The sequence below is a fragment of the Vidua chalybeata genome, chromosome 1, assembly GCF_026979565.1.
Source record: "Vidua chalybeata isolate OUT-0048 chromosome 1, bVidCha1 merged haplotype, whole genome shotgun sequence".
NCBI classification, from domain to species: Eukaryota; Metazoa; Chordata; class Aves; order Passeriformes; family Viduidae; genus Vidua; species Vidua chalybeata.
This window is the reverse complement of record NC_071530.1, coordinates 71,792,731-71,864,819: the sequence shown is the minus strand read 5'-3', so window position 1 is coordinate 71,864,819 and position 72,089 is coordinate 71,792,731. Positions and strand designations below refer to the sequence as shown.

The 72,089-nt window shown below is 38.2% G+C and overlaps 1 long non-coding RNA gene across 1 annotated transcript; it reads left to right on the top strand.

Annotated features, from left to right (window-relative positions):
• The first annotated feature begins 37,408 nt into the window (after positions 1–37,408).
• On the top strand, positions 37,409–62,140 carry LOC128790996 (uncharacterized). Its single transcript, XR_008431925.1, has 5 exons — positions 37,409–37,497; positions 57,562–57,610; positions 57,795–57,937; positions 61,349–61,419; positions 61,741–62,140. It is a non-coding gene; the product is annotated as an uncharacterized LOC128790996 (long non-coding RNA).
• The last annotated feature ends 9,949 nt before the right edge of the window (positions 62,141–72,089 follow it).

Genomic DNA, 72,089 nt, shown 5'->3' with positions numbered 1-72,089 from the left:
AGACTTTGGATAACTATTCCATGGCACTTTAAATTTCAGACCAGTTTCTGCCTCCAAGGCTGTTTGCTGCCTGCCTGGCTTTCCTGTTTTGTTATTAGGGGCTTTTTGAGATTTTAATCTTAGAGCAGAAAATGTGGAGAATTGTTTGCTAGTACTGATCTACAAGGAAAGGGGTCAACTCTTTGCTAACTTCTGAAGTGGTATATAAGAAAAATTAAATCAGATGGTGCTTGAGATACACCCAGAAAACTGCATTTTCTCCTTTCTAGTAATGCGTCCAAAAACAAACTTAGTAATTGCTTATAAGTGATATTTTGAAGAAAACAAACCTTGTATTGAATAACTGCATAGTAAAAAGCCACAAACGAGCCTTGCACATTTTCATGGCTCTAGGGCTGAATTTTTACAAGGGAATTTGGAAGCTTTGACTACTTGGGTCACAGAGGAAACAAGACCTAAAGATTTAGTTCTCTGCAACACATTCGTATTTTGAGAAATCTTTCCCTTCTCTTTTTCCTTAGTTAACTTTTTACAGTTTAATTCCATGGATATCTTTCCAGTTAATTTCAGTCCACCTTAGACATTTTTATAATTTCCTCACCACTGCCTCTGTGACCTCTAGCTCATGTGATTTGCAGTGTGTTGATATCTTCTTCAAAAGAAGGTAATTTTACTGTTAAGAATCAAGTAGTCTTCTTGCTCAGTATAAAAGGGAAGAGGCCATACAAGCTTTCATATGCATATGACATTAAAATATATTTATAATGATTTATAGTTATTACTGAATTAATATAAATATAGTTATTTTGCATCTTATGTCATATATTGCACTTCCATTTTATGAGGCTATCGTTAAAGTAGCTGAAAAACAGGATAGTGAATATTAAAACTCCTCATAAAAGGAAGCAGTTTCTAAATGTTCAAATAAGAGGAAGCAGACAAAGGTGTTTAGTGTCCTGTGTTTACTACAGCAGTAGTGGCTGAAAATATGTCCTTTCAGCCTTGAGATGTTGTGTGGCACACTCCTGGAGAGATGCAAACAGAACTTGTGCTTGAGAGTTCTGCTTTCCAACACAATAAACAAACCAGTTTGGTTTAAATTACATCTTCTTTTGAAACATCTGTGCACAAAAGTTTTTGGTGTCCTGACCCAGGTATGCAGAACTTTGTATTTGGTCTTGTTAAACCTCATGAGATTCCCATGGGCCCACTAGTGAAGCTTGTCCAGCTCCCTCTGGATGGCATCCTGTCCCTTAGGTGTGTCAACAGCACCACTTAGCTTGGTGTCACCTGCAACTTGCTGAAGGTGCACTTGATCCTTTTGTCTGTGTGGTTGAGGAGGATATTAAACTGTACTGGTCCCAGTATGGACCCCTGAGGGATACCACTTGTCACTGATGTCCACCAGAACTCTGAGCCATTGACCACATCCCTCCTACCAATTTCTTATTCATCTAGCAGCCCACTCATCAAATCCATGTCTTTCCAATTTAGAGAGATGGCTGTTGTGAGAGACTGTGCCAAAGGCTATACAAAATCCACAAAACTTACTTTTGGAGCCTTTCCCTTGTCAACTGATGTGATCACTCCATTACAGAAGGCCATAGAAATGTGCCTGCAGATCATTTATGTTTCTAACTGGTTCCGCAATGTGGTTGTACTTACCTTGACCTATGGCTCTTGTGCTGCTGTCTCTTATCATGAAGACAATGCTAGCATAGTCTGGGAAATCTTCCCAGCAATCTTTAGTTCCAAGCACTCTTTTTCTGAGAATTGGCATCCTCCAAAAATGGAGGCAGAAAAAAGCCTTTAGGGTCTCAAAGATTTTTTAATTATTATTCCTATAATGATTTTAAATGCATCTCAAAGACTTTGATGGCAATTAAGGAGGAGTTACAAATTAGCAAGTCATTAGGGCATTGATTTCAGCTTTCTTTTTCCACTATCTTTTATTTTTTCACCTTGTAAATTATTTCTTGATAAGGCTTTTCTGAGCAAGGCATTTGTTCCCTCAGTCTATCCCAGAGATAGAGCTCAGCAAGGAAAACAAGGAGGGGAATAAAGCAGAGGCAAGACCATGGTAAATCAGCTTGCAGTCTCTTCTGGAGGCAGTGCAGTTCTGTGCCAATCCCTATTTGAACCAGTACTCAAATACTTCACATTGTTTTGAATTAGAGAAAAGAAGTCATCTTTGCTTTGGCCTACAGAAATAATTGTTAATCTAATTTTGTTGCTAAACAAAAATAAAAGACCCAAAGGAATCTTTTGAGCTCAGTAAAAGTTCAGAAGAAAGATGCTTTTTAAAATGAATATTCTCTGAGCAAACTACAAGTTATACTTACAAAATGAAATCTGGAGTGTTTTTTTGGAGTGAATATTATGTAGAGGAGTAGTGACAGCCTAAAACATTATATAAACCACTTTTGAAGCAACAAACATGTCATAATGTCGACTAAGAAAGTTTTCTTTAAACAACCTTGCAAAGGTATTTTGCGCACATTTTGGTAAAAAGAATCAAAATTAAGACACAAGAGAAATTGGTACAGTCTTTTTTTTTTTTTTAATGTGAGGGAACAAAAATTAACTGAAGTTTTTAGAAATGCTAAAAGATAAATTTCTTTTAAAGTTACTTTGTCTTTAGAAATTGAACATGACTGTGAGAAAATGTATTTCAACCATGACATGACTGAAATTGGTTAAAAGATGAAAATAACTTCAGTTAATTGTTCTAAAAAGGGATTAATGAAAAAAAAAATCTTATCACATTTTCATTCTGATTTCTGGTATAGTTTTTCTGTTATATTTGTCCTATAATTCCCAGAATAGGAAAAAATGCTTACACTCAAAGTGCAATCTTCTGAATTTCATGCACAGTCTTTTAGATAAGAAATTGTTTCAGCTAAAAAAAAAAAAAAAAAAGAAAACAAAAAAAAAAGCTGAAGGAAATTAATTTGTTTCCAGCTTTTATATGAAGAATTAAATTCCAATAAAACAATAAAAAGCCAGCTTAAATACTTTTAATTTTAGAATTTAGTAAAAATATTTATCTAAATATCAGCATAGTTTTTATTTTACAACCTCATCTCTTCATTATTCAAAGTAATTGCCACCTTGCACAACTTAAGAAACTCATTATTCTGTGATGAGTGTTAGCTGCCTGATTCTATTTTAGTTTTAAGTCTATTTCAAAGCATATTTTACTCAAAAGCCTTATGGCTACTGCTGTATTATGGAAAGTGGCTTAACCACATGTCATAGTGGGATTTAGTAGGGAATATTTCTGGGTGCAACACACATTTGTTGCATTTTTGCTAGAAGCATGAATAATCCTTCCCAATGTCACTTGGGGTTTACTTTTTGAAAAAAACTGCATTTGAAAGTGTAGCTATGTAATCCCAATGATTAGAATAAAAAGTGTTAAATTATTGTAGTTATTAGAACTTGTGGGCATAAATGACTGTTTTAAAATGTATAAATTTTCCTAAATGAATACTATGAGCACCACAGCAAAATGTTCAGTTTTTCCATTGCAGAAACACTTTATTTAGTACTTGTTTCATATTCGTGGTATTACTGTTAAATCTGTATCATTCCAAAGCACATTTTTAAATTTAGCTTCTGTTAGTGTTCTATTAGAAGCTTTGATTTGTTGTTTTCAGCTGCTGGTAGGTGTATGTTCTGATTGGAGTGGCTTCATTCATACACCAAGGAGAAAAATGCTGTATACTGATGTCTGATGTGCAGACCATTTGTAAGCAGTACCAGTTTTTTACATTGCTGCATGTCTTGGTCTCTCCGTCACAGCTAGCTCAATTACAGGCAGATTACTGATTTACATAATTTAAAACTCCAGAAATGTGTGAATGAGTAGTTTAATGCATTAATGAGAGAGCAGCCTTGCAGTGTTTTCACTTCTCTGCATGATCCATAGCACCAGCTAGGAAGCTGAATCAAGGGGAGTCAGGCTGTGCCCAGGAACTCCCTGGGGACTGAGAAGATGTAACCCAGGGAAGAAGTGTCCCCAGAACCCGTTCTCTGATTCCAGCAGCAGGGAGTCAGGACATCTGCCTTCCCTTTGGAGAAGTGCACACAGAATTAATAGCAGGCAGGAAAGTCCCTGGGGTGTAAGACTTGTCTGTAGAAGTCAGGACAGCTTTTGGTTCCTAGTCTTCAAGCCATAATTATTTGACTTAATAACTCTTTTGTAGTCAAGTCTTGTTATTAATAATCCACTCATGCTTTGAAATGTCTAACATTCCTTTAACCCTAGACCTCCTGTATTTATAAAAATTGGGTTTTCTTTATTACTTCTGTACACATTGCTCTTCTGCTGTTCAAATCTGGACACTGCTTTGTGTCTTGCCTTTTGTTGTTCACTTATCTAACAAAATTTCTACTTTACTCTTTGGTTATTTGGGTGTAGAACTTAGTCCCTTCCACTCTTTTCCTCCCTTCCACCTCCCCTCCTCTTACATCTCATTTGAAAAAAAATTATTCTGTTTCTGTGGCATTTCTCAGTGCTTATAACAAAAACTATTTAATGTGTGAGGCAAGTAGTTATTAGCACTTATCTATCACACAAATGGGACAAATGTTTAACATCAGTGAATGATATCAAGAAGAGTTCAGCACTCTCTGAAGGCTTATTTTGGATGGCTTGGGGCATTGACTCAGAGTTGTGTGCTGAGGGCATCAGTAGTTCTAGCTTCCTTTCTTTTGTTTTCGGTACTTCAGCCTTTCAGTTGATGCTTGTTGTTTGCTTTGGTTTGGTTTTTTAGCTTGTAATGCACAAAAAAAAGGGCAGCTTCCCTTTGGTGACTTATTGAAATAGCAATTCCAGTATCACTTCAAAAATTGCCTCACTTGTGTTTTCGTCACAGATATAATTGTATGAAGAGGTTAGATTATCTCATCAAAGGTAGAGGGTCATACTTAGTAATCAAAAGAGTCTTTTATAGCCTCTTTTTGCAATCTACTATTAATGTCACGATTTTCTGCATACTTTCATAAAAGGCTTTTATACTTTCATTGAGATATCTTGTATATGCTTGATCCAAAGATGTGAATTGCAACTGAACCTGTCACTCAGATGACTTGCTAAACATTTTAACTTTTTCTGCATTGTAAATTGCAAATTTAAAGTCAGAGACTCCTTTTCTTTTCTTCTGGAAGTAGGTGTCGGATATTGAATTATTTTTCTCTGGATGCCCTAGCCCCAGATTAGATACAAATAACAGTAAGGTTTCTAAGGGACTATCAGTTAAGACAAAGAATGTAGTACAGTGTATTATGTTTGACTGCTGGTATTTATTTATGTGGGCATTGTTTACACAAATGGCAAATGCAATAAGTGATGCTTTTTCAAGTGTCATGACACCTTCTGAATGTGATAGTTTAAAAGAGGAAAGCAGACAAGCATCTGGAAAAGGGAGCCCTATCCTACAGCTAATCTCAGGTTTGAGGATGCAGATGAATGTGGATGCTGACATGAAGAGAAAGTGGAAGAGTTTTCCAAGGCTGGCTGTTAAACTTGCTCTGTGGTGCCTTGGTGCTGAGGAAGATATAGGTATGTGGACCTCCATCCACACTGAATGCTCTTTAGTGGGTTTTTAGGCCTTTATTTTGAGCAGGGTTGCATTTCCCATTGTCCCAAATAATCTGTGCACTAGGCTGTCCTAATTTGTGGTGCCATCACCACACAGGCAAACCACACAGCTGTGAAACATGTCACTTCAACCATAAACTCACTTGGTATTGTTGTGCATGTATGGCACATTCATCTTATACACAAATCTTAAAAAATCTCAGGCCATGGTTGCATGATCACTTTAAAGTAACACAAATTGCAGCTAGAACTGAGGAAGCAGCCTTGCTCATATTACATCTCCCTCCAAACCTGCTCATGATGTTGTAATGTCCCTGTCAGCAATAGGAACAGAGGGAGAAGGGGCAGGATTTGGGCAGTAACCCTAGATCAAGCACCTGACATGTCCTTCCGCAAAGAGTGCTGTGGCAGTGGTGTAATGAGAGAAGCAAATGGATGCAGGGCAGGTGAGACTGCACTCTCCAGCTGAAGAACAGTGTGGATGGGCATTGAGTTAGGAGGCAAAGCAGCCAATTTACACTATGGGTACAGTTTGACCTTGTCCAAGGGAGAATTGAAGATCTGTAGGGCAAAAGGCTCTCAACCACTGCAGGCATGAAGGAGTGCCTAGTAAAAAAGCAATGTAGATGTAAGTACAATAAGGAGATACCTAAGCAAGAATGACCCTCCTGTGGTTAAGTAGGTCAATACCAGGTCCTTATAGGACATTGCAGGTAGTTAATCTAAAAAGGAAGCTCAAGAGAAAAAATTAACTTCTGTAAAATAACAGTTTGGCAAAAGAGAAGAGCCAATGTCTTCAAAAGCCCTCTTTAGTCCATTTGTTTTATCAAATTAAGGGCTAAGAACATAAAAATGACATATCTACTGATTTTCAAGCTTTTGGTGGCTGTGCATTGCAAGTGAGTCAGTAATTACCCTCTTACTGTCCTTGATCTATGTGAAGAGGGAAGAGGGACAAGCATTTCAGAAGCTGTAAAAGCTTTGTCGTTCAATTACCGTTGTTGAGAACATGGAGTGCTCAAAGGAGTTATTTGAAAGGAAAACGTAGCTTTTACATCTTCCAAAATTGTTGTGACAGGCTTTATTGTGGTCCTTGTCTTATCTTTTTCTGAGGAAATTGAAAGTGAGCAGCCACTTTAAAAGCTTCTTTTCTGTCCTTCTCCCAGCCTCCTTCCAACATGTTAAATGGGATGTAAGTTTGCGCCTCAAGAGTGATATGTAATCTGATGAATTTTTTGAGCTAAGTGCTTTCCTCTTAACTTTCCCAGCTCCCTCTGTACAAATGAATTCAGAGAGCAGAGAGCTTCTTGATGTTATTTTGCATTTATCTTTCACACATGCAGGTAAGCTAGTGGTGCATTATTCCAGTTTTAAGGAGGGCAAGGTCTCCTCAGCCATGAAAAAAAGGCTTTATGCTGGACGTGAATGAAAGAGGCTTCATACGACCTTAAGATGGTGCCCTGAGAACAAGAATATGTTTCATTTCATGTCTGTTTTTCTTGTTCTTTATCTGTGTTAGAGAGACCAGCCATGCTAATTTTGAAGTATTCTTGTGCTCAGGAGAATTCAAGACATCTGTTTGCTCGATGTTTTTCTTGGAAGTGTAAGGAAAGGGCTGTGTAGCACCCAATACAGCAGTGTATGACCAGGTGGCTTACTGACTGTGCTGTCACATCTCCAGGCTGCTAAAGATACTGGCTGAGAGAAGTGATGCAAATATAGAGTAAATTAATTTTACAAAAGAAAATGAAGTAAATCATTTGGGAGGTTCTGGTCTGGTCTCTTGAAGTTTTGTCAAATTCCAAAAACAATAATAATATCCAAAATTATATAACATGCTCAGAAAGAATTAATTGCATTCCTAATGATATATCATGTAATTTCAACTGCTGGTGATCTATTAAAGTATAAATATATAATTTTTAAACTTGAAGTCAAACATTTTATAACCCAGGCATCAAAAATCTTGATATTTAATATTTTAAGGACTATTTCCACCATTGCTTGAAGTTCATATTAACCATGTTTAAAGTTTAAAAATTTAATGCAATATTGCTTGATGAAGAGTAGTTGGCTTCTCACATACCTTTTCCAAGGCAAGAATAATAAAGATAAGTGTGAAGTTCAGAAAGAATTTGTTTATTATAATACACATTTTATAATAGAAAGAATATCTGAAAGCAAAGTTAATGAAAGCAAAGGCCAATAGTAAAAGTTTAGTAAATTGCAATGGTTTTCATGTTAAACAGTCACTGAAGGCAAACATTTCATCTGTAGATGTGTATATGCATTTTCTGCTAAAAGTAATGGAAATTAGGTAGAGCTAACTGAGAGATGAAATTTTAAAAATAAAACTCTGAAACCTGCATGTGTTTGAAAATGCATGTTGGCTTGAAAATACATGGGCAAGTTCTGCCAGACATCGTAGTTTTTGACTTCACGTGCAACATGAAGATGTTCACCTAATTTCTTTGTGTATAGCAATGGAAGACTTCTTTCTTACTGCAGTAGAATTCTGACAAAAACACAGTACCATCTTGCCATTAGCTGATGAAAAATGTAATGTTTCAGTTCCATTTTACCAACTTATTTTTGGAAAATAAGCCCAAATCTAGAAAGGACCATATCAGCAAGACCTACCCCAGCAAATATTTTAAAGCAGATTGTACTAGTGCTCCTGTCACTCAAGCTGGATCCCAACACTTGCTTTTTCAACCCAGGGTTTGGTAAAACAAGGGAAAATTGACTTGAAAGGTTTCTTCTAAAAATCCAGATCTCCTACATTCAGACCATTGTGCCTCCCTGAAACTGTACTTCATTCACCACCCTTGTTTCCCTGAATGCCTCTGTAGGACAGGCACTGCTCATACAGTTCTTCTGCTGCAGACAAAGAAAGATGACTCAGAAGTAATATCTTCCAAGAGCTGGAGTTTAGACAGGCAGCCTACTCAAGGAGGCAAGGGACAGCTTAAGCAAACTATAAGATACTTCAGAAAAAGATATTGTTTGGGGTTCTGGCAAAAATTTTGACTTTAAGTGACATGTTCTTTCTCTGAAACTTTTGGTAGAAAATCTACAGTATTCTAATAATCTGTATTCCTCAATTACAAAGTAAAAGAGAGCAAGAAAGACAAAACTGCATGTGAGAGTCAGTTCATTAGTATCTTCTATTCAAAACCGCAAACATATCTAATGAGCACTATGGTACTAGCATAAAAATATCTCTACAAGATAGAAAATGTTTACAGAAGGGTCTAAAAGCTGCTATTTCTGTGAACATATTACTTTCAGGTGGAAGTCACAAAGTTTCCTCTCTGCAGTGAGTTTAAAAAACCAAAAACTTAAGTGAATGACATTTCATAAATCAATGGGAAAGTAAATAAACATCTATAAAAATATAGAAACCAGTGAAATGTAATATTTTCCATTTTTCACTATAATTATGGCTCATTGAGAGAGGCAGAGGTGAAAGGAAGGAAAGCAAAACCTTTCAAGTTTCCTCTATTCTGCTTTTCATGCATAAGGACTAAAAAAGTGCAAAGTGAATCAATGTAACCCTTATTTTGAATTGTGGAGTGCTAATCATACTCCTCAAGAGAAAGTGGCATATGTTTCTTTTGATAGCATGTTATTGATTCCTTGCCTCATTAAAGTCTAAAATGCAGGTGAGTTCTTTCTTCAAAAAATAAAAAATAGTACTTGCTGCAAAAGGTGCTTTTAATAATTTCATTGCTAGTAACTGACATCCTCTTTCTATGGTTTAGTGATAAACACACTTCAATTAATACCTACTTGATAATGGATCTACTGATGTTGTGGATATGTTAAAATTTAGCACGTTCAAGAAGTATTTCTCATTATGAAACATAAACTTTAAGAGGTTTAGAGATTTTAGAGGAGCCAAGATTTTAGTTAGAGATAAGCCTTACTAGAGTTAATTAAAATAAAAGGACTCTGTATGTAGACCTTGATGAAGTTAAGAGTTAGTAGTTAACTAATAATTGATTGCTTGTCAACACAATGTTTAGTTAGCTCGGTTTATAATGAAGAATATAGAAACTGACAAATAGCTTTTAGGAACATAAGACAATTGTGGGCCTCCTCTGTTCTGAAACCAATTGAAGACAAGGAATGGGAGTTCTACCAAGGTTCATTTGTCCTATTTGCATTGAAAAGGTAGAAAGGTCAGAATGAGGAAGACTTCATTTACTTCCTCATTTTGGGACCCCTCCCATGAAAGGGACCACCAACCCATTTCAAGGAACAAACTACGCATGCTTAATAGCTTTTGAAATGATTAGCATACAAAACAAGGAATGGGATGTACCAAAATGATGAATATGTATTTGTATTTTGGGTATTCAATTCTTGTGTGGATAAAAGGACTCTGTAATCATTTGAAAGGTGCGGTGTGTATTTGGGAGCTATCCCGCACGCTGTCCGGCGTCGCAATAAACATACACTTTCTAACTTTAAACTGTTAGAGAGTTTTTGTCCGTCACAGTTGGATATCGGTGCTAGATCAATATCCATATTTCTTTAATAAATCAATTATATATAAAACTAGCTAATAGGAACTTTAGAAAAGTTGTAGGATTCATTTGATACATAAAGACTGAAAGAATTTTAAGGGTTTCAGGTTTCATCTTTGGTGCTTATGGAATTGCGTCATTTTGGTGTTTTTGTAATTATACAATCACGAAAGGCTGGTCTCTTGTCTACATAGAGCTGTACATGGAGGGAGCTATTTCAAATGCCTCACTCTGTTTTCAGCTTCTCTAATCTGTTTTTTCAGCATCGGTCCTATGTGAGGCCAAAAGGTTTCATAGCCATGTTCCAGATCCTATCTTCAGCTAAATTGGGTAGAGACCCCCTCTAATAGGTATGGATGTTTTTAAGCTCCTAATAATGTTTTTTCTTATTCTTCTCCCTCTTCCTTCATCCTTATACTGATGTTATTTCTGCAGATGAAGACATTAATTTTAAGTCTAGAGAAGCAAGTAAAACACACGTCTGCAGTCTCAAGCAAGAGGGTGAGGAGAGAGAGATTTGCACCAAGAGCTTGAAATTATTTTTCAAATACCTATGCATTAGGTAAGCCTAAATTAAACAAACAAAAACCTAGTGATTACTATATTTTAAATGTTACTTAGAACACATCCTTTTCCCCTGCTCTCTTAGGAAAATCTCACAGGGCCTCAGTAGGTTGCTGTGGAGCTAATATAGAAGGTAGTATAGCAGGGTCCTTAGGGGTCACCACCACAAAGAGAGGAGAAAATGAAGAGTTGAAGGACACTGAGTGTGAAGATCCTCTTTCTCCAAATTTTGTTTCTGTGGATTATCCTTCTTTGCAGTATTCTCAGTCTCCTTTCATAATTTTTACATCTTCTTCCTCTTCAAAACTTACCTAGAAATAAAATTTTCTTTATTCTCATCAGGGCAAGCCTGAGTGAAGAGTATTTGTTGAGGTTGTTGCCTCAGTCAGAGAAGTTGAAATTTGCTGATGATGTGGATTCCCAAAATGGTTGTGCAGAGCATTAAGGGAGACTAGCCAGGTCATGGAAGTCTTTTCCCATCCTCCACCTATGCCTGTCTCTCCCTCTGTAAATATGAAGAAATATGTTTTCAGGACCTCCTTGAGGAAAGAGAAATATTCACCTTCTGTGCTCTCCACTTTTTTCTGTGAAAGTACAGTGGTCATTCTGGCAGACATCTCTGGAGCAATGGGAAAATTTATGGATAAAATCTCCCTTTCTTGCTGAGAGGCATGCTTTGTCATTGCTGCTGGAAGGTGGAAATAAAGAGCAGTAAACCACTGTGTCCTGGGAATGACTGCAAAGCATGCTATTGCTTTATTTCTCACCCTTCTTCAACTTCCCTGTGGGCAGACGGTCACTAAGCAAAAGACAAGCCTCCCTCAAGTCAGGAGTGTACTCTGCGGCACTTCAGCTGCCAAAATAAGTACAGCATAACTAAAAATGTTGCAAATGCATCCATGGCCCTATGTTCCTAACTATGTTTTTGCCTTTCTTCATTGTTTTGTTACATCCCCATTGCTGTTTGATAGCCTGTGAAATGGATATATGGGGAGAAACTTAACAGGATATTCATAGCCACCAAAACAGTCTCTGACTAGCCTGGCTGAGCTATTAAAGCTTAACACTGATTTGCATGCTCTTATTTTTGCACAGGATTTTTACCTACTAAAAGTGCTTAAGGTTTCCCAAAACAGATTTTCTTGAGGTGGCAAGATTCTCTCGCATTACATTACGAGGATTTCTAATGGAGAAAATAAAGTCTTGGAGTTTCACCACCCTCAAAAGGTTATGGAAAGCTTAAAAAGGCTCAGCCTGGAGCTGTCTGATCAGCCACAGCCCCTGGGACAACTACTTGCTGAATATAGGGATGCCTTAAAATATGGAGTTAAAACAGGTAAAGCAGCAAAACCATACATGCCTCATTTGTCACATTGTTTTGTGGATGCTTGAAATATTGATTCACAGGTTGGGCTAGATTTGTATGAAAAGCTGAAGTTTATCAAATGTGTAGCATACATTTTGTAGTAAATTTCCATTTCCAGTGATTTTCATGATGCTGTGAAAAGGTTTTGCTATTACAGAAGACTTTTGAAAAGAGATGTATTACTCTGAGATCAGTTAACAGATCAGAAGAGTAATTTGTTCTGTCTCATTTAGACATCTCTGCATGGTCAGTGAAAAAAAAAAAGTATGCTCCCAGATTTGATACAAGAAGTATTACTTCCTTACTTTGATATTGAAGTTTGGTATGTACCTATAAATGCAGGAGGAAAATGCCACCTTTACTCCATGTCATTAATATTAACGTTACCTGAAACAGTAATGCTTTTGCAGGTCTGGCTTGGGTTTTGCATTTTTCCATTTTCACCCTCTTTTAATTATGGCATTGCTTATTACATGCTTGACTGAGTTCCCCTGTCCTTGCCCCCCATCTATTTTCAGGTAACTCCTTTCCTGTATTTTGGAATTAAGCAGAACACAGTCCTTTACTCAGCACAGTCCAGGAAGCAACAGAATGAAGTAAAACTGAAGGTCTAGCCCTAAAAAATAAAGATGCTTCTGAACACCTGCCAAAATAAATAACTTCAGCAAACATGTATATGTCATCCTAATGTAAATATTAAATTTAGTTGATTATCTTTTTTAGTAGTGCCTAATGCTTTACAGCTTGATATGATAATATCTTTTGCTGAGGAATGTCTCTTTTCCAACATTAGTGTGAAATGTCTTGTATTCCATATTGATTTTCTTTTAACTACTTACTTTACAAAAGATAGTAGAGCTTATGCTGAGAAAACTATTACACAAAATCTGTTTCATTTGTTTACCATCTTAATACATCCTCACTACTTTAATCAATTTTTAGTGGCCTTGACACCATTGGTCTACCTGGGGAATGGTTCACAGCTGCAGTGAATGCAAACATGGATTTGCTGTAAATACCTGTCTTTTGTAGTAAGTGAAGTTATAACAATTTCTCCTGTATCTTGGCCTATTAGGGCAGCTAAACCCAAGGTGTGGTTATATATTTCATTTTTCAACAGTGGTGGACAGCATCTGTGTCAAGAATTCTTTTCCTGACTCTATTCCCAGTTCTCCCCTGCTTAGCACCAGGTATGACAAACATTCTGTACAGGGCAGACCTCAGCTCTACCAGCACAGGGCAGCCAGCCTGGCTGAGAGCCTTAGCTGAGAGCTACTGCTTGTGTTTGCCTACAGAACTGTATTTGCAAAGGACTGAAAAGGTCTCATTCACCTCTGAAAGGCTATAGTATAATTTTCAGGGGTAAAAAGGGACTGGTATCATAAAATGTTATAATATAAACCGCTAATTTTCATTCCTGATGTTCACAATCAAGTTAAGCATTCATTCAGCTTCACTGGTGATAGCAAAGCCATTGTTTACAACTAATTTAATCATTGTGAAAATCTGGCATGCAAACACAACTTACTGCTTATTGGCCTAAATTTTTGTGCTCCAGGCAGACTTGGCCATATGGAAAAAAATTACATGCAGAAGGTCAAAAATCCACCTGGTATCCTGACTGAATTTTCGTGGTTTTCCTTCCTTGATTTAAAACTCAGCTTCTTACTTGTTATTTCCTCCTCATGCTACTTGTTATTTAATGGCTGAGGTTACCCTGGTATGTTTTTTACTTTATATGTTAGTGTGATATATTAATCTGAGCTGGTTAGATTATAGTTACTCTGATGTTCTAAGCTAAATGTATAGAACTGTAGTGTTACAGACTTTGATTTAACTAGAAAATAGCAATACTTCAATGTCATATCTAGTAAGTATGCATTGAATACGTGCTTTTTATCAGCTTAGTTTTAGCCACCTACTTAATAGGGCAGCAAGTTTACAGGAAAGTACAGTTAAAGGAAAGACAGAAAACATTCCCTTGGGCTCTAGTACTAGGCAACAGCACCTAACTATGCCTTATAATCACCCCTTAGAAATCTGTTTTCACATAAAATGGCTTTGGATTCTAATAGAGCAATATAAAATAAGTAAAACTGATTTCAGTTGCAACTCATTAAATAATGTAGCATTTTTGCATGCTACACACTTTGCATGCTACATACTTTTGCCAAACCCAATGTGTTCTCCTCTGCATTACAGGTGACAGAAAATAATCTGCAAGCATTTTCCCCCGTAAATGTTTGTTACTGGCTGGAATTTTCAGCTGTCTTCAGGCTTGTTTGGAGTTGGATGATCAAGTGGGCTGGTATTACCCAATAATGTCTGCCTAATAAATGTGCCTTAGTATTGGTTTCCCGACTGTCTTACAGGTCAATTTTGGTCAAATTTTTAACTCCCTCTATAACACGTGTCAGCTAGCTCTCAAATCCTCCTGCTCCACAGAGCATAAATTGATAGGATTGTAATTTCACCTTAAATCAGCCCTCAATGATTTGAGTTTATTGTCATCTCACAGAGAAAGTCTCAAATTATGGTGATGGTGTAGCATGAAGACTCTGCTGCGCAAACCACCATTTTCAACAAAAATGCCTGGAGTCATGACTGTGAAATCCTAGAATATTTCAGTCCAGTGAGCTATAGTTCACAGCTCACACATAAATGCAGTTAGTTTCGTAGCAAAAATCTGAATTTGAACTACAGTCTACAGAATCAGTAGATACAATTACAGAGTATCCAGTGACCTCTTAATTGTCTGTGTATCAAAAATGCAGCAACTTTCTTCTCTGCAGAAAGGCAAATATTAGTGCGCTCTTGCTAAATCAAATCATCTGTTCAATGATATTTCTCATGCATTGTGAAGTACTCTTAAAATAAACTGTTACTTTTAGGGTAAAAAAAATATATATCTGAATTCACATAGGAAATAGCTCCTATGTTTACTATCATGAATCAGTTTCTTATGAAGAAAATACATTAAATGATAGGATGGAGGGAAGTTTTAGCAGATGGTAAGATTTTCTCCACTTAAGAAGAGTAAGGTAGTAACCATGTCTATTGGTTATGTCTGTCTATAAAGTCTTGTAGCCTCACTGGTTTAAGAGAGGTTTCCTACTTAGATCAGGCTCTAGAGGAGGATGAGTTTTTGAAAGGCAAAAAGAGCTTACCACAAAGTAGATAAAACTTTTACTTTCATTTTAATCTAGAAACAAACAGCAGTGGAAAAAAGTTTGGAAGTAGATAACTTTGGGTATATATTTAAAAATATTATTTATAATTTCAACATGTAAATTGTTACAACTGAAAAATACTAAATGCGGTAATAATATTTCCTCAAGCAAAAAAATTCCAGAGAGAAGCACCTCCAGATTTAGAGGCACTAGAGTGTTTCTGGTTTTTTTCAATTAGATGAGAGAACTCAGCCTCAGTTAAAAACCAAATGAAACTAAAACAAAATACCCCCCCCCCAAAAAAAAAACCAAAACCACAACTTTTTAAAAAAATGTACTTAAGTGATAACCTCTGGTCAACTAATTCCTCCTCCTCAATGCTTTAGTGCTCTATGAAACCCAGGACTTGACAGGTCAAGGAAAAGGGTCAAATGGGCCTAAAAAGTATAACTGCATGAATAGTGCTGTAATGCCCATGGACCATGCCAGAAGACACAGACTGGGACTTCTGAAAATTCCAAATGTTTCATAGTGTGTGAAAGTACTCTTAGTGATTTAGGAACCGGTCCTAGATTTGAGCCTGTGGTGCTATGGGCTTCTGAGTCACAAGGTTTGTGATGTTTACTGTAAGCGTCTGCGTCCTCCAGGTGTTTGAAACTGAGGTGAACCTTGAATCATGTGGAGGTCTGCATAAGCACATTGCCTAGAAATCACTGTTACCTCAAGGCAGACCCCTGAATTGAGCATCTTTTCCTGCTTGCTACTGCAGAGAAGGAGCTGTTATATCCTTCTGACCTGTATCAGCAAATTAGCCTCAAAAGCACATGTTGTAATCCTATTTTTTCTTTCTCTTTTTTTTACCTAGTCGTTGTAATTTTGACAGTTTAAAAAACTGAGAAAATAGTCAATCAACAGCCAAAATCAAGTATGTATTTTCCTTACAAAGAAGGAAAATTCTTACAAAGAATATAAAATATTTTCTTGTTTAAATTAATCATTACATTTCAATTTAAAGACTGCTAATATTGAATTTGATTTTTTTTTTACAGCGTAGAGTTAGACATTTCAAAAGTAAACTCATCTTCAGCTGAAAGAACTCAGTATGGGATATGAACATCAGAATTAAGCATAGGAATGTTCTTTTGGGGGGACTTTTTTTCCTATACATAATAAACTACTGTCAAAAGAGTGAGATGGTCATGAACTCTGTGATAGCACTAAGTTGCTGGGTATTTTTTATTTGTCCTTTTTAATTTTAAAAAATAGTCTTTGTTGTAATTTTTAGCAAGAGAATTCTCAGTTCTTTGTTATGGAGACAAAGAGGGAGTGCAGCTCTCTCTATTTCACGGACAAAGATGGGAGACTATGTGACCAGGCTGCTCGTCCTCGTAGTTCTGTGGCACAAAGTGCCAGTGATGCATGCAGAGGGCAGCTGGGTGACATTGCTCTGCCCTGCAGCCACTCTGGCTGAGCCACTGCCTGCTTGTCATGTCCTAGTGCTGCAACAGACTTTAAAAGAGCTCTGATGCGCACTGAAAGCTTTCTGAGGTTTGATCCCAAGCCAAGGAGATGGGGTGGCTTGTGTGCCAAGTTGAGTGGGCTTGGCACAGAGCTCTTTGGCCCTGACCTTCGCTAGACATTGGGGAGTGCAGAGATTTGAGGAAGAAAGCAAGTAACACGCTCTGAGTGGCTAAAAGCTGACAGTAGGATCTCAACAGCATTGGCAAAACTGAGTACTGTTTTCCCATGTGTGAGAATCTGCCTGCTAGGGTGACTCACAGTCAGCTGGACAGCCAAGCTGTGCTCCCTTTTCCTCCTTCCCCCACTCTGCTCTCAGCCTTGTCTCGGGGACTGTCAGAACACCCTGGTGCCACCTGGTGCTGTGGCTGCACATTTGTGACTATTATTCAACACTTAGATTTTGGCTTATGTAGCTCAAGCTAAGGCATGATGTACCCAGGAGCAGTGCCATTAGGTGGCCAGAAAGAGCTAAAGGGTCATTATGCAGCCATTATTTTCCACAAATTGCTGTCTTCTTCCACAAATTGCTGTCCTTCATCTATGCCTGCCAGTTTTGTCAGAATCTGCTGTCCTCTGGAAATGGTAGAGATCAAGCTTCCAAGCTGGAAGATCAAAAATATCAGCTTTCCCCTAAAAAATTTTAAGTGACTCCCACAGCATCACAACTGCTGAGGCCTTCATAGTTCCAGTTGTGACACAAGGTACACCCACATTGTAGAGTAGGAGGAAGGATGAGCACACTCACCACGGGCTAGGTAATGTTTTTTATCCTCATAGGTGCACAAATTGAATTAAGTGTTATAAGTCAGGAAACCTTGTGACCTACAAGGTAAAGGACCAAATTTGTGTGATAGGTTAGTCTGGTAAAAACAGATTGAGCTCCTGTTTGTTATGATTGTTTTTTGTATTTTTTAATGAGCTCAGGAAATAAAGTTTAAATCAGAGTATGCAGTCCTGTAAATCCAAGATATTCAAATGGACCATGACAGCCCTCTGATGAGTGGCTGCTTCCCTGCAGGTGTTTGGAGAGGAACAATATGTCCTTGTAAATGTAGGATGGGGTCACCCTGATGCTGCTGCCACAGCTGTGTTTTGGGGATGTCATTTAAAGGGCAGTACTCCTTACTTGCCTGCTTTTTGTTTTGTCACTGTGAAGGCATATGATAAAAGTCAGCAAAACTTTTCATGGTTTTAGTTTTCCACTTTAAAGTCAAGGATACTACTACTCAAACAAATGCAATAGAGAATAGTTCAGAAAAATTTATTCGTATATTTATTCCTTTATGCAAATCCCTCACTGTCTGATTTGATAAATTCTAAGTCATTATACATCTCAGTGCTTTCACCTATGGCTTTAGGACTGTCTGCACTGCAACTGACCACTTAGTAAGTTGTATCATAAATACTTACTGAATAGTCATAGTACAAACATCAAGTTACTACTATATTTTAAATGGCTATATGGTAATTTAATTATAATAATACTATCATAATCTAAAAGGAACATTGCAAATTTGCTTGAAATTCTGAAATTTTTCAGTAAACTGCTGAGTACCATGGTTATGTTAATAATCTATGAGTAAACTTATATATATATATATATATATATATATATATATATTTGCGCACTGCAGAAGACTGAACTGCTTTTTCTGAATGATGTGCTGCTGCTCCTGATGATGACAAAACCCAGCAGAACACTGGTGATCTTTAAGGGGGGCTCCTCTTTAATGTCTTAATTTCAACATCACTAAGTCATGCACAGTGTATTTCTTCAGGATGAAACGAATGGCAGGGAGCATACACCATATGTGTGTATATATATACCCACATCATTTATATTTCATGTATGTATGAACATGCTTAAAGCTCCCTCAATCTCGTTGTTCTTCAACAGTAATTCACTGAAGAAAGCAGCAGCAGTTCTTGGAATCAGGGCAGATAATGTAATTACAGTGAAGTGTAATAAAAGTTAAGATACACCATGTCTATTGGGAATATTTGGTTGTGCTTAACTAGCTCTGCCTTTGTTTCTGTTTCCTAGCAGGAATCCCATTTTAGAAAATGAACTCTGACTGTCTTGAACAACATTCACTCTTCATAAAAACAGAGTTCAGTCTTACAAGTCACTTTTTGTAGGTCTTTATTCAGGTCTTGCCATGTTCAGCTAAAGCAAAGAGCAGTTGCTGTGCTTAAGGAAGAAGTAGAATAAGACATTGGACTCTCGTGGATATATTCCACAATCTCATTGAATTTTTGCCTTTAGGAGATGGCCCTTTTGCTCCCTGCTGCCTCAGTTGTTGAGGCAATGGTTGAGATTCAATCTGAGTCTCTGTATCTATACTGTCAAGCATGGCAAGCAAGTCAGAAGCTTGGCACATTCCCAGACTACAGGTTTCAGTAGCTCTTGGACGAAAAGGTGCGGAGGAAGATGAACTTAGGACCTGGCTCTTCCTCTAGTGTTGGGTTTTATTTTTCTCAACAAAAATGAATTTTGATCATGGTGATGACATGAATTTTACCATAGTTGGTAAAATTTTCAGAGGATACAAACTTTGTAGCATGGTAAATAATAAAGAACAAATAGTAGTATCAACAGTCTTACAAGTAGAACGTGATACCAGATTTCCTGTATATTTCAAGGCTAATCAGAAGAATAAATGACATTATTCTCCTTGGTTCTTTTGGCTATTGAAATTTGACAGTGAGGAAATTGTTCCATCTGATTTGGAAGCTGAAATACTGAAAAGTGACATGTTGTTGTTTTCATTCTCATTTTTAATGTTAATGTGGAGTTGAGTCTGACAATGCTCTCTGAAATCTGGCAGCATTAACTCACATGAAGTTGTCATTGATACTGATTGTAAATGACAAAGCAGGATATATTCCCCCTCCCTGCAAGTTATAAAATAACTGAAAACTCTATTTTTGAAGAGAATGAGAATTGACTACTAATTTTTGTCAAATTCTGGCCTGTTTTTTTAGCCAGTTTTCTCCAAATAGAGGAGAATTTGAAATGTTTCACCTTGATACATTTTTTAAAATGAAACATGTTGAATCTGTGTTGGCTTACAGATTAACTATTATTAAAAGTTACTTTAAATTATTGTGGTACTCAATATATAAATATTTCATTTCATATTGATCTGAAATGGTTTTTTTTTGTTATTATTCAATTGCTTTTCACATTGCTGAAACTATAGGTTTGGGGGAAGAGCCAAGACAGCACAGAAAATGTTCTTCAGTATCATTACCATTACAGCAGGGACGGTAACTACATTTGCAAAAGCACTTAATACCTTTTGGTGTCTTTGGATAGCTTCTGATCAAAAATAATGGAAGTTTTCTGATTGACACCAATACTTGGGTTATTTGTAAATAAGGTTATTTCACACACAAATAGAAGCAGTTATGTAGATAAGTGCCATTGTAATTTGGTCAGTGATGGTTTTTGGTTTCTTTTATTTTCTTTCTTTTCAAATTCACCCTGAAACAGAATAGGAAGAGATGGGATAGTAAAGAGGAATATTCTTTATTATAAATGATAGACATAAATTCTGCATATACTCATGCAGTAATCCAACACATCCAATTGGTTTTTTATGCATTAGCTAAGATAATTCCAAAAATTAAACACACTACCTCTGCAACTTTTGAGCTCCTGAATTACTGCATGTCTTCCAAGCTGTCGTTCCATTTATCCTCCTGAGTGAGGATAGTTGGCTTTTAACAGAGTAAGGTTGATTATGCATCCTGAACAAAATTTTTAGCTCTGGTGCAAGTATGTGGATGTAGGGGGGAAGTTGCCAATTTTGTTTTGGGGGCATTGCTGTGGTTGTGAAATGGTGTGAATAATCACGGCTTGTATTTTTAACCAATTTTAGTATTGAGTTTACTAAAGAGTTTGAATTTTTCAAATCTAGAAGTTCATAGCAGCTCTAGTCCATTAACCTCACCCGAGAACTTCTAGATAGATGTTATAGATAGACTTCCATTCCTCATATTAGGAAACCATTTTAATGAAATATTGGCTGTTGCACATAAAAGCAGTTCAGTGTTGAGGGGCATAGTATAGATTTCTTCCATGGATTACTCCTTTTTGGGGGAAGTTGACTGAAATCCAGGGGTGGGCTCCAGGATCTTGCAAGGTTGTGTAAAACAGGTTTATCTTTATTTACACATTATAAAGACTTAAAATTGAAGCACAGAATTATTATCAGGTCTTCATGGTACAGTATTTGATTTCTGGTTTTTTTTTCCAATAAACACAGACTTCATTTCCTAAGCCGTTGAAAATATTTGGAAGTACACTGGGTCAAAATATTTGAGAGGTGGTCTTCAGATCTCAAGATCAGTTGCTATTGCCTCTTTGTATGAATCAGAAGAGCACACTACTCCTCTTGCCTTTTCATTAAAATGCCTGTGAAAGCTGACACTCTTTCAAGAGCAAAGCTTGCCTGTCAAAGTAATGACTGGCAAACAGAATATAGAATAGTAAAAGTTAATAATTTGTACTGCTATTTACCTTAGTACAGTATATGAGTTCAGTGTGTCTGGGAGTTTTATTTGCAAGAGAAACCAGCATTCAGCAAGGAAAGGTATAAATTTATAAAATGTTGGTTGCTTCTATGTCTCTATGCAAATAGTTCTTTGAATGCTCAGCATGGGATAGCTTTCAAAATGCAGCAATTGACCTCTCATGGAGATGCTTGGAGCTGACATAGGGAATGTAGCATTATTTTATAGTCTAGCTAAGTGCCCACTAAGTTTCTCATGTAGACAATATACAGGTTAGTGTTGCACTGCGTGCATTAATTATCTGTAGGGGTTTGTAGGCTTTAACCTTGATATTTTACAGCAAAGACACTCAACTATGCGATACTATTATGAGAAGTTAACGGTGTTGGTTATTTGATGGTTAGGTTTACCAACATCTGTGCTTTCCTTCTAAGCCACAGGAGCAACAGCAAACATTGTCTTGGACATAAAATTAAATGCCTAAAAAACACAGTTGGGAGAATGATTACTTTTAACATAACATGGTGCTTCCTCATGTATTTGACAGACTATTAATTTTTATGAGTTTAAGCTGGGAAGATCCTCTTACTACTTCATTAAGTTTTATTTCTCTTCAGTTAATGGACATGTGGCTCTGAGCAAGGAGAGATTTTTAATCCTGTTTATTTGCCTTTAAAGTCTAGTTAGAAAGGAAAACCTGGATTTTCCTGAATAATTATTTGCAGATATATCATTACAAAGTTTCATATCGTTTCACTAGGATCTTTTGCAATGGTGTAACTAGCTGCCTACAGGTTCTCTGTTCGAGCCAAATAAATAGTATTACACATCTTTTGTCATATGGGACAAGAAAATTCAGTGTGGCCAATATGTTGCTGTCTTTGTCCTTCTGTTGATGTTGAAAGAAAAGTTACGAAAAAAACTCTGAAAATAAAGGTTTATTCCAGAAATCTTACATGTTCCTTTCCCTGTTTCAGATTGTTAAATGTTTGAAAATAAAGATAAAAGCAAACTTTAAACTGGATTGCAGCAGGAAATATAATCATAGAATCACAGAATATTTGGATTTGAAGGGACTGTAAAGATCATCTAGTTCCAACTCCTCTACCATGGCTGGGGACCCCTCTCACTCAGCAAACTTTCTCAGAGCTCCATCTAACCTGGCCTTGAACACCTTCAGGGATGAAGGATATACAGCTCCTCTGGGCAACCTGTTTCAGTGTCTCCCCACTCCCACAGTAATGAATTTCCTCCTAATATCTCATGTAAACCTACTCTCAGTTTAAAGCCATCACTCCTTGTCCTGTCACTATCTGCTCTTGTAAAAGCCTCCATCTTTTGTTGTAGACTCCAAGTAGTGGAAGGCTGCAATTAGGACACCCAGAAGCCTTTTCTTTTCCAGATTGAACAAACCCAATTCTCTCAGGCTTTCCTCACAGGAGAGGAACCTCATCATTCAAATCATCTTGTGCCTCCTCTCAACTCACTCCAACAGGCTGATTTCCTTCCTGTGCTGAAGATCCCAGAGCTGGATGCAGCTCTGTGATCTTCCCAGGCACAGAAGTAAGAATAAGAAACCAGACAACTCAACATTTTACAGGGAAAAGTTCTCAATACACATGGATTCCTATAGAAAGTAAATCCAATGAAGAGAACAACAAGTAGCATTGACGTGCAGTAACTATCAGCCTTGGTGAGGAAAATAGTTCTCTAAATAAAGGGTAGAATACCTGAAAAATGTGACTGACTTGGAGTACAAGTCATGTGGGAACTGCTAAATATATGTCAAGTTCTCAGACCTAAAAGTAGGAGAGGTTTCTCTTGTGATTTGAGTTTTCTTAAGCAGAGAAATAAACTTATTTTCTTTTTGAAGGCTGAACTCACCCATGTGTGCTGCTGGAATACTCATGGAGGGGACCAGAATGGGATAAATTACTTCAGGTATTTTTTCTAACATTATCCAGTACTGAGAAATAATTCTCAATAGTCTGATCTCTTTTGTTTGGCTGAGTGTAACCAGGATTCAAACATCAACATTCAACTGATATACAAAGAACAGTGTCAGAAGTAGAACTGGGCTAATCAGAGAATTATTAGAATTATTTTGGTTGGAAAGGGCCTCTAGGATCATCAAGTCCATCTCTTAACCCAGCACTGCTGAGTTCACAATTAAGCTAAAGAGAAATCAAGCAAAACCTCACATGTGTATCATGCAATGAAAATAATAAAATATTGTTTGAAGTGTTTGTGATCATAGAGAGGTTTGAATTATTACCACAGGAGTAACTCAATTCTGAATTTATGTTATGCCATCATCAATGAAATTGTGATACATTAATACAGTGCATTCCTTCTCTGAACTTAGTCCTGTGTTAAAGACTGAATGACCCAGCCTTGCTAAGTCTCTATCACAATTCTTATTCCCAGAGTGGTCATAAATGAGTTTGAATGAGGTTTTGCCCCCTGCGATGGCTGCAAGTGATGTACTAAAGGGAAATTATGATCACTTTCTCTGGGGATTTTGTGGAGTCAGGAGGAGAGTGGAAGTACACAGCTTCTCCATCCATGGTGTCAGCAGGAAGCTGCAAGACCAGGCAGAAAAGTAGGGAAATTATACTGGAGTAGGTAATTTCTTATTCCAGTTGGGTAGGATAGCAGCCTGGTGTCTGTAGTGTCTCCCTTGTTTGTTTAGCCATAATGAAAACTTCTTGGAATTTGGACCTGTCTGATAAGGAAATAAACAGTAATCTAACTAATAGAAGAGCTGTAATAAAGTATAAAATAAAGTATGACTACTGAAAGCATTACTCACATCACATACTCATCAGATAGTCCCCGGAATGAAACACTCGCATTAATTCTTTATCAAATGATTTTAAATCCAGGGGCTTACTCTCTTTGTTTTGAACTCATTCCCTTCCTACCCTTGTTGCTTCAGACAGAATTCTTTCTGGCTTCAGTAAAGGCCATAGGACTCTGGAAGATATGCAATAAAAATGATGTATTGTTCTTTCTTTCTTTATCTTTCTGATAAATTCATTCTTCAGTTGGAGACGTCCCTGTGAAATGCTTTGATCTGGGTTGAACAGCATGCTAGCTTATATTTCAAAGCCAGGTGTAGAGAAGAGAGGAAAAAGCAGCTTTGGTCTTTTCCATTTTCTCTTCTTTTTTGTTTGTTCAGAAGGACTCTTAACCACACTCTTTCTCATCTCATATGCAGATTGCTCCCAAGATCAAACAACAGATGACAGAAGAAGGACTGACAATGGTTGCCTACCAACCACAAGATGAAAAAGACAACTTTTTCAGAATAGTTTTCTCCAACCCAGCTTCCAGAAAACCTGATGTTTACTTTCTCCTTGAAGAAATTGAAAGACTTATCTAAGATTTGTGACAATGAGGTAGTTACACACAGGAGAATTTTCATACTTGGTATTAACTGAACATGATATTAATTATTCTAAGGGTAGAAAAAAACTGTTATCATTTGTATACACTAAGAGAAGTATAGATGTTTTCACAGCACTCAGCTTCTAAATGATTTTTTTTTTTTTAACTTTGTCACAAAGCCTGGAACTTGTTGTGTGATGCTTCCTTGACTGAAGGGTTCTTTTTCACTATATTAAGAGGATACCTGAACAAACTTTAATTCTTGTGAATTGGTGAGAATCCTACCCTCTCTGTGGCACTGATATTTTCTTTCTGGCTTGGTTTGGGTCTTGCAGCAGGAACTGACTGCTATAAAAAGAGCATTCTCTCTTCCATCAGCAAAATGAGGAGAATAGAAAGTCACAGCTTGACAGACCTTGAATTGCAGCTGTCTTCCCTACAGTCAAGCTGAGATTTTGAAGCTGTATTTGGCCGTCTCATTGTTTTAGAATGCTCTTTGTTGCTTTCTGCTGCACTGCATCACTTTTTCATAGGAAATGTTCCATCTAAGTTTGAACATGTCAGTTCTACTGTGCACTGTGATGCACTCAGTCTGTGTTTTGCTCTCATCTGCAATTTACATCTGCAACACTGACTGCATCTTGTAACTTGTCTTGTGTGTCTGTGTTGCAGCATAAGAATGCTTAAAACTTCCGTCTGTAATAATTCAAGTTAAGATTTTTTTTATTCCAGTATTTTCCCTACTATGTAGTTGAGAAAAAGTACACCAATTTAAAGCTACTAAGGGGCAAGAAAGGACTTACTGCACAGGGATAAAAGAGATTACCTTTCTCTTGAGGTAGCATTAGAAATGCCTCAGAGCTTCATGTTATGTTTTATGTCCCCTGGTGGATATTTCCTTTCAAGAAAGGTGTGGGCAACGTGGAGGGAAAACAGTACAGGTCTGAGAATAGTTAGAAATCCTGAATATATGACATAACGGAAAACACTGAAATAATTTAAGTTCTTTAGGGAAAAGAAAATTGGAAGATGACCTTGATATAACTAAAAAGCTTCTGCAAAAATGAAGTAGAGTATATTCCCTTCATATTTATAGGTGATAGGATTAAAAAAAAAAAAAAAAAAAAAAAAAAAAGAACAGTCAATGAAGTTTATGGGCTCAAAATTAAAATTAAGAGGCACCTTCCTGATGGTAGGGACAATCAAGTACTAGAACAGGTTAATTTATAAAAAGGAAACATAATCTTTTGCCATTTGAAATTTTTAAAACCAAGATTAACCAATATTTTCCAGTAATTATGTAGATATAATTGATCTTGCCCAGGGCTGAGAAAGCACACCAGATGTTGTCTTGAGGTTTCTCTGGTCTTATGTTGCATATGAACTTACCAGGATCAAGTAATGAAAAGAAAGGAGGAGTGACCAGGTTGCTGGAACTAGAGGGGAGCTTTCCTGACTGGACCAAAGGCCTGGATTTCTGTTTGTGTCATAACTCACGCACAAGTCAGAGATAGCATTGTGCAAACCATGAAGTAAGTTGGAAATTGTATGTAAAAATGAAAATGCCCTCACCCACTGTACATACAAAGTGGTGATTAGATCAGTTCTGCTCAGTGTGTGTATCCTTTGGCAATTATTACAGTAATTGCTATAAAATATACTATAGAAGCTTATCCTGCAATTTTTCAATATGCAGACTAATTGACCTAAAAATGAGTGTTAGATTTTATAATTTTTATTAAGATGCAACACTGGAAGTAAATTGAGTCTAATACAGTGTACAAGGCAATAAGATTGAATTAGATATTTTTAAAGGGATTTTTTTCCCTCTCCTATTTAAGTACTTCCTTGTTCTAATGCTTTAATGCCCGTAGGGTTTGTAGAACACCTACATAAATTTGATTATACTAAATTACTCTATTTTCTATGAGCCTGGAGCATTTCATGTACACATAGACAAAAAGGAATCTAATGATAAAGCACATCAGAAAAATCACATCTATATCTGAAATCTCTGTGTATGCCAGCTTCACACTTTAGTTCTTTAAACAAAATAATGCAAAGATAATGTACAATGGCAGGGTGTTTTATGACATGTGCTATCGGCACCAAATTTGTTGTGGCAAAATGGAAAATGGAGTAGAAAAACTATCATTGTGAGTGCTGAAAGAAACTACTGCAACAAATGGTGGCAATTAGCTTCTCATTTTCACAGCATCATTGAAGAAGAAGAGATCAATCCTTTTCTGGTAAATTCAGAAACTGTAGCAGTTGTAAGAGTTCATGTCTTCCAACTCAAGGACCACCACCATGAATGGAAGTGCTGAATGGTTTCCTTCTCTTAACAGGAGGCAGCTTTCAGTTCCACCTCTGTTCCTATCTCTTCTTCACAATCTGCTGGATGGGAGACCCCAATATGTCACTGTGACTGACACCTCAGGAATGAGGCAGTTCCAAAGATTGCTGTATCAATTAGTTCAGTTAGCAAAAATTTTTAAAATAACCTTATGCTTTAGTGCTAAATGTGTTACCTGTTCAGTAATTGCCAGTTATTGGCAGACGTACAGGTCTCTGCTTCTCCCACTTGAGAAGTCTGTGTATGCTGTTCTGTTTCAGGATCAAAAAGCTGACAAATTAAAAACATGACGGTGTTTTTTAAAAATGTCTAATCAAGTGTCAAATGAATGTCCAAGGAAGAGAAATATCAGAATGAGAATAGTGGAATTTGTGCCTGTGCGTACTGGTGCCTTAGGTGGTTTCGAGTTATGACTAGAAGTCTAGCAATAAACTAGATTTCTGATTGGTTTTTATTATGTTTTACCTGCCATGCTTTTAGTCTCAAATGGATGTCAATATTTGTCAATGTTTGTGATGATTTGCTGGTAACTGATTTGCTCACAGCAAGTGTGGAAAAAAAAAATTCTTCCAACAGAAATTTCAGTCCAAGGAGAACTACCCTCCTCTTCTTCCCTGAGTTCCAGAGAGATCTGAGATCTGAGACTCGAGTAGCTCACTTTGAGAAGAATGTGACAGGAGAAGACTGGGAGGTATTCTGACCCTTAAACTGAGTCAAAATCTAAAGCAAGTGTGAAAAGATGGCAGGTAACCATTTCCTTTTTGTCTTCCTGGCCTCTCTCCTGTTCAATAATGGGAACAACAAGACAATGAATTTGGGCTGCTCATGTTCATTCAGAACTAGCCCAAGGCTTCCCAGCAATATGGTCAAAATCAGACTTTGATGACTCAAGAATGACAACAAAATAGTAGAAATTTTGGGCAATTAGGAGGTGCTTTTCCATTCTATTTTCAACAGGGCAAAAGTCATTATGGTGGCAGGAGCAGCAGCAGATGCAGGAAGGGAAACAGGAACAAGGTAAATGTTGCTAAATTTAGTAGTCCAGAGTAGAAACTTATGCAGCTGATACATAGCTGTATTTTCTTTCATGGTTTTCTAATTATTTTCCAGGATAACTGTGATGCCAGTGCTTTGCTAACCTTCAGAGTCCAATCTCCTTCAAGTGCACTCCACATTCATTTCTAACCTCTCTTTAAAATACCTTTTGCAACACAAAGTTAGCTACCAGAAAAAAAATTTATTTCCTCTCTTTCTCTTTAAAGAGAGGGGATCCAAATATTTCTTCTCAAGTCCACATTTTGCTGCTGCAGATTCATCTGAGGAGAATGCAACAGCAGCCCTGTAGTGTACGTGTGTATTTCTGATATTGCCCTACTGAAGACTTGCAAAGCATTGTCATTTCCCAGGACATTTGGCCGAAGGATATTGGAGTACAGCTCTCTATTGTGAATGATACGGCTGTTGGACTGCTTCATTAAGCCTCCTTGTAATTGTTAAAGTTACTAGGGCTGCCATTGTTTCTCTATGGTCTGTTACTTTTCATGAATGTAACAGTGGTACATGCATGATATGCAGCATGCAGGCACAGTTTAAGTTTAAAAAAAATGTGTTGTAAACAGAAAAGAGTAGAACAAAATTATAGAAATTAACATAATTATGACCTGGAATGACCTTCTTCACATCCTAAGCACTGTTGTATCTATACTCTTCAAATAAACTTTCAAGGCTCTTTTTAATTTATTTCATCAATACAGTTTCAATTACGTCCTTCGGACACAATACCAGCATGTTATGGTTTTCATCCTTTAGGTGCTTTAATCCTGATCTTCCTGTGATTGGTACAACTTCTAGTAGTGTCTCTACCTTCATTTTACTAACCTAGTTACTTGTGCTTTAACAGCAAAATAGCAAATTCAATTTTCAGGAATAGACATAGAAAACAAACCTTGTGTTTTAGCAGCTTATTTAATCTAGCGTCTTAATAGAGGATGCCTGAAAGATCAAGGGGACAGATCACCCAGGGCCTGGCCTGGAAAAAACTTACCAGATCTCTTACAGAGAGATTATATAATTTTAAAACTGGTTTGTAAGTAAAGGTTTGGGTTTTTTTCTATGCTGTTATGTCCATGATTCTCTTAACTTGGACAGATTTCCCAGAAAAATGCTAGTTTTTGTTAAATTGGCAAAGGTCTTTAAGGGGTCACTTCAATTTCTGCAGGACCACTTTAAAATACATTGGAAAATACTGTTTGTATGATGTGGGTTATCGGCAGTGATGAAAGACCAGTGGGGTTCTTTAAAACTGCTGACTGTTTTGTGAAAATGTGTAATGATTCATGAAAATTGTATCATGGAGTATTATTGAGCAAAGTCTTTCCAGGAGACTCTCATTTGTCATTCTTAGGCACCAGTGAAAACCTTGCTTAGTATCCTGCTTTCAATTTGAATGTCCAGCTGCCTTTTTAAGGACATTGATGTAGATGGTTCTGGTTCTGCTCTGAAGCCTGCAGGCTTTGCCTCTCTCTCACAGTGAAGTTGTTCAAACTGAAGTAGTGAGCAGCAGAAGGGAAAGAAGAGAGGCTTTACAGCCCTGTGAAAATTTAAATACAGCTTGATTAGAGAATTGTATCAGCTGTGAGTGTCAATTGTATCTTGGCCCAGCTTCATCTCTATCAATTTTCTTTCTCTTTCAGAAGTTTGCATTTTCCCCTCAGCACCACAGTTTCCAGCTCTCTGTCTCCAGTTTTTGTCCTTTCTTTCCCACCTTTCCCATCTAATACTTCTCCCCTGCTTCAGTTAAACCCCTGCACCCCTCTCTTTGCCTCAAAAGAAGGCAGACCCAAGATACCCAGTAACGTGTTCAAATGAAGAAAAAAACCTCTCATTTCACTTGCAGCTTTAACAAGATGCCTTCATTATCCTTAAGGGAGTTGCCAATATTGAAGGTTTGGGGGGTTTTTTGCTGTGTTTTTGTGCAAAAGGGATGTAGTGAGAACCACCCAAAACTCAGTAGGAAATGACAGAGGTGCATGGGCATGGTAGGAGAGACCACTCCTGGAGCAGTAGTTGTAGGAGCCTGAACCTTATCTGGCTCTCCTGTGTGTTCACACTCCTTCCCAGATACTGTAGATGTTGGACCACCAACATTTGTGGGGTAGCTGTGCATAGCACATAAACAGAGTGGTCAGCAGGACCAGGGCAGTGATCATGCCCTGTTCTCAGCACTGGTGAGGACACTCCTCAAATACTGTGCTTGGTTTTGGGCTCCTTCAAGAAAGATGCTGGGGTGCCAGGGCATCATTCCAGAGAAAGGCAAAGGAGCTGGTGAAGGGTCTAGAGACTAAGTCATATGAGGAGCAGCTGAGGGAGCTGCAGGTGTTTTTCCTGGAGAAAAGGAGGCTCAGGGGGCACAAAACCTAATTGCTCTTTACAACTGCTTAAAGGGAGGAGGTTGCAGCCAGATGGCATACAGCCTCTTCTCCCAGGCAACAAGTGACAGGACAAGAGGAAATGGCTTCCAGGTGCAAAAGAGGTGTGTTTGGAGTTTTTCAGGAGTGGGATGGGACTGCTGGGATACGTTCCTTGAGCTTTTATTGCAACATCAGCCTCATTACATGGTTGAGACAATAGAAAGATGGCAAAAGCTCATGTACAACCAGCAGCAGCCAAAAATTTCTTTGTTACAGAGCATTTTAAAAACTTTCTAGCCATAGCATATTGCTAAAGTGTACAGACAATTGTTCTAGCCAATCACTAAAAGTACACGTACACCTGCTTCACACAATGCTTGGTGTATGCCTTCTATTAACAATACACTACAGACCATTATTAAGCTTAAAACCTTCTATCTTGCTAGGCATATTTTTCTGTAGTCTTAAGGTCTATCTTAGCCAAGCCTAAAACTCAAGCTATTGTTTCATGTCCTTGCTTGCTGTACTATTGTAACTTTTTCTACTTTCAGACTTTGCAGCTGCAGCTAGTTCTGAGTTTTCTGTTCTTTCTGTTTCTAAGGCCTGTTTTTACAGCTTTCTGGAAATCATCTTAACTTTACTATTTCCCTCAAGGGGAGGTTCATGTTGGATTTCAGGAAGAATATTTTCACTGAAAGTGTGGTCAGGAACAGACTGCCCCGGGAAGTGGTGGAGTCACCATCCCTGAAAGTGTTCAAGAATAGCCTGGACGTGGCACTTCATGCTATGGTTAATGAACATGGTGGTGTTTGGTTAAAGGCTGGACTTGACAATCTTGGAAGTCTTTGTCAACCTTAGTGGATCTGTGATCCTGAGTGGGGCCATGTGCCTTACATAAGCATGCTCAATGTGAAATTTGTAAAATCACTGTGGAGTGCATGGAAAGAAAAGGTGCTAAGAATGTCTGTAAATCCCAGAGATTTCTTCTGAATGCTTGATTTCTGGTTTAGAAAAAACATTTATTATTTAGAACTTGTTTATTACTCAATCTTTTTGCCCTTTGCTTTGTTACTTCACATTAGGCAGACTACTAACTTTCAGTCTTTTCTGATTTGCAGTGGGTTGAAATATTCAAGAGGGGTTTTTCTGCTTCTACTTTTCCTTTTGTTTGGTTTTGTTGGGGTTTTTTGTCTGATATTTTTTTGCGTTCAGTGGTCATTTATATTCTATCTTTGAAAAGCTTTTCAATGCGGTTAAGCCCTTCATAAATTCCAGGACTAAGACTCTTCTGAACAATTTTAGTCACCAGTGTTTTGTACCCTGGAATACACAAGACAAAATTAGCCATTCAAAAACCTACCCAATGAACCCTGTCATCATCAGAGTGGATTTTATAAGTGTACATCATTAAGATGTGAGAAAAGCTGGCAAGCCATAATATTATTACTTGAATTAGATTTCATTTGCTCCTAAGTGCCAATTATAAAATAACAAGTGGAATCCTTCCTTCTTCTCTCTGACTGTAACTAGGCTCATTAATCTCAGCAAGGTGGGACTAAGGAAGAGACTGTTCAAAGGATTTATACATGCTGTCAAAAACATGTGCAACATGGTTTGGCCTACCCTCTAGGAGACTTAAAGTTTTAATTCTTTTTTTTTGGGGGGCTATTTATGAGAAATGTTACAATGCTACTTTTGAGCAAACTAATTCAGCTCTTCTGTAATTCAGTGCAATAAATCCAAATTGTGGTTTGTTTGGTTATATTTTTTTTCAAAATCTGTATTTTCTTTAGTATCATAAATTTACAATATGATTTTCTCCTCAGTTAAATTATTCCAGCAATAAAATTCTGAACATCTGACTTAATACGCACATTTCAATTTAAATAAAATGCCCAATGAATTAAGCTATTAGCAGAGTGTATGCTATGACTAAGATGAATAGAGATACTTTTGTATTCAAACAACAAAAGTGGTCACAAAATTAGATTTCAGCTGAGCTTTCAAAAATGAGCAATAGCTTTTGGAATTGTTGGAAGCTTAGGCCCTTACTATCAATAAGGTTTAAGAATCTTACTTGCAAAGTAGTTCCGAAAATACCACCTATTGTCACTGATCAAAAAAACTAAACCACCAACCAAACAGAAAGACATCTTAAAGAAATAGATAGTGAGGATTACTTGGAATTTTAATCTAGAATAACAATTGCCACTGGTATTGCAGAAGTATTTAAAGAACAATTTCCTGTGAGTGGTTTAATTTTTCTGGCTTGTTCATGAATAACAGAGCTCAGTGCTTTCACACTGTTGATCTAACCATCAGATAGTAATTAAACTGCTCTACATAGCAATTTCTAAGATATTATTATGCCATTCTCAGAGGCTGAAACAAGGCCGTTCTGTAATAAAATTATAACTCTGACATAAAACATTAATGGAGGAAGAGAGCTTTTCTCTCGTGTTTCTCATACATCTCCAGAAAGACTTGAATTATCAAATGAAAATTAAGTTGTTAGCGAGCTTGTTTAACTTTCATTGAGTGAATTTTAGTAGATGTGTTGTTTTAAATAATAATAAAAAAGCAATGTGATTAGATTCCCAAGCATTAAACTTCTTCTACGTTATTTCATTCTCACTAGAATTATCTTAGAAAGAGAATGCACAGGGCTCTGAACTCCCAAATCTATTTCTGTATGTGCAGATGTCATTTTACTGCCCTTGTTTAGCAACTGCTACTTCTGTCAGAGTCCTACCCCATTCTGGCCATTTCTGGACCAGTAGTGTTTGTGTCGACCCTCATTTCTTCCAGAAACCTTATATTTGAGAGATCATATGTGATATCTTATATGATGTCTCCTCCTACTTTTAGGATAATGCAGGAGGGGTGAAGAATCCTCCTCTGTTCTGCATCTCCAATCCCCTTAGTGCACAAGGGAATCAAAAACCAGTGTCCATTCCCAGAAAAATCCAGTGCAAAGGTGGGATAAAACTGAGGCTGACCACTAGCAGATAAGGTATGCTGTGTGCTTGCAGGTTTGCCATGACATTTCCCACTCTTCTGTCCCTTCATGACTCTCCTACAAGGGTTGGCCGGGGCACAGGGTGCATTTGGGGTAAACAAGGGGTTGGAGGTATTCCTGGCTTGGTGCATATGCTCCACCCTGGGATGTGGAGAAGACTGTGCCTAAAGCAGAGATGGTCTCTGAAGCTTTGCCAGACAAGGGTGGCAGGGGGGAGCTCTTTAGGCTCTTTTCATGCCCTGGGCCAGGCTCTCACTACTGTTTTAGCAATATAAACTGAGACTGAGTACTCTTAGATCCCAACAGTGCCAGCATGGCAAAGCAGGAGCTGGAAACATGTACAGACAAGAGATAGGGATGGGCCTGTGTCCCAAACAGCATGGGCAGAGCCAGACCCAGTCTCAACAGGAACAAAGTAGTAGCAGCACTTTCATGGAGTGGAATCTTGGGCCATGGGAGCAAAACTTCACATGGAGAGGGCCTAAGGACTCTTTCTACCCTCTGCAGAAAAGAAAAGGGTAAGAGAGAAAGTAGATGTCTGTCACGCTATGGGCAAATTACTTCTAAGTGCCTTGCATAAGCATATTGAGACATGGCACTGAGCCTGACTTGGTTTATTCAGCTCCATATATGTCCAGCCTGGGGGATTATCTTGGCTCTGTGTGGCCTAACACAAAATAGTTAATACAAAACCAGCGTCAATCTTTGGCTGACCAAGGAATAAAACTGGATCTTCCTGGATGCTAATTCACTGCACCAGACATCAGAGTTCCTTATACCTGAAAGGACACATAATGCTATTACTGCTGAAGGATCTGTGGCTCAACTTCCCAGGACTGACTTGGACAATCTAAGTTCCTAATGGAGAATGTGTAGGATCTCAATCATTCAAGAAGTTCAGTTTTCTCTGTGAGGTGCTTGCAGCCATCAATGCCCACAGCTGACCTTTTCTCTATATCACGGGAAGAACAGGAAAGTTTAATGTCAGTTTTGCAGTTTCATTTTTAGTTATGGTCTCTATGTCTGTATGTACCTCATCAGATATCCTCAAATGCTACACAGAAGAAGCTAAGTCTGGACATAAAGGTTAGCCAGATAAAGATGGAATACTGCACAAGAAGTCAGACTTAGAAGAAGGTTAAGGCTATTATTTAAATGTCATTCAAGTGAGATATAATGATAGGCACAATGTAGCGATATTTGTGTACCTCTGAACTTTTGTAAAATACACATAATTCATACAAGGAGAGGGAGCTTATAATTTCAATGATAGATTAAAATTCACAGGGCCTCATTGGTCCAAGGTCTAGATACAAGTGAATCAAAATATCTGCCCTCAGATGATGCTGGGAAACTTCAGGACGGTAACAATGTCCCTCTTTCCACCTTCCCTTTTCTTCTGCAGGACCAGGCTGGGAATTGAAGACTTCATCTGCATCAGATAATACCATCAATAGTCTTTAACCCTTGGCCTTCCAGGTACAGCTAACTGTTCTACCCATAGATATTACAATGACAGCTCTTTCTGTAGGGATCTAAGAAGATCTTAGAATCCAGTTTCCCTTTCTCATGAGTATAAAGAGCAGTATATATAAATATGTAGTCATTTATATATAACACATTTGTATGTGCATATATACATATGTGAATATAAAGAACTAGGAGCAATAATTACTACTACTAAATAATTACTACTACTACTACTACTAAAACTACTAGTTTTTTCCTATGGTTTAGTGTTTTAGGTAATTGCATTAGTCTTCATGAAGGCCTTGAGATCTTCTATGTTTCATTGTAAGGAGTAAAAACAGTCTGCATTTTGAATGATCAAGAAGAGGAAAAAGAGAGAGGAGGAGAATCAGCAATGGTAATACTAATATGGACACTTCTCTCTTCTATTGCCACTTCTTTTCCAACTAGCACCACTACTGGGTATGTGTGATGACCAGAAACCTTTCTGATAGCTTTGCCAAGCACATGGATATGAAATATTTTTGGAATTCTGTTAAATACAAAATCTCTCTTTTTAAATTATGTGTTAGCCTCACTTAGGTAAGTTGTATGTCTATAATGATACCTACAACAGTGTTGGCTGAAAGGGATCACAGAATACTAAATGCCACAATTGTATTTTCTTTTTTTTTTTTTAATGAATATTCTAGTCCATACAAAATAATCTGGGTTCTTTACTGCCTGCACTTTATTTCTGTAATTCTTACTGCATCTAGTCTTTAAATGGTTTTAAAACATATGCTAATAGTCCTGGGCCTGCAACTGCCTGTTTCAAAACACAATTTCCCAGAAACTAAACAGCTTTTAACTGATGCATTTGAGCAGTATCTGCTGACAGTTCTGCCTTTGCCATTTAAAATTATGTGTATATTATTGGAAAAAGAGTCTTCTTTGCTGAGCATCAGTCCACAGTGATTTATGAAGGATGAGGACCTCCATGACAAACACACAGCTTCAGATTACAACTGCCACAATGTTTGCACATGTTGAAATCCAGCAGTTTTGGGAGGTTGCTTTCTGTTGTTGTTGTTGGTTTTTTTGTGGTTTTGTTTGTTTGTTTGTTTTTGTTTGTGGTGGGGTTTTGTTTGTTTGTTTGGGGTTTTTGGGTTGTTTGTTCGTTTTTTTATTTATATGCTTTTTTACTTAAATCCATTGAGAAATTCAACAGAAAAGATTAATCTTCTTTGACGGTGTGTTGTGTGAGTTGATTCCATACAGGCAGCCAGGCTAGCGAAGAATCGCAACACCAGGGGATCTCTGTAGTGGAAAGGTAAGGATCGGTGCAGGACACTGGTTGCTTTTTCCAGGACACTCCCGCACTTCCCACAAACTCCCACAGGGTGGCAGAGGCAGCTCATAGTAGCAAACTACTGAGTCCGGCTGCAGGTAGAGGAAATCCTGGTAATCTTATATCTGCAAACGTCCAGCTAACTAGCTGTGGGATTGTGGAAAGCCTGCAGTGGCGCTGCCTTTGAATACCCTCCTCTCTGTGCCCTCTGGACACTCTAACTTCTCCTTGCGCGTACATAACACCCACATTACCCCAGCTATCTTGGGGTAAATTTGGTGTCCAAAATTAAATGTTAACACTGTTTTCTATGTAGTATCAAATATTCCTTTCTCCTTGTTAAAGTGTTTTAACTTAACTATTTCCTTACAGTTTGCTTTGTTGCTCTGTGAAAAAATGTCTACAAGTGACTTGGAAAAAGAGTGATAAAGGAAACTTCTTTAAGTTTCTAGCAGAGGAATAGAAAACAAAACAGATGCTCTAAGAATGTAGAGAATGCATGAAGGCATTGAATATAGTCTCAAAAGATCTCATATCAACAGGAGTTATTATTGCTGTGCAATGTTGCTGTGTAGTGATATTACAGCACAAAGGAAACTTTTTATGTTGTGAATCTGTACATTAAGTGTATTTTGCACTCTGTGTGAGCTCATCCCTCAATGGTGAAGATCTTAAGGCTTGGGAATATAAAAATTCACTTTCTATCTCTTTTCTAACAGCAGGAAAAGAAGACTTGACATACAGAAAGAGAAAAAGAAATGCACTTGGAAGTGAAATTGGAGCTCCTGAGAGACTGTCTTTAAGACTTCATGATCTTGATCCACAGGCCTGGCTACCACCAAGTGCCTATGAGGACAGTTTGAGAATAAATAGTGAAACTTATTACCACTGTCTCGTGCTAGTAAAAACAGACTGATAATTTCTGCATTTCTTCTTTGGCTGGGAAATGCCTCATCCTTTTTTGGCATCTTCTCTTCTCTCTGCAGCCCTTATCTTAAAGAAATAAGCAGTGATTTGTATTGTGCCCAGGAAGGTCTTCTCTACCTCTGCTACGTTGAAGGGAAGGTCTGATCATTCTGTTGGGTTCTTCTCTACACCTGTGAAGTCATAAAGAGCAGAATCTGGACCCGGCCTTGATTTTTTACCAGCATTGTTCTGTTGTCCCCCACTCCATCTCTCCTTCAGGAGAAAGATGTGTTCATGTTCCTGTCTCCTTGCTCCTGCTACTTGGCCCTCCATCAGGAAGGTAAGGACAAGTTTTCCTCTATCCTACTGAGCCCACTGCCTTTGGAAGGATCATCCTTGTTCCACATAGCAGCAATGATAGAGGGAAAAGACTGAAGAGAACAGGAATGATAAAAGGGTAAAGGAAAAAGATCACATATTTGAGCAAAAATGAATACAAACCAGCAGAGTACAGAAAAAAAAACCACCATCAAAATAATATAGAGATACAACAGAGTAGCTAAGGAGAATTTTTGATCTTGCTAGATTTGCATGCTTCATGCGGTTTCCTTTCACATGAAATATTTGTGTACCTAATAATGTGACTTACTGATAGCTAAAAAGTTTTATTTCTTTCCATGAGCATATTTTAAGAGTTAAGAACTTGAAAATATTTCTAATTTAGTAATTAGAAAAAAAGGTTGAATCAATCACAATCACAGAATAAGAATATGTTGAGTTGGAAGGGACCGACAAGGATCATTTGGTCCAATTCTTAGCCGTGCACAGGCCATCCCAAGAATCACACCATGTGCCTGAGAGCATTGTCCAAAAGCTTTTTGAACTCTATCAGGCTTGGTGCTGTGACCATTTCCCAGGGGAGCCTGTTCCAGTGCCCAAACACCCTCTGGGTGAAGAACCTTTTTCTAATAGCCAACCTAAACCTCCCCTGAATACTTCAGTTCATTCCCTCAGGTCCTGTCACTGGTCACCAGAGAGAAGAGATCAGTGTCTGCTACTCATCTTCCCCTTACAAGGAAATTGTAGGATGCAAAGAGGTCTCCTCTTAGTCTCCTCCAGTCTGAACAGATCAAGTGACCTCAGCTCCTCCTCATACAAGGTTCCTCTCAAGGACCTTCACCATCTTTTTGGCCCTTCTTTGAATGTTTTCTAATACTTTAATGTCATTTTTATATTGTAGCACCCAAAACTGCCCCCAGCACTCGTGGTGAGGCTGCCCCAGCTCAGACCAGAGGAGGACAATCCCCTCCCTTGCCCAGCTGGCCATGCTGTGCCTCGTGCCCCCCAGGATAGGGTTGGCCCTCCTGGCTGCCAAGGCACTGCTGACTCATGTTCAACTTGACATTGACCAGGACCCTCAGGTCTAGCGTCTCATTCCCCAGTCTGTATGTACATCTACGGTTGCCCCATCCCATCCCATCCCATCCATCCCATCCCATCCCATCCCATCCCATCCCATCCCATCCCATCCCATCCCATCCCTTTCCCTTGTTGAACTTCATACAATCGTTGATTGCCCAGTCCTTTAATTTATCAAGGTCTCTGCAGGGCCTTCCTGCCTTCAAGGGAGTCAGCAGCTCCTTCCACTTTTGTATCATCTGCAAACTTACTTAATATCCCTTCCAGTCCTGAATCCAAGTAATTTGTGAAGATGTTGAAGAGCGCAAGGCCAAAGATGGAGTCCTGTAGAACCCTACCAGTGACAGATCGCCAGCTTGATTCCACTGCATTCACTATAGCCCTTTGTACCTGACCCATCACCTATCCATGATGTGTTTATACAGCTGTGTTCTGGATATTTCATCCAGAAGGATCCTGTAAGAGACATTATCAAAATATTTACTGAAATCCAAAATGATTACATCAACTGACTTCCCTTGATCAGCTGGGTGGGTTACCTTGTCATAAAAGGAAATCAGATTTGATAAGCAGAACTTTGCTTTCATGAAGCCATGCTGGTTGTGACTCTGTTGTCTTTCAGGTATTTTTCAATACTGCCCAGAATAATTTTCTCCATAACTTTGCCAGGCACTGAAGTGAGACTGACAGGCCTTTAGTTCCTAGGGTTTCCCTTCTTGCCCTTCTTGAAAACTGGGAAAATGTTTGCCAGTCTCTTGTCATCTGGGACCTCTCCAGATTCCCAAGATCATTCAAAAATCAAGAAAGATTTTACAATGACATAAGCTAGACATGAGGATTCTTGGATGAATCCCACCAAGCCACGTAGATTTGTAGGGATCCAACTGGAGCAGCAGATCCTGCGCAGTTTCAGAGTCAACTGGGAGTTGATAATTTTCACAGTCATGATCCTCCAGCTCAGGGTTCTGAGACCCCCTCAATCCATCATCTGTGCTGAAGACAGAGGTAAAGAATGCATTAAACACCTCTGTATTGTTCTGTCCTTGTTTGTGAGGTGACTATTCTCATCCTGTAACAGGACAATGTTATTTTTACACTGCCTATTGCCCTTAATGTATTTGAAAAAACTCTTTTTATTGTCCCCCACAGTTCTGGTCAGCTTCAGCTTTGGTTAGGCTTTGGCTGCACACATTTTTTCCCTACAGTGTCAAGCAGCACTTCTAGATGATTCCCACATCACCTGACCATGCATCCATTGAACACCTCTCTTTTTTGCCGTATTTTGAAAGCAAATATCTGACCAGCTCTACTTAATTAACACCATGAGACAGTTTAAGATTCCCTTGTATTCCTGATGCCCATAACACTTAAAACAGCACAGTTATTTCTGGCACTTCTCTGAGTGGGATATCTCCAGAGTACCCTATTCTGCTGAACATCTTTCTGCAAAGAAAGAATCACAGCTCATTTGGACTTGTATGCCAGGTTTTGTTTGCTTGCCTGACAGGCTGATGGTTGGTATCTCTTCACCTACAGCATGTTTGCTTTATAGAGACGTATTTGTACTTGATAAATGTGGGAACCCCTGGACTCAGCTACAAAGAGCAGCTGACAAGAGGGGAGGTGTGTTTTAACTGCTGTGATTTAATGGACATTGGGCAATTGAGCAGCTACTAGATGGGATCAGGTAAATATTTTATATTAATAATTACTCTGAACTTCTTGCATTCAGCTAAGAATATGCAGCTGATCATGATATCCTCTTTTTAAGTTCAAATTTTATCATCCCAAAGAATATCTTGAAAATAGCAAAGATAACATGGTCTCTTTGTGCCCAGATCAGGTACCCAGAATTCAAGGGGGAGATTGAGGCACTTCCTCACTTTGCTTAATCTAAAGCTCAATTAACATCTTATACTTTGGATTCTAATTGGGGGCAGGTTCGCCTCAAAAGAGGAGTGAGACAACAACCTTGTGAATTTCTGCACTGGACAGAATGCTCTAAGATTAAAACTATACAAAAATCTCTGCAACTTTTAAGATTTTATTTATTAAAAGAACACAACAGCAACTTTCTCCTAAACTGAGGTACCCAGGACTCTGGCTATGTGTCCTAACAGGGATCTGATGCCACAACGGAATGAGAGCTGAGTGATCTCCAAAATGCCACCCCCATGGGAAGGAGGGCCGGCTATGTGGGCCAGGACAAGGTCCAGAGTGATTTATGCTCAGGTGTCTGACCTAAATGACTGGCAGATCAATAGCCAGTTTTTATACTGCAATTTTCCTTGATATATCACTGTGACTGACACCTAAATATTATCACTAGGATAAGTCAGCAGAAGTTTTCTTTAATCTGATTTTATACTGTTTGATACTGATTCATTTTATACTGATTCAAGGCTGCAGGTAGATTTCTTTCAATGAAATATGTGTACCAACTTACAGTGATGCCCAGGAAGCCAGTGCAACAAGTGGACTAGCATTACAGCTCAAAGGTAGTTTGGGCTATTACAAGAGGAAAATACCTGAAAGGTCTTTTTGTCATATTCAAAAAGAAATTTGGGAAATATATGTGAAAAGGCAGAAGAGGGGAAGGATGGGAAAACATATTATAAGACAACTAAACCCTTTTATTTACAGTGAAATTCAATGGTTCACTTGATTTGAACTCTTTTCCCATTCAGTGGATGGATGGGAAGGTGGAGATATAAGTGTTTAGCTGATAAGAAATCTCCTTTTCATGCATGAGTGGCTGGGAATGCTGGTCAGAGAACTAAGAATTCTCTTGTGCTTCTTCAGCATTAGCTATTGTGGATGATGGAAATTATGAAGTACAAGGGACTTTGTGTATATGTACAGGCTTTCACATGCATTTTACAATATACAGTCATTTAACTGAAGCAAGAAACAGCAACTATTAAGGAGCATCTGCATAAACTTTGATTTTTTTTTCATTCAGGGAACTGCAAAGATAAACAGTTAAGATTTTGTTTACGTCTCTAGGCCCAGACATATCTAACCTAACAGGTTCATGCTAAGAAGCTAAAGGGTTTACGTCTCATATGCAATATAGGTGTTTGCAAAACCTGTCACCTTCCTGCTTTAGGGGAAATATTTATGAAGTGTCAAGGATTAAAATGTTAGTTTGAAAGCAGAAATTACTGCTTGAGCACAAAAAAGTTTTTTGAGACTGCTATGTTCCTTTCAGAAACAAAGTAAACTAGTAATAAGATCAGTTCAAATTTGACTTCTAGTTCCATTGAAGAAGAAAAGTGAAAAATATTTGGAAAATCTGAATTTTTGATTTTAAACTGAGCTGAATGGTCAAATTCAGCTAAATTTAACACAGCAAATATTACAGCAGAAAAAATATTTTGTCCTGTTACATTCAATTTAAATGATAGTACCCAGGTTTGTGGTTTAGTAAAAATTCAGTCCATTTTGAAAGGAAAAGGGGATGCGAATTAGTTGCTAGAAATCATCTTCTTTTTTTTAAGACACTGAAATAAAACTCGTTTATTGATAGTGCCATTAGAAGGACAATTGGTGCAGGGCCTCAGTTCAGAGGGGAAAGAAAATAAACTAAAAGCTATCAAATAGAGAGAAGAGGGGAGAAGAAAAGGATTAAAGAGAAATACTTAACTGATGTGCTTCTGATTTTTCACATTAACTAGGATTTTTACATGTCTCTGACTGCTTCTTATGCAGATATTTTCTTATTGTAAGCAATTTTTCTGTGCCTTAGAGATGCCAACTTTTTGTACAGTGAAAGAAAAAGTGGCTAAAACCAGGAGGGAATATAATGTGAGTGTAAAAGGCTTGTCCAGCATAAGGAATAGCAGTCTGGGCACATTAACTGCCAGGTTAGTTGTCAGGTAGTATGTGGATACCACTTAGATGCAGGGTTATCCAAGTGCATGCACATTTCAAATGGTTGATTTGAAGAGAGATGATTTACTAGCACCTGCTAGTAAATCTGTGTGCTTTCATGTGTAGGCATAAAACTGAGATTACAATTCTGAAAGCCTGGTTTATCTGGACCATCTAGGAATTGTTGCATCCTGGAGTTTGGGTTTAGATTAGAGTTTTTAATTTATGTTAAAATAAGTCAAGTTCTGTAATCCCGCGTTTCCCCCGTGTTGTTCCTCGCCACGGTTTCTGGCCCCACGCTGCCTGCTGCTGAATGTTCCCCCTGTGCCGCTCCTGTAACCACCCTGCCGTCCGGCCCCAGGAAACCCCGTGCCTGCCACCCCAAGCCACACGATCCCACTCAGCCCGAGGCTCGGTGCCAACCCCTGCGGGGTTCTCTGGTTGGTCGCTGTTGCTGGCGTCACCGCCACAGCAGCCGCCCCTATTGGACGGCAGGCCGTGAATCCTCTCGCCCCACCCTTCCATAAAACCCTGCCCCGCCGGCACCCAGGCGCCATTTTCTCCCATGCGAGTATCGGGAACGGTCGCGTCTTTCCATCGAACCGCACCACGTGACCAATAAACCGTTCCTGCCAAGCACAGAGTAAATGGACAAATTCCTTACCTCTTTACCGGATCCCTAGCGCACGGTAACAGAGGCTGGCCAGCCCACGTGCCCGAGACACGGAGCCGTGTTCGGGAACCCGCGGCAGCAAACCCCGGCAGCACGTGGAAGCTACGCCACAGCCGGGCTCCCAAGAGCCGCGTGCAGCTGGGGAGAGCGAAAACCCACGCCGCAAGGAATCTGTGGTTTGAGATAGATATAGATAAATGAAGATATACAAATCAAACTGCTTATCTCCTGTTATTTTTAAATATAAAAAAAAAAAAAAGAAAATAACAATCTTACTGTTCTGATATAAAGCTAATCACCTAAGCACTTTGAGAACTGGCAGAAGTTTTTTTTTCATAACAGGAAAATACAAAAACAATAGGTAGATAACGTCTAAAATAACTGGTTCCTGATTGTTTGGAATTGCTAACTCAAAAAGAGAAGTAAAACTCTATCTATTGTATGTATTTATATCACTGTGCAGTCTTTTATGCTCACCACTTGACCTATATAGTTCTATGTATGATTTCAGAAAATTAGTGCTTATTATTACAATGCACCTCTTCTCTAAATGAAGGGGAATGTTAGTCATTCCACTCAATAACTGGTTTCATGGTACAGCTGGAATATTAATGCCAGGTATTTAATGAAATACCTGAATAATTTAGGCTTTTATTGAAATGACCATGTAGAGCAGTGAAATCGCATAATAAAATACTTATGCCAGTTGTTGTGGTAAGTGGTTGAAACTCAGTCGTTTCACAGAACAGGTTACACATGATAAGATACATATTTAGGCTCACTCCTATGCAGTTTGCATCTCAGGATGCATCCAATACAGCTATTGGTTGCCTTAGGCCATGCTGCTGAGCCCTACTTCAGTTTCCTGATCCTATTCCCAGCCTCCCTACATTTTAAAGAACACTGGGAGTGGAGAGCTGTTCCATTTGCATCCTACTCCTTCCCTACTCTTTAAGTGGTTACTTTTCAGCTGGATTAACTCTCTCATCCAGCTCAGCTGTACAAGTCTACATACCAGGCAGAGTGGTGGGGTATGGAAATAACTGGAAAGGGATGGCAGCATTCAGATAGTGTCAGGTTGCCAGGATTCTGCACTTCTGCTTCTTTTCACAAGAAAACTTCAAACGTCTTACAAAACAATGCTGTCTGGATTAAATATCCAGGCATCAGTGGACCTTTATAGCTTGGCCACCTGTCTGAAAAGAAAAGAACAGTCCAGACCTTCTGGGCTCTTATACAAATTGTCCAAACCACTTATCCATATTTGTTTGCAGTGTAAAGTCCTGAATTTGTTCTTGCAGCAAGAATATAGTAGGAATAATATCTGTGACAGGAGAGGATGCCTATGAAAAAGAGATACTGCTTTTTTTAAATGGCTTAGGTGTTTTTTTTTTATTCATTTCAGCATCAAATAATCAACAAAAGCCACCAACTACTTTATTATTTTCCTTCATATCTTAATTATATAGAAACATCAGCACTTTATTTAGTCTTTAATTAACATAATCCAAGTACGAAGTTCAGCCTCAGCAAGGACACAAGGATATTGATTATCTGTCCTTTCCAACAGAGTCAAAAATCACTTCTGTGCTGTGTTTATTAATATATGTTCATAGCTATGGCATTGAAATCTATCAGTGTGATCGACCTTTATTTTCAAGCAGTCAATAGCCATTGACCCATGCAGATAAATTACCATACTGAATTTTGCTGTTGCTTGCTCAGACTCTTATATCAATAATTGACCTACTGGATGCTTATTTTTCTCCCTTCACTTTTACCTATCAAACATATAAAAGCATTTCACACAGATTCAAACAAATATATAAATAAAAAGCAGGTTGCAAATCACTTCACTGTTCTCTGTGCTTGCATGGGGACATGCAGTACCTTTTTTATTTCTACCTTTTGGTGTCAGCAAAACACCCATTTTGCTGGGGAAAAGGGAATAGCAGGAATTGTGTTTCAAATAGATGGTAATTCAGATAAAGAATATGTTGTCCTGTGGCTACAAAAGACATCTCACAGGTTTTGTTGATCCCAGTAAAATCTTTCTGAATGGTCATTATATGAACGGCAACATTTTGGTCTTGATTTGTATCTAAACATGGCAATATTTAGATATGGTAACATTAGACTGTTTCCTCTGTCCTCTCAGAGACCTAGAAACCTCTTCAAAATATGAGAGCTTAATCTGGCCTTTCCCATAGATTTTGAGAGTTCAGAAACAAAATCTTACTTAGACCCAGTTCTAGTAATTTAAATCGCTTCTGATTTAGAAAATCAAATAGTTTCTTAGACTGAATTCCCATTTTCTTTCTTGTTGCATAAAAAAATATTAAATTGCCAAGGAAGAAATGAATAGCAAAAAATTATATGTCAGCTTGTTTGTGTCCTTTGTGTATTTGATTTGAAAAGGGCATGATTTTAGGCAGCTTCAAAACTACGTTCTCTTGCTGTTTCAGAGACAAAGAGGGAGTCTTAGCAATCAGGTGGCCTGTTTCTTACTTGTGAGGAGCAACATGTAAGTTGAGGGATGCACTTCCAATGCATGTTTTGTGCTACTGAGCTGGAAAATCTCTGACATTTAGTTTTAGCCTGTTTCCCCTAAAGTTACTGTTTGGAGACAGAATGTAAATTTAATATAAAAACATTGTGCTTTTTGTGTCCAATGGGATTATTATTAAATTACATGATTCTACAGAGGCAGCTTTAAGTTATTCCCATCTTTCCTCTTTTTTTTTTTTTCTCCAGTCCCATATTAGTGTAATTTATTAAGTCTAGGAGGTCTATATGTATATATCTGTATGTGTATATGTATATATATCCATAGTGGCTGTATTTACAGTAGAGGGTTTTTTAAAGGCAGTATTATGGTTTTGAAGCTAAGCCTCTGTTGGTCAGGGCCCTGAGGCTGCAATGGTCCTGATCATCCTCTCCAGAGACAATCCCCCACCTCTACATCTGAGCTCTACTTAATTTCATCCAAGGGCCAGCAGTCCTGGCTAAAATACAGTGTAAGTGTGCCTGTCTTTGCTTCCTGAATCAAACTTGGACTTGTATCATGGCCTTGCTGTCTGTCCTGTCTTCAGCCTTATCTCCTGCTGATTCTTTCAAAAGAATTTTGAACAAAGAGTTTCGCCAGGGACAGAGGACTTGGTGGGGGAACCAGAAGCCTGTTAATCTTGTGGCTGTGCAAGAAGACTGATGAGCAATGGCAAGAGTTCAAGAAGGTGAAGGTCATGCTTCTGAGACCTGGAACAATTGATCCTTGTATGGAACTCAGTGTGTGGGCCTTGGTGCAGAGATACACAACAGACCTTGTGAGGGAAATGTACCACCAAGCAAACCAGCTTGTACTCCTTGGACCCTGGGGCTGCTCTCCTCTGTTGGAAAAGAACATGTACTGATGCATTCCTAAGCTCTTCATTCTAGGACCTGGCAAAGGAACCTGATGCATATATATCCAGAGACAATCCTTCAGTGTGTTCCCTTTCCCACTCAACACTTGGAGTTTCCTCTGGAAATGTTCTACACTGCCATCCTGGTATGTGCTTTATGTTCTTTAAATGCTTTCATGCGTGAAAGGAAGGATGCGTGCAAGGCTTTTTGTGGCATCAAATTGCTCAGCTCAGAGGAGAGATAAACACTGCTGATCTGCGACTTCAAGATCTGTTATATTTTCTAAAGTTATTCCTCTGGTACTTTGAGAGTGGTTTCCTTGTGTGGAGACTAACCAAGTCAAAATCTGCCCATTTAATTTCCACCCCTTAGTCCTGCTGCAAAGTCAGCTGCATGTGAAGCCTTACCCTGGGAGTAGAGCCACCCTAGGGTTTTCTGACACAATTCTGCTGTGCATCCCTTCTCCCTTCTGTGCATGCAGTGGTTAATGAGCTGATGAAGTGATCATCATGTTCCACAAAGCAGTACTGCAGATCCCATCTCTGGCCATCAAACAGTGACAGTGGGATGCAAGGCGGACTGACAGTGAAGGTGGCCTGAGTGACAGGAGTCAGGAGATACTGGGCTGCACAGAACAGTAGTCATTCACCTAAAGGCAGGAGCTCTTGAAATTTCATAGTAGGATGTCAAAGACAAGGACCTGCCACAGCCAACTGTGAGTGCCAGATTTAGGGCATCCCAAGGACCCCAGTCCAGATTTATCTTCTGGGCTTTATATCTGATGCATAGCACCTCATCAATAAGGACTTCAGGAAGGTTACACTCTTTGTCCTTTTCCTTCCAGAAAAGGAGGCATTGAAAACTGAGCAATGATTCATTCAATGTGTCCTGCAGTAGTTGCTGCAGCCATGGGATTAAGGTTACCCTGCTGCATCTACCTTGTAATCAATATAGTTTCAACTGAGAGTGAGTAGGTGGGAATGTTTCCATAATGAAGAGAACTTCAGTAGTGTTGTACCTCTGAAGTGGGTGTTCTTTCTTCTAAACAATTAAAAGTAGAGTACAGGATTTCAAATCCTGTCATCTTTGGTCCTATAACAAAAGACAGAGGAGAAATAAACAGGCCTGATATACAGATATTCTATCTCATCTTTGCAGAGATTATTCCTCATTTTGAAAGCAGGATATTTAATAGAGAGTAGCTATCTGGAAGTCTGCTCACTTACTGTACAAAAAGAGTAAAATTAGAAAAGAAAAAAAAAAGTTTAAAGTGAAGTGTTGATTCAGTGTGATTTTTTAAAAATTTTCCTGTGCAGAGCCAAGAGCTGTATTCAATAATTGTTATGGTTCCCTTCCAACTCAGGGTATTCTATGTTTCTATGATTCAAGTAATTATGATAAGACAAAGACTAATACAGTAAAAAGAATAATTTAGTAATTGTAGTCATGTTTATTACTGTACAATAAAATATTATGGTGGTGTATAATTCTAAAGGTGAAAAGTAATGGGGTTTTTTTGAGATTTGTGCTTGTCAGTGGGACTGTCAGTGGGACTGTCAGGAGATAATTGTACTTGCAGTAGCCAAGGCAATTAATAGTAACAAATTGTCTTACTTCATTAGGATTTTTTTAATGCTACAACTTATGGTCTTCTAGCACTTTTTTTGCAAAAATCAGTGGAAATTTGCACAGTGAACTTTAATAGACTTGGTTATATCTTTGGAGGGTAAAACCCTCTGCTTGTTTCCTTGTTTTCCTTATCTGCAGTCACCTCTCTTATCTCTCACAATCAGTGTTAGAGGCTTTTATGTCAGCAGCTTAAATCCTTCACTTCAGAAATGAACATGAACTAGCACAGTGGTTTTGGGTGTTTGTCATGCAAAATATCTTAGTGAATTACTCTGGTTGTATGGATTGCCTGTAGATTACACACCTGTGCAAACCACAGTTTAATGTGGTGTATTAATGTACTAATGATGTACTAATCTATTAAATAAATAGTGAAATGCTGTTATTCTACTTTAAGTGGCTTATGGAGTTAAGTAACACAGCCTTTTAGGAAGTTTGCATAATAGAGGCTTTTCCCTCTTTGGCAAAACTCAAGTGAATATTGTCCTTTTAGTCGGTTATGGTGGTAGGAAATAACCATGTTTATATGAAGTAAATGTGATATGGTCATGGGCACAGTACAAGTCACAATTTGATTTATACTTCACTCAAATATTTGTGAAGGAAATAGGTCTGGTATTTGCTTAGCCCAGTAGCTGAGGAAACCTGGTGGGAGGGATATCAGCAAACACTGCTGTCCTTTCAGATGAACTGTGCCATCTCAAGAGATTGCAAGTGATCAGGTCCTCCATTTGTGCTTCATCTGAAAGACTGTTTCTAGTAGTTGAGTACATCTGTGTGCAAGATATTGACTAAAAGCAGGTCTGAAAGGCAGAGCAAAAGAGAATCGATTTAGATGAGAGAGAATTTCTTACAGGTTCACCACTGGGCCAATTGCTTTTGTCTGTACTAGGCTTCCTTTGGAGATTTCCTGTAAAAGAAATAAACAAAATTCATTTTCACCACTAACTTAATATAATTCAAGATGTACTTTATACTCTTTGCAGTAGAAACAATTGGGTGTTCTAATCATTGTAAGTACTGTATAATTAGTCTTCCAAATGAATGTTTCCACTCATCAGGATGACTAAATAACCTGTTGAGTAAAATTCTTAATTTACATAACTAAAAGCCAATAACAGTTTCATGTCCCTTTATCTGATTATATTCTGATTTTATATCCACATTTCGTTGGCCACCTGCCAATCTCTAAAAGATAAGAGGTAATTAGAACCAGTGATAGTACACTATTGTTATACTTTTTACAGCACAGATGCGGTTGGGTGTTATTATCATATCTGGTACAATTTTGTGGATAATATCATTATGTCTCTGCTGACCATAAATTTAATTGGAAATGTGAATCAATTGAAAATGCATTTTAATCTCTGAATCATAATACATTTTGTTTAACATAATGGTACTTCAAAGTTCTAACAGAATATGTTACTCTGTGTGCAGACAGCAAAATCACTGTTGCCTCTGTTCTGTATACACATATATTTGTACAGTATATTTTTCACTCTTTTTATATAACTACTCTGCAAAATACCATTTAAAGTATACCAAAGTAGTGAAAATAAATATGAAGTACTAATTATTTCTCTTCTGACTCCTATATTGCATTTCACATGGATCAGGTGACCATACAGCACCATAATAAAAAATAAATTGCCTCAAGTAATAAAATTGTTTGCATTTAACCATTTCTTAACAATGACTGTTGGACAACCTTATTTCAGTGTTGGGTCTCAGTGTAGTACCAAGGGAGTTTGAGATTTATGCTTTTTAGTTTTTTCTTACTTCATCTACTACAAATAAAACACATAATAAACCTTGAAATAAAGCGGATTGTTCTGTAGAAAGTGTAAGCGTGTGTTAGCAAAGAGATGGAGAAAATAAAGAACTTCTTTGAATAATAGCTAATCCCAGGCACAATTTCCTTGATATGTTCAACACAGATAATCTCCAATATATCAGAGTCAAATGTTCCATCACCTCCCCTGCTGATGAATCTGATCTGTATCCTGGATTCTGAAGCATAAAAGCATATTGTAAAAATTCATGCTATTTCCTAAAATGTCATTTTGGAATCAATTGCTTAATTGTTTTCGACTTCTGACAAGTCCAAATTGACCAAAATGGCTAATTGTCCCCATCTCTTAATAAATTCATTCTTGTTACAAATATTCTAATAACTTAATTGTATTGGGTTACTTATAAATTAAGCTTTTAAATTTTTAAATAACTTTGGAGTTGATTTGTCCTGAAGTTCTACTTCTTCTCTGGTTTGAGAGAATCATATCTCCCTTTTTCCCTGATGAGACTAAAAGTCCTAAATTATATGTGAAATTTCTGTCCTTGGTTACTTCCATCACTTTAAATCAGTCCACGGCTTTGCTCACTTGAACTGCAGAATACAATATAGCAGTAATGGTCAATAACTAGGACTGCCTATATTTGTTTTCTGGATTAGTATTGTTTCTCCTCTCTCTGTATCAGTCTCATTTAAAATTCTGTTCACTATTGCTGCATACTTTCTAATTTTAGATTTCCTATTCCCATTTTTTATGTTTCTGAAAGTGTAGAAGGACTGTCCACACTGTGTATCACATCAGACATTGGTGGTACTCCTTTCTTGCTGAATTCACTCTTCATGTCTTGTTCTGCCTTTCTTAAAAAGCTGACAAAGTACTCTTTGATAACAAAGATTAAAAAATTGGTGTTAACTGGGCTTCAAAAACATATTCTACTTTCTTTAACAATTTTGGCATTCTACAGTGGAAGGTAAAAACACCTTTAAAATTTTCAGCCCCTGGGACAGAAGTAGGTCAGTTGTCAGTTCACATCCATGTTACAAAATAGCATACATTTGATCATTCTGTGTGGAGTAAAAGCTGAATTTGCATGAGCTCTGGCAAAGAACCAAAACCAGGATTATAATTTCATAATCTCACTTCAGTGTGCATAGATGTGTCTTTTCCTACTGTAAGGAAAAATGGAGCTGTGAACTTTACACTGTGACTAAGAAAAGCCATAAAGAGTGGGGTACAAATTTTTTATTTAAAAATTAAAAAAAAAGGAGAGGAGGCTAGAATTGTCACTATAATCAGTTTCTGTCACATATTTGCTATGTTATGGGGAAAAAGGTATTTTATGTCACTTAATCAGGTTTGGGAGGTCAAAGCACCAGCATTTGCATTAGGTGCAGCACAAAGCTTATATAGGATTGAATTTTTAATAATAGAACTAATGTGCAGGAGAAAACTTGAGGAAAATCTATCTGGAGTAAGACTCAGAAAGACACATTTGCAAGTATGAGAATGGAAGATTGTGGATTTAGAAAGGAGATAGAAGTATACTGCTTATGAAGAGCTTACATGGAAGTTATGCCACTGTGTTAAAACAAAAATATATAAATGCTAGCAGCTCCTTGAGGTAGATTAGGAAACAATTATTTGAACTGTGATAAATTGCTATTGATGACCTGGTATTTCAATTGACCATAGCAATTGATGCATCAGCTTCTGGGAAAAAAAAAGTACAGGGAAGAAAAGGAAAAAAAAAAAAAAGGAAAAAAACCCAAACAAAAGAACAAAACCCAAGTTGCCAAATATCAATCTGATCTGCATGATCAGAAGGGTGTGTTAATGAGCAATAACCTGTACTGCTTCAAAAGACATTTCTGCAAGGTATCCTGCAGAAGCATTTTCTATAACTAATGGTGATCAGATGCCAATTTAAATAAAATAAATAAATAAACAAACAGTACATTATAATTTTTAATGAGTTGACAGTTTGTTTTACAAAATAAAGACTTTTTTTTTTTCCTGGATATTTCACAGGGGTGCAATTAACACATCTTTACTTGACTGTACATGGGAAATGTTAAACAAGGCTGGAATGGATTTTCCATCATTCTTCCACATTGGAGGGACACTTTCTCATGTAATTTGTTCATTTGTTGGTCTGGTTAAACAACTTATCTAGAGAGATTCATAGTCAAGGAATTATTCTTTCCCTTTATTATGCAGAGGATTTGTAGCAGGGGAGACTTGTATATTTTATTCTCTTTTCTTTGCTTACCTCAGATAAATGCACCTAACCAATTGCTATACATCCCGTTAAATTCCTTCTGGTAATAACCTGGCTTCTCCTTGAAGATGTCATAAGATTTTTCATTGTGGTTAATCACATTGGTAACTCTGTTCCTATTTTAAGTTGTTTTCTTTGCCTATGCTATTCTGCTTTTCTTTTACTTCACAATTAATTTTATCTCATTTTCTTCTCTTCCTAGACAAGCTTTTTCCTATTATTATCCCTTTCGATTTTTATGTTTCATATCAAAATCAAAATTTGTTATAGCCTCTCATATCAATGTTCACTTACATAACATTCCTTATTGGCCCATGCTCTTCTTTTAGACAGTTTGGCTGATATGTTTTGTCCTGCAGAATTCTAGCATGAAACTTTTCTATTCTCTTCCCATGACTGTAGCTGATCCCCTAACTTTTTATCCCTTCTTTACCCATAGGCTATGACATTGTGTTTGATCTTCTTTCTTTTAGCATTTAAACTGTTTGCACTTTAATTTGGGCTTTTTCCAGTTGAACACTTTGGTCCTTTTTTTTTCCCTTCATCCTGTAATCGTGTGTGATCTGATATTTAACATTCCCAAGTGTCTAATTAACCTCCCTTTTACAGATTTATGCCTCCTTATGGCTGCATTTTCTGCTGCTGATGCTGTTCATATGCACACATGTGGCTCTCATACTCAGGTTTTTGAAGTTTAGGTGTGCAACACATTCCTGATTTGTACCTGCCACCCTTGGTTTTGCATATGAATGAGCTTATTCAAAACCAATTGTATGCTAGAACATTTTGTATATAATACTTCTCAGTTTGTTTCAGCTACTATGTGTATCCAGGCTAAGGGTAGCAACTTGCATTAAGTTTTCTCTCCACTCCCAAAGGTAAAGTGCAAATCTTCTTGGTAATTCATATTCTTGGATAGATGAAGATTTTTATTTTGTTTTTCTATTATGTAGAGAAAGTCCTCATGTTGTACTGAGCTGCTGTAGTGACATAGCCCAAATCTTTTATTCTGCCTTTGGAAGAGAGAATGTTTCGAAGAAAGAGTTTTAATTATGATTTTCTTGGAGAATTTGAAATTTCTGTTGGAAATTACTTTTTGGTAAGAAACACAATTTGGGACAGACAGGACTTTCCAATGGCTTGGCAGTTTTGAAATTGGGAGATTATAATGGCTGTTTAACAGCATTCCCTCCTCTGAACCTTTGTGTAAGCATACAAAGGGATAGATGGGATTTTTAGGTGCTTAAATCTTGTAATCAGCTCACAAAGGAACTTGATCTTCTTCATGGTGAAGATTCTGTTCTCTTGTCTATAGCAAAATGAAGTACTTGACTCTTTCAGCCACTGCCCATTTGTGTATTACAGCTTATTTATCCACTTTTTTTTTTGTGTGTGTGTTTGTTTGTTTGTTTGTTTTCCTGAAGTCCCCATCCCTGTAGCTCCTAAAGTCTTTCTATGAATTGTGGTTCAGGTTTGAAGACCTATGGTGAGTGGTTCATTGTGATGTTTTTTTCAATGTCACCCTCAGTTTAGTGGGAGTGAAAGCAATGGCAAACTTTTCTCTGCCATTGTGCTGGTGCACAGAGAGTTCTGAAAGAAATAATTTGCTTATGCTGATTGTGCCAGTGTAGCCAAGAATTCTGGTGTAAACCTTGTATATTAGACTTAGAAAATATTTAGAGCCCATATGTCTGTTCTCGCCTCCATTTTTGAAACTGGTTTACAAATCTTCATTCTTTCATGGAGAGGTCAGGAAATTGCTATCCAGACACAGTCTTTATTGCACCAGGCTGATCTAGTTTAGCTTTCTTCATCCATACTTGTCAACCCGTGGTTTAATTTGGCTTTTTAGACCCCTATTGTGATCAGTGACATTGCCTATTTTCTCAGTGGTTTAAATAGACCATGAGAGAACTTGAAGAAACCTCCTATATTAAGAAATTAGCTAGAGGGTAGAAAAGGAGCCAATGGTTCAAGGGAGACACCAGAAGGCTTCCTGAAAAAGAAAGCTGTGTGCTTGCAATATGTTTCTGTGCTAACTGATAGTTTTAGGTGAATCTGATGGCAGAACTTTCACTAAATCTTCTTGTGTGATGAGAGCTGAATTTAAATATGATGTGGAACCTGCTTAGATATAAGTTTCCTATCCATTGATTATCATATTGTGCAATGGCTTTAACAAACAAATGCAGTATTCTCAGTGATTCTGTTCAAGATATCCTGCTAAATCAGGGAAAATAACAACAAATTGTGGTGATTGACCCTATTGCTGACATGTCTGTCCTCTGAGGATGACTTTAAATGGCACATTTCAAAAGAATACCTAAAAATTGTCTTCATTCTCTAGAGTTATTCTACTAAATAACATGTCACACTCTCCCTACATGGGGTGAATGCTTAAAAGAGGTTCTGAACCTGCTTATGCTTTCTGAAGACAAGCAGCAATATTCCTTGCTGTCTCAAGTGGCAATCTGCTGGTGCTTTCAACTATGGTGTGAAAATATTTTGCTTGCAAACCTTTGTGTGCCATTAATGAGATCACCTAATTATTAAGTCCCTCTTAACATCCTCACAGCATACTCCTGCTTAAGGGATTTTGCAATGAAATACAAGTTAGGAAAAGGATTTTTTTACAAAAACATTTGCAAATGTAATTCAAGGTTCTTAACTTGCAATTACTGGTACTGTAAAAGAAAGAAACTTGTTTGGGGGTTTGAGGGGGGTTTTGTTTGCTTATTTTTTAAGTTTTTATTAGTAATCTCATGAAAAAATATCTTTGCTCCAATTTTCACTCAATACTCAGTCCTGGTGAAGACCTTCTCTTATGACATGATAGTAGTTCTGCAACAAATTATTCTTACTGCCTGTTTGTCACAGATTTCTGACTTGTGTTATATCTTCTTGATGAGAAAAGGCACCAGTCCTAAAACTTCTATGCCGAGCGGTGGGGGCTTGTAGCCACTCGGCACGAAGCTCGGATAGCTGGTACATCTGAGGGTCCACCAGAAGAACGGGAGGGACACTCGGGCTGCTGAAATCCTGCTCGTTTATTGAAGGGTTGCAGAAGGGGCAGACAGGGAGACAACGAAGCAGAAGGGAGGCAGATTCCGAGAGCCCCGAAGAGCGAGGTGAAGATTCTTTTAACTGTATAAGAGTAAGAGGGTTTAGCATTCGAGGGTACAATCAGGAAAAGGCTAAAGGGAGGGGAAATATAACATTAACCAGTAGGGAAAAGGGAAATGAGTGTTCTTGGTGGAAGAACCAAAGGGAAAACGTGGAACAGAGAAGATTCTAGGCTAAGGGGCAGACTTGAACAATAACTGACAGGACAGGGGGAGGGTACAATTCTCTTACAAAAGGGGGTGGAGAACTCATACAACTGCTGTTTCCCATGGCAACCCTAGACTGACTTCCCCAACCCCTCCTCCTACACTTCTACTGAAGTTTCATTGTTAAAAGTAACATTTTTCATGGTTTCACTCCTCTTTATTAAAACACTTGAATTGTGACATTACATTTAAACTGAAGAATTTGTAACATATACCAGAAGTCTGAGTCATAAAGGTTGAGATCATTATCCCCGCCGTGAGTGAGACTTTGAAAAATCTAAAAATCACATGTTGAAGATGAAGTGTAATAAAGAAAACTATCACTGTAGTGGGATACTTCTCTTTGATGTAAATATTTAATATGTATGAAGAGCATTGGCCTTCTCCCAGCAGTGCACACAAAGAGGAGTGTTCCTAGTAATTTACCCTACAGAGCTTCAGAGAAGATTGACTGCACTGTCCACAAACAATTTGTGTATTGTTATTCTCCCTGGGCGGTACAAGCAAAAATTATCTCTTGTTTATCTTAGGCTGCAAGATTAAAATTAAAATATGTGTCAGTGGAAAGGCGATTGATAGTTCTGGTGTGCTCAGGACTGATTAATTTCTTGCAGACCACGCATAGTTGCCATTATTTCTACTGTGTAGAATGGGACTCTTCATAGCTGCCTAAGGGGCTTGGAGATTTGCATAAAGTCAGTGACACCTAGGTCTCCAAATGCTCGAGGACAAATGGAAAATCAGGGAAAAAAAAGAAGTATGAGAAGTTTTCTCCAATGGAATATGCAGAAGATGCTCAGGTAATGTAGGGCAGTTCTACAAGGAAAGAAATCACCTTTTGGAGCAATAGCTGAGTGAATTAACTCTTTTGGAGATCCTTTTTTTTAATCTTCACATAGCTAATCTTATAGGGAAGGAACTATCCCATGTGAAGTCTGATGGCATACAAGGCAATAGCAAAAGAGTCCTCTGTTATGAGTACTGAGAAAGAAGCAGTGATTTCTCCTATTTCCTAATGTTTCAAGGTGCTCTCAGGATTTAGGTTAATAGTAAGATAGTACCATATAAAGAAAAAACAATTACAAAGAGAATAAGTGCTTATATTGTATTATTATTAAGGCAGAGATAAAGTGCAGGTTTTTGTAATTCATTCTTTTAATTTATGCATTCTCTTTGATTATAGAGGCATAATTAAGATGGGTAATTACAAACCCTGTGTTTCCTAGTAATATATTCATGCAGTAGTAGCTATAGTGTTTTACAATATCAAGCTCATATGTAAAACAAATTATCTATTTAGTTGGAATGATATCATTAGAGCCAAATTAAATTCTCTGATAAGTACAACTATTCATTAGTTGGCTGCACATTATCTAAGAGCCACTTGCATCTCAGCAACAAAGTTGGAATATTATCCTATCCTGCATACATTTGCTCTCAAAAGCATAATACACAAGTTTAACTAGATCAGTTGAGACCATTTTGGTTTTCGATTTCCTAATTGACTTGAATTAAATTGCTGCTGACACATCTGTCTTAAAGTTGGTTTCACTGAGTTTCTGATCTGCTGTAAAGTCTCTTTCTTAGGGAAAGGTTTGTTTCTGAAATGCAAAAAGGAAAAGGAGTTTTAAATAGGCAGCTGGGTGAGTTCCTCTTGAATCAATTGATTTGTGCTGTTTAATTTTAAAATGCACTTTTAATAGTATATTAGGTGCTGAACATGCTGGAGAGATGTCTTCAGGTATTTAAATCAAAATAAATAAAATATTGACTAAGCTGAACTCAGTAGTTCACTTTATTAAACCAAAGAGCCATGTGCCAATTTCAAACATTGCATTTGTAGGGACTTATTTCAGTTCAAATTAATGTTTAAAATTCTCCATTTTAAATTGATTTGGAGCAAATTTTTTGTGCAAGGACAAAATCTGAGAGGTGCTATTACACTAGTCTGAAACCTGCAGAATGATTTTTCTTTAGCACTGTGATTTTCTCTGCTATCTTCCAGGTTCATGGTACTCAATACAGTTTTTTCATGGGCCAGTTTCAAGGGAAAGGTAAGAAAAGTAAGGTGCTGATTCTCTGTCCATAGCACAGTAGAAGAAACATGCTTCTCTCAGTTCTTTTATTCATAAATTCAAGGTAGGATCCTGCCCACCTGTACCTGTCCTGGTTAATGACTTTGGCATGGAAATTTTAAAACAGCTATAAAAATAATGGAAGAATACTTCCTTTTTATAGTTTCAGTGTTTCATACCAATGGCCTGTGCCACACCCCGATGCAGAATTCCAGGTCAATAAGACAGTACAGGAGTTGAGGTATCTCCTGTCAATCTGAGTAGGAAGGTTCATCCAGAAGACTCCAGTTTCCAGTGATTTACTGGGTAAGAAAAACCATCAGGGTGGCTGAGCCCAGAGAGTTGTGGTGAATGGAGTTAAACCCAGCTGGCAGCTGGTCACAAATGGTGTTCCCCAGAACTTAGCACTGGGGCCAGAGCTGTTTAATATCTTTATCAACAATCTGGACAAAGAGATTGAGTGCATCTTCAGTTTACAGATCACACCAAATTGGATGGGAGTGTTGATTTGCTGGATGGGCAGGAAGGCTCTCCAGGGGGATCCGGACAGGCTGGATCAATAGACCAAGGTTAAACAAGGTGAAGTGTCGGATCCTGCACTTGGGTCACAAGAACTCCATGCAGCACGACAGGCTGGGGCAAGAGTGGCTGGAAAGCCTGGTGGGAAAAGACCTGGGGGTGCTGGTTGACAGAAGCTGAACATGAGCCAGTGTATGCCCAGGTGGCCAAAAAGGCCAAGGGCATCCTGGCTTGTTGTGGCCAGCAGGAGCATGGCAGTGATTGTCCCCCTATACTGCACACTCACGAGGTTGTGCCTGAAATCCTACGTCCAATTCTGGACCCCTCACAGCAAGGAGGACATTGAGGGGCTGGAGCACATCCATAGAAGGGCATTGGAGCTGGCAAAGGATCTGAAGCACAGGTCTGAGGACAAGTGACTGAGACAGTTTGGGTAATTCAGTCTGGAGAAAGGGAGGCTATGAGGAGACCTCATTGCACAACTACCTGAAAGGAGGTAGGGATCAGTGTCATCGCAATAAGAGGTAGTGACCTCAAGTTATGCCAGGGAAGGTTCAGATTGGATATTAGGCAAAATATCACCATGGAAAGTGTTTTTATATGTATCTATAGTTTTATAATCATTTGGCATTCTTGTCATTTACACATTATGAACATGTTTATAGACTGCTCTTCATATTGGTTAAGTCTGCTGATTTGAATACTAGTATTACTTTGTTTCAGTGAGAACTGGTATGTATAAGTGATTTGAGGCAAAGAAAAATACTTTATTCTGTTTCTGGCTTTGTCTGATTTAAAGACATGTAATATCTACAGTAGCAAAAGCATCATTGCTTATTTCTTAATAATTCATTGTTACTCTTATCCATTAACATATACCTGAAGATAATATGTAATGACACGATAAATATGGTCTGTTTCTGAGATAATGTTAGAATTCAGGGCCAAGGAGAAAAAAAGTTGTTTTTTCCTTAATTAGGCTCAGCTCCTGTTTTAGAATAGTTTGCAATAAAGCAAATTCATTGTAATTGAAAGACATTTTCACAGTAATAAGCAGACCAGAAACACCCTTCTACAGTGGTTCAGATTTGTTTGGCATAAATAGCACTGGCCTATATATTTTTTTTTTTTTAAGTAAAAAGTGTCACTGCTATGATCCTCCAGGAGCCTGTAGCTTTGAGCTAGATTTCCTACACCTTTTTAAAAGTGAAGTTTCCAGTCACTGAGATCAAATATAAACTAGAAAAGCAAACTTCTTAAAGGGTAGTAAAAATACAAAGTGAGTTGGAAATAAAATAAGCTTTCTCCAGTTCTGGGTTCTTTCAGAGTGAATCCTTTTCTTTAGTTTTACTTTCAACTCAGTAAATTGGGGCCTTTCTAAATCACAGCAATTGGTATACAACCTAACTTGGGTCCCTAGGAGAAGCCCTATTTTCTCTCCCTCTGAAGTCTGACACTGCATACTCACTGTTAAATGACGAATATTCTGGCCTCTGCTGGGTGAAGACTCCCTGCCAGCTCTCTCCCATATTATATTATTCTTTCCCCTTCTGCCAGCATCCATACTTCTTTCTTGAGCAACCACTTAGGGAGCAAATTTTTTAAACCTTTTTAAGATCCAGGTCGCCTACTGCATGCCTTTCTCTTTTTAAATCTGAGCTTTTGTCCTGTGTACTAAACATCTGAATTCTGTTGTCAAATACTGGAGTTTTTATCCCCTATGCAAAGGATCCGTCTACCCTTAAGTCTTTTGTTTTCTGACAGCATGCCAACCAGGCCAGAGTTAAATGAACCACTGATGTGTCTGATACCAGGAACACAGATTATTTTATGATCACATGACTATAAGAGAGTAAAAATTGTGCTGAGTTTTTGTAAGGAAGGTAAAATGCTCTAGCAGCCTTAGCATCCCAGTTCTTTTGATGCATTGTGTGCTGGCTAGAGAGTTGCCTGTGAACTAACATAAGGCTAGAAAATTCAAGATCATAAGTGCCAGAATCTTATACAAGAGAAATTCATGAGAAGAAGGGCCAGAATTGTCCACAGCCAGAATTTTCAGAGCCCTCACCTGAGATCTGGAAGGCCCAGATTAAAGTCTGCTCCAACATGTCAGTAACAAACTTCCCATCAGAGAAAGAAGGTGGAAATAAATAACACTGTGTGGTCTTCATCTTCCCTGAAGTCCTTACCAGAACTGTTCTTTAAATTTTTGGTTCTTTTCCTCTTCCTGACTTACATATTAGTCTGAGGGTTATAGTAAGAAGTAACTTATGTGTGGTAGGCCACAAGGAGAATGTTTTTACTTGATCAATGTGGTCATCAATATATAGTCCAAACATTTCCCAGAGTTGGAGGGCACGGAATAAAAGCCAAGTCCATATTTCAATGTTTTAGTGTAGTAAGCTTTTTTTGCCTCTTGTTTGAAATCAGCAAGGACAACAGCAACAATGCTGTACCCAAAAGAAGCAGCTTCCTTCCTTAATAATACTGGTATTGTCCTCTTTCTTTCTCTTTAAAACTGAATCTTGCAACTACAAATACAAATCAATTCCATAACAGTAATATAATCTGCAGGTTAGGCTGACTGATAGCATTTTACTGTTGGGGTGGAGGTAGATGTTAGAAATCATTAATTATTTAGGACTATGCATTTCAATTACCAAAAAAAGTCAGTTCCATTCCTACTGTAGTAATTCTTACCAAATGTGAGAATACACATAGTAATCATCAAATGTTTGGAGTTTTCTTGGTCCAAATATATGGCATTTGCACCTTACAGGTGTAGTGAGAAATTATGCTCATAAGAGGATAAGAATGTATTAAACACAAGTTACATATATCTGAAAATGGCAGATAAGATATAATTGAAAGACAGTTTGAAGTGGAATGAAATGAGGGAAATACCAGGAATAGACTGAGTTTGTTTCCCTCACTCTAGATCATGCTTGTTAACCACATTTGCAAATATGGACTATTTAGCATAGGTGGTTACCCAAGTCAAAATTGTCCAACTGAAGAAAAGGCCAAGATCCAAAAAAAAAGTCCTGTATGAATGTTTCACTCCACTCATTCTTAGAGTTTAAGCTTGAAAACTATTTCTCTATGAGCTGTGAGTTGTACCTGTGTGTGCTGGTCCCTACCCCAATATGCTGCATAGCAACAGCACATAGTATTTTATGGATACTTTTGATATTGCAGACCCATGCCAGAGTGAGCAGAGAATGCTTCCACCAGTGACCAAAAATATGACTGCACGTGCTTAAATTTAGGTAGGTAACCTTGACATTTTGTCTAGGTTTTTACCAAAGTTAATTTACACAGTAAGACAGCATTCCCATTTAACTAGATCAACTTAATATTTATGTTAATATCACACATTTAAGTGTTATTTACTACAACATTTTCCATGTCAAGTATTATATATTAATAAGATTTATTAGTAGGTAGTAAACAATTTCCATCTCTGGCTTCATTAAGGAAAAAAATATATATGTCCAGTGGGGAGGACAGTATAAAGGAGATAGTTAAAAAAGGTTGGAATCTGGAAGATTCAATTTAGTCTACATTTCCACACTTGATACTTTCCCCAGATATTTGTTTGCAGAGTACATAAGAGATAAAGTATTGTCCCAGTGTCTGAGTACCTCATCACAGGAGGGTTTGGTCTGGTCAGTCAGCTGAAGCACAAGTCACCAAAGAGACCAAAGGTGAAGCTGATCTTTTGATCTGTGCATTATCTTGTCTGAGTCTGTGTGTATAGAGACAATAGACCCAGTGAAAGCAGGGACCAATCTCTCCTCTTGTGCTGAGGCGTGTTAATATCCCAGGAAGCAGTAGAAGAAAGAGAACCTGCTTTGCTGATTGGAGTTCTCTGTCCTACTGTGCTAAGCTGAGATTTCAGATGAGAAAGAAAGATAAAAGCAGATGGTGATCCAATCCAGACAAGGATTTTGGAGAGGTCATATCTCCTTAGAGTTGCCATGACACCTATTCAGTAAGTATACATCTGAATTGTGGTAATTAAATGTGACAAAATTATTGAGGACCAGTAAGTTTATAGAAACCCTTTTCTGGTTGCAGGTTGATTACATTTTGGATTTTTCTACTGTTTACAAGACTTCACCAAATAGTCTGCTCAAACAGTTTTCAGTGTGATAATTTTCTTTATTCTGTTTTTTTCTGATTGCTGGCTTTTCTTTGCATCCAACAACAATATAGTTGTTTCAGCTTGGATGTCTGAAACTTGTAAAGAAAAACAGTCAGTGGTGGACAATATGAGCAGCAAATATCCTTGTTCCCATGTTAGCAGGGCCAAAAGTATATTCACATAAAACTTTCTTAAAATAAATCTCTCTTCTCTTTATAAAGTTAATTTTGAAATAGATAGTCAAGTACAGAGCTTTAAAACTGTGCACATTTATAGAACACTTTATTAACTGGTACTGGGGCTGTCCCAATTTTAGGACTTGGGAGTCTCCTGGGTTGGGTTAAGAATTCTCAGAATGGTGACTCTGAATTTGTCTTGTTTGTGCTGTCTACCCACACTTTTAAATCTTACCACTTCTCTCAGGCAAAATCAGAGGTGATTTGATCTATAGAATTCTTTTGGGAGAGGGATAAGAGAAAGCTCATACATTCTGAAAGAATCTGAGCTAAAATGATTAGCATGCGATACAAAAAGGATGCCTGTGAGTTTTTCCTCTATTTTTATATTCTTCCTCACAAAAATGGAGTGCACACTATATAGATTTATAAGCTTTTGTATTATTAGTTTTACTTGCATATGCAATCATATCCCTGTGGGTAGCTTCTATAAATATTCTTTAGTTTTTCTACACCTCTCCAATTATTTAATCTGAAAGCACTGGATTTATTCAATTTATGATAAAATATGTCAGCTGAGGATTTGGCTGTACTACCTCATTCTGATTAAGGAGGCTAGATTAATTAAATTGAAACATTAAACTATTCCAAATGTATAAAATTGAAGCTTCACTTTGTCTTTCCAGCCGCAAACCAAATCTTATGCCTGTAACAAAACAAAAAGGCAACAAAAAAAGTAACTCATAACATAAACCTATATTATGCCAATTAAAGGCTGCTGCTACCTTGAACATATACATTCTGTTCTGAATTATGCACTCCAAATATATAGAAGCAGAGCCTCTGCTTCTCTTTTTATGTTTTCATGGCAATACTGACTTGTGGAAAGAATGCAGGCATACAGGTGATGTAGCTGACAATGGTAGGTACTATACAGGTTTGTGAAGAGGAAAGTATGTTTTGGAGAAGCTCTCTTTTTCCTTTCTTGGTGAGATAAAGGAGAGGGAAGAAATAAAGCCCTCAAGGTTAGGAGTCTCAGGCACAAATGTAGAAGTAAAAGGAAAACCTCTGAGAAGTACACAACACTTTCATGCCTGAATCTGCATATCAGCCTACCTCCATCTCTTTCATTTGGACCTGGCGATTTTGACAGACAAGGAACTACATGGAATGAATTAATGAATAATGAAAAAGCGTAATTGCCTGGAATATAGATGCTGATATAAACTTAAGATCAGATTATTTCAATGATTTTAAGGAAGGATGGTTCTTGGCAGATACTTAGAGGGAAAGTCATCCCATGTGTGTCCTACTTCTCACAATTTTTGCCCTTAAGTTTCTCTAACAGCTTTTGTTGGAGAGTTGCTAGTGGGCTAAATGGGTTTGCAATCAAAATGCCAGGGGTATCACCTGATCAGTTGTGATTCTAATATAGATCCTTGTACTGAGAAAAATAGGGGATTTTACAGATCTTTGGTTTTATTTATTTTGAACCTTAATGAAAATCTTGTTGAAGCCTATAGGAAGTATTCCTTAATTTTAGTGCATCTACTTGCTTCAGTTCTGTGAACTAACACAGCAGAATGTCACAAGCCTTCAGAAAAGAAGATTTAGAAAAAGAAAGAGACACCTTCTGTTGATTCACTTTCCCTTTTATATTCATGATTTCTGTTTGCATATGTTGGGGCATATTGGTTCAGTCACTTGCAGAGCAGCTCTACCTTGGAGTTGCTCTTTACAGGTCCTTCCAACCTCCATCACTCTGCCTGTTTCCTGCTCTGTTTCAGAACCACATGGACTTTTTTTGACAACTGGATGTTTTTTACTCTTTTGGGGAAGATCAGTGCACTTGTCTCAACACTTTGAAACAATGGGAAAGGAAGGCTTCTTTAACTGTCTTAATTCTTCCTTCCTTAACTCTCTGCTGAAGGGCACTAAAATTTGACCCAAGACTACACAAATTTGTTTGCTTGAGCCTTGTTGCCCTCTACCAGCTGCTCTGGGGTCACATAGTATTGGGGAATGTCTTCCCACAAAGATGTTTAGTTGTATGAATGCCTCTCATGTCCTGGGTTGTGGGAGGGGTCCCCGCCCTCCCTTGGGAGGCGACTTCAATATAGCAAAAAGTTGTCAATCACATGCTGTTTCCCTCCCCAGTTGAGGCTGTCTGTCAAAGCTTAACACACTCCCCAGTTCTAGAAAGTTCTTCTGTTCTGTTAATCCCATTGGACCCTGTTAGAATGCCACTCCTCTCCTGTATCCCGATTGGTTTATTACATGTCACCCCATCCCGTCTCCTCCCCTCTACCCTTTACCCATTGGTTGGTTTGTGCCCTAGCCACTCCTATCCCTCTGCCCTTATATTCTCGGTCCCGCCCTGGTGCTGGGCTCCCGATGTCAGTTTTTCCCCCGAGAGTGTTGCTGACAATAAACCTCTCGGATTCTACTGCTCGGGAGACGTCTCGTCTTTATTTGGTGGAGCTTTCCGGGTTACATCTACCCCTCCCTGCGGACCGGTCAGCCGAGGATCACTCCCCGGACTGGCTGGGAACCCAGGGAACCCCCGGAGGACCTAATTTTATACACTGGGTGGGTTCAGTGCTGGTGAAAATGCCTTTTCCCTCACTTAATGAATTTCATAATGAGAAAAAAATTGACCTGGTTATGATGAATTATCCTTTTCTTTTAAAATAGAAAAATCTCAAGCACAATTTATTAGAATCAATTGTTTTATTGAACAGTGGAAATTATACCTTGTATCCAAATTAAATACAATTGTTATAGTTTAATTTCTCATTTAAAATTTTATAACAAAAACAAATTGGGATGTTTATGGATCCCAGGTTTTGGTGTGATAGTTACAGCAACAGATGAACTATATATTGTGACTTTTACTTCTTTAAGAGTGGGACATGCTTGAACCCCATGTCAGTTCTCCATGAGTAGCCGTGGGCTTTGCTGTACCAAGTACTTTCAAGATTGCGAGTTACCGGGTTTAGCCAAGGCAGAAAAACTGATATTGTATATAAATTTGGGTATAGAATTTTGTAAGATGTTTCTGACATAGCTTATAAAAGAGGCTGCCATTTCAGACAGTTAAATTTTGTGGTCAATGTAGTCTATATTAAAAAGTTATTAATAAGGGGAGTGTCAACTGAGGCTTTATCTATGAGAAATTTTATTGGGGGACTTTGATAGTGACTTTAAAAGGGAACATGTTTTCAGTGAAAAACTGGATAGCTGTTTAATGCTTGGAAATCAGAGGTACCAAATGCTCTCAGTAAAATTTGCCCATATCTTAAATTATGAAGTATTAAATGACAAGCACTCATATGAACCCATCCAGAGCAATTGGACAAAGGGTCTGCATTGAAGAGGATGAATTTTGACTCTGCCAAATGCAATGTGTGCAATTGAGGGAAAGTACACTGCTCAAGTGTGAGATTTGGTAATGTTGTTCTGGTCTTTGCTACAGTTGAAAAACTTCAGGGACATGATGAGATGAATGGGAAAAACCCTACAACATGAGAGATCAGTGAGAAGATATTCCAAAACAGGCCAAAAAGGATACATAACAGAAACACTAAGTATGCCTTAGTGAGAATAATAGCTTATGTTGTGAGAAAAAAAATAATAGTCCAGAAAGATTTTGATTCTCCATCCCCTGGATATTCTAAATCTTTCTCAAAGAGAGGCTATTATTCAAGATGAAATTTTGGCATGGGTCTGATGTAGAAACAACTGCGTAGGGCTTTGTTGCAGAGCATGTCAGTCAAAATATCCATAGTGCTGTCTTTTGTCTTCCAAATCTATTCAAGCCCCAAGTCTTAACTCTCCAAAAGATTTTTCTTGAAAAAATATTTGTGTCTGGCAGTCATAAAAAATAAATCAAGTAAAAGCAGTAATTCTGCAGAAGCATTAGTCAAGGATTTATAAATGCACTGGCATTCCAAATTGGAATGAAATCTGTAAGACTGGTCTGGGTCAAGTGTAACAATTAGCTGTTTGCTTTGTTTTGTTTTATTTTACAGCTTTTAAATAAAGCAAATTCAGATTAAACCATCTCATTCTTCAAGTGGTAGAGCAGCCATTATGGCTTTATGAGAGTTATTTACAAAGTTTTTCTGAAAATAAATTTTCAACAAAGCCAACCTGATTTTATTTTTACACTGTCTTTGAGATTGTGTATTGCCATGACTCAAGCATCCCCAACTCCTGAGTCTTGCTCCACAATTTTTTAATTTCTTAAGGAAAAAATGTAACACTAGCATTCTATTTAAGTGCAATTGAACTCTAGTTTCATTTTGTCCTCTATTTGTATTACTGCTTTTAGTGTTGACTTAGGTTCTCACGGTTTGTTCTCATGTATAAGATGTATAATGGTCTGAATTTAACAATTAAGGTACCAAATTCCTTTGAAAGACAGTATCAGCGAGACAAGCTGAACCTGTACATGTATTTGGATCAAGTTGCCAGTGAAATTCTACAGGATGAAAACAATGAGCCATAGAATAATTCCTTTCATTCATTACACAACTTCATGTGAATGAAAACCCATTAACATTAATAGATTTCCCCTTAGTTTACACCAGAGTAGATTGGAGGAAAATCAGATCCCATGCACTCTTTAGGAAAAGAAGAAAAATCAAACCTATCTGTCTCCACTCTGGAGCTTAAACACAGGCACCAAATGATGAATTTTTGGCATCAAATGTGCCATCTCTGACATCACCCACAGAGTACTACATTTGTGGCCACATAATGTAGTGGCTATAAACACTGAAGAAATATTGGTTCACCAAAGTGATTAATGTGCCCGAAGGTGTGTGGTGTAGCTCCAGAATGTGATGTAAGGACCAGGCAGCCTGTGCATTCTTCCCTGGTATCACACTTAAGATGCTCTGGAAGAACCAAAGAACATCAATGCCAAAAAAACCCAAAAAAAAAAAAACCCAGCAGCTTTTTAGAGATGTCAGGAAAATTCAAAACACTGCATATTCTTGGTACTCTCATGCTTTCACCCATAGATAATTTAATAAAATTGTTAAAGACATCCCTCTTTTTGTAAGTGTAAACCAGGGATTTTGACATACAGGTGCTTATCTTCTTGTATATGGATGGGTACACCTGCAGACAGATTGAGGTTTGTGGCTATGGATAGAGAAAAGTTTTTATTCATCATCTGCTTTAAACTCTATGGCTTTCACTGTCACTGTGTAGTACTGTAGGAGTACTACACCACATTTGGAGATACAAGGACTTCTAGCACATCCCAAAAGCCAGAAATTTTTCTACAGAAAAACACAGGTCAGGATGGTAAAAGTAAGGGAGTGATTAAAATCCATGGTAAAACTAATGTGTTCCAATTCTTATAAATATAGCAAATACATCTGATATTTTTGCAATGGCACAGTGAAAATAATTTTCTTTAGCATCTGAATGAGATCTGATTATACAATCTGTACATGAGCAGAAGCTTTGCCATAAAACTTGTGATGCTTAGACTTAGTTGTCATGAAAGTGATCAAAGGACTGAACACCTCTCTTATGAGTAAAGATGAAGAGAGCTGGGGTTGTACAGGCTGGAGGAGAGAAGGCTCTGAGCTTTAGGTGTACAAGGTAGGCTTTGTTTATTGATGAAGAAAACAAAATACAACAGTTTTACACTGAAAGAGGGTAGGTTTAGATTGGACATAAGGAAGAAATTCTTTATCATGAAGGTGGTGAGGCTGTGGCATGAGAGAGAGACATGAGACAGAGACATGTCCAGAGACATTGGGGATGCTCAATCAGTGGAACTGTGCATGGTCAGGTTGAACAGGGCTTTGAGCAACATGATCTAGTGAAAAATGTTGCAGACATGCCATGGGTGGGTAGACTTAGATGGTCTTTAAAGGTTGCTCCAAAACCATTCTATGATTGTGATTTACACTTATGAAAGAATTTTTTATCTATTTTGGTAATAACATTCGTAAAAAAAAATCAGAATGTGCAAAAAAGACTTTCTTATGCAATGGTATTGAATCACTTGATCTCAGTTGTGGTTTTGTTCCTAAAATATGAAAATACTGGATAGAGGACTCTAATTTGACCCTATCTCCTTCAGGAGATAACAAAAATAAGTGAGAGGAGAAGTTCTTAATTAAAAGGGATTTTTATTTTTCCTTGACCTCACTGGAAAAAAAACTTTACCACTGGGAGTGGAGGAAGTGATCTGACATACAAATAGTGAAGTGTTGGGATTGCTGGTTACCATCAGTAGGAAGACATGAGTTTTAATCCACCATGTGATGTGTATTTGCTACAAAGCTTTGGGCAGCTGGTTTGAAAGCTGTCCCACAGAAAAGAACCTGAGGGTGCTGTATGACAGATGACTAATCACAAGCCAACAGTGTTCCCAGGTGGCCAAGAAGGCAATAATGTAACCAGCAGGACCAGAGCAGGAATTGTCCCCTGTAATCAGCACTGGCGAGGCTGCACCTTGCATCCTGTCTCCAGTTCTGGGCCCCTCACAGCAAGAAGGACATTAAGGTGCTGGATTATGGTAGTCTGTTGTTTTGCAGTTTGTTCTTCTGAAGTAGGTTTTAAATATTCCTTGTTATAAGTTTGTAATGGTTCATTCCATGTACCCCATTTGGCTTCCCTGATGAGTGCTGAGTTGTTTACCCCAAGATTCTCCTGCCATACACCTGTCAATCTCATTGTACCTCCTTTGCTCCCTTCTGGAATGTTCCCTGTCCTTCATCCCTTCATCGAAGCAAGACTGGGGTTCAGGGCTTGCTCCTTCCCCTTGGTGGCTTCTATTGGATAGCCCTTAACCTGCACTCCTCCCCTAATGCCTTCCTAATGCCTGGTAAAAGGTTGTGTCCTCCCCTTATTCCCACCTCTCCTTAAAAGCAGCTTTTTGCCCTCAGCTATCGTCACTTGTGTCTGAATCCTCTGGGGAATAAACTTTCCTTGGAACTCAAACAAGTGACCCCTCTCTATTCCTTTGCCTGGTTTCTTGTACTGTGCTGCTGCTGTGTTCCCCACACCACAGCCATGTGCTGCAGGGAGCTGTGAGCCCCTGCACGCACCGCCACCCAGGGCAACTCAGCAGAGGTCTGGGGCAGCCACTGTCGTGACTACCCATCCGTCTTGAGGAGTGAGCTGGCTGGAGAACATCTTCCCTGTGACCGCAGTGCGCAGATACCCTGGAGCACATCCACTGAATGGCAAGAGAGCTGGTGAAGGGTCTGGAGCACAAGTCTAATGAGAAACAGGTGACGGAGCAGGGGGTGTTTAGCGTGGAGAAAAGAAGGCTCGGGGGGACCTTATCATTCTACAACTGCCTGAAAGGAAAGTGTAGCCAGGTGGGGGGGTGGTCTCTTCTTCCAAGCAACAAGTGATAGCATGAGGAAGCAGCCTCAAGTAGTGCCAGGGCAGGTTTAGACTGGATATTAGGAAAAATTTCTTCACAGAAAGCATGGCCAGGCATTGGAACCAGCTGCCCAGAGAAGTGGTGGAATCCCCATCCCTCAAGGAATTTTAAAGATTAATAGATATGGCACCTGGGAACACGGTTTAGTGGAGAGCTTGGCCATGATGGGTTAATGGTTGGACTTGATTCAAAGATCTTTTTCAATCTTAAAAATTACATTATTCTGTCGTTTAACATAATCAAAATAGATTAGGAGAAAAACAAGATCATACAGAGCATGTAACAAAATCATAATCATGTGGAGATTTTGAAAATCTTGCAAACAGCACCAAATTCTGTGAGCTTAGAGTCTCAGCATTTCCTAGTTTGGCTTCCTTGTTTTGTAGAGTTAAAATTAGGTTGGGATTTCACACAGGAAGTGTCATATGTATGGGATTTCATTTTTAAGTCATTTATTTACAAATGCTTTTTTAAGTCAAATTAAATTTTCATAATAAATTATGCATTTGAGTTCTATTAACTTCTTTCCTTTTCTCTTGCATAAGAATTTTGGGGACTAGAAGTACCAGAGGTTTACTTGGAAATAGGTGCATGACATATGGGATTTTTGTTCGCCTCTAAACTGAACAGTTATTGGGCAGAAGTTGCACAAAAAACCACAGGTGTTAATTGCTGTCTAGACAAGAGCTGATGGCCTGCTGTATTTTTAGTCTCTCTATGGTATTTTTGCTACCAAAACAAACTAGCATATCTTGGTTTTAATTAGAGGCTGAAGTTCATCATAGCCTCCAAAAGGGCCTGACCTTGCAGCAAAGTACATGGCTTCAATTTTCTTTCTATCTTGCTACTTTTGTTAGTGCTTTTGTGTTCAGAGTTTAGATGGTGAGTTTTCATTGTGATACAAAAGTTCACTTGTAAATGATGCTTCAGAGTCCATGGCTGACCCTACGGCATCAGAGCTTATTAGATAACCATGTGCAGCTTAATTAAAACAGAGGGAGAAAAAAAAGTTCTTACCCTGAAGAATATTGTGCAAGGCTGCTCATATTCCTGGCGATGTGTTAAATTCATCACTACGGGTATACACAGGGCTGCAAAATACTTTCAGTGACCAATCTGAACAGGTGTCTCTCCTGGTGAGTGCTCTCCCTCAGAGAGAGGGATCGCAGTAGAGAGGAAGCATTTAGGTTTGTGGAAGGCTGCACAGCCTTTCAGGGCTCTCAGAATACAGACCCTTGTGCTGAAGGCTAGCTCTGATGCAGTGTGGCTGTGTTGCTGTGAAGAACCGTGTGAGAGCACGCTGGCAGGTGTCCTTCCTCGAGGCCCTCTCTTACCCAGGGATTTTGGTTTTGCTCAACCTCTTGCCCCTGGTCCTTGGCTTGACTACTTTGCAGCTGTGCCTGTGGCTGTTCATGGAATTTGCTAATCCTGACCTGATCTGACATACTGCCTTCCTGGCTTGATCTCAGGCTTGCTGCATCCCTCAAGGCTGCCTCAGTGATCTGTATTCTTGGCTGAGCCTGCTTAGTGTCACTGGTCAGAGCACCTCTGCTCTCCATGTTCAGCATCCTGCAGTACTTGTCAGTGAGGATGCTGCCCATGCCTGCTTTGTGTCATCATCAGCCCCTGGCTTGTTTGTCTGTAAAGAGCAGCCCACTTGTGGCTCCCTGAAGCAATAAGTGTGATTATGCTGGCTTATTGCTGTTGCTCCATTTGTTAGTGATTCCACATCCAGCCAGAAGTTTTCTGTTCTGCTATAGCTCTGATTTTCAAATTCTGTTATTTTTTCAAATTGTTTCTAAGAACAGAAAGACAGAGAGAATATGGATTCTGACCACAAGTCTTCTTACACAGGGACTAAGACATAGCTGTGTGTATTAGACAAGGTTCATCCTATTCCTGATTAAGTATTCATAATAGTAATTACTTGTTCACATTACAATACTTCCTGCATGTCCCAGCTAAGAGTAATGCTTCATTCTGCTAGGTAGTAAACAAATAAAAGCAACCCAGGGGGAATAAATACTCATCAGAGAGGACAGGCAGGATACAAGGAAATAAATAGAGCTGATCAGGGAACAAAATTTTCTGTGTTAGAAGAAAACAAAACCAAACAAAGATTTTGTTGAAAACAAAAACATTCCAGAATGTTGTCAGGAAATTGATGCAATTTATTAATTTATTTATTTGTGTAGG